Raw genomic sequence first — 72,089 nt, forward strand, 5'->3', positions numbered from 1 at the left:
GATCTTGTGTCAGTCTGATATACCAACAGTCTATCTGACTGTTGGTATATCATAAAAATGCCAAATGTTGATGATTCGGTTTCTAGATAATATATTTTTTTCCACATTTTTAATCAACTCTAAAGCAGCAGTTGCAATGTCAGACGAAGGTAGTATCAGTTCCACAATTGCCGCAGCCACAAAAATCCTTGCCATTTTAAGGTAATCAAGGCGAAGAACGTAACTAAAGAGTTTTACTCAGTTGTTTTTTTTTTAATTTTTTTGAAACCATCATCATCAACTTTGGTGTGCTTCTTTATTAAAAATAATGTGTTTGCTCACTTCTCATATTTCAATTTAAATTAATCCAAAGGTGACCAGATTCCAGAAAACGAAAGGCTCGGATACAAAAGAATTGCTTTAAAAAATTCCCTCACAGAGGAGTCTAGGAGGAGCATTTTAGAGGAGTCTAAAAGAAGTAATAGAATTGATGTTGGTTGGTGCTTATTAAGTGACCATATTTTGATCTATAATATTTTTATCTCTGCATACTTGGTAGATTTAGTCATTTTGCTAGACTAATGTTATTATTATTCATTATGCCACAAATCTTTATAAGGCGTATGTTCTTCTAGAAACCAAAATAAGTAATTATTTGACAGTGGAAACCCACACCTCTACTTCTCAGGTTATTTTTCACATTGTCCATTTATGTTATTACAACTAGCTCAAATTCTCTTTTAATCTTGTAGCTTCTCATAAATAATGCATACTTTCAACATAATTTTCTTGTTTTCCCGATTCGCATGCGGCATATATGACCTAATTACTTAGTTACGTATAAACCAGTGTATGTGCCATCACAAACTTAATATCATTTTCACATTCAATCAGGTTTTATTACTTACTTGGCCATTGTAGACGTGACTCGTTCGTGATCGTGTCCAGTAGCCTTCGCCAGTCACCCCGGTCAGCTGCTTGTTGTCGCCAGTTGGTAATACCGAGTAGCTGCATATCGTTTGTTACCTGATATTTCCAACGAAGATGCGAGCACCCTCTATCGTGTTTTCCAAAAGAGAACAGTGAGCCAAAAATCTTTCTAGTCGTAAAATTTTCATTCATTGGTTCCACATCATCAAATCAGCGAAGCTATAGAGTTTTTATGCGATTAACTATATAAAGACCACCTTATAGCTTGCACAGCTTTTTCTTTCATCTAATTTAATACTTGTTACTAACGCTTAACGAGCCCTAGATCTTTCGAAAAGTATTTATTTTGAATGCTCTTAACGCCTTCTCATCACTGTTGGTTATTGTCCAAACACCACACAGCACATGACATGTAAAGCGTGATTTATGTTTGTCGGTGAGGGCTTCATTTCTTAATTGTCTACTTAGCCCGAACAAATAGTTGTTGGAAAGAGGCAATTTTTGTTTTCTATTACCAAAATTTTTGATTTTTTTTTCTAAAAAAATTCTAAAGGCGTAGGTGTTCAGGCCAATACGATTCAAGTCGACTAGTTGGATTGTAATTTTCAACAACATATTTAAGAAATCACACCAAAAGGAGTCAACCTGTCTGAAACCTCTTTTGGTATCACCGACTCATAGATGTTACTCCCAATTTTAACTTAATTGCTTATGTTGCTCAGGGTTATCTTACATTGCTGTACAACTTTTGCTGGGATAGCAAATTTAGACACAGGTTTTCGAATTTGTTGTTATGTCGTATAAATATAAAATATATTATTATTATTCTGATGAGGCTAGTTGAAATAGTGCACTTGAGTACTTTTACTCTCTGTTAATTGCGAGGTTTCTTCTTAACCCCTCTCTTCGCCTTGACTGGATTATTGTTTATCACTTTATCAGACTAAGCAATAATTGACCTCAGATATACATATTTCTAATATTAGACTTAAAAATCTTTTCAGCATTCTTCTTACAAATATATTAAGTTGGCTAACTGTAAGAGTTCGAGATCGATTTTGAATGTGAGCTAATGTTTTCTGTATTTTTATAGAATATTTAATTTATATTGAAGTGAACAATGAGAATAAAGACATACTGTTATTTCTTATAATTTAAAAACCCTTGAACTCTCATAAGACTTTCTTCTGTCTCAAAACTCTACTAAGTGTTTTTCTATTCGGTTCTGTTCTGTAGATAGGGACTTCACATTTTCTCACTGTGGTCACCTTGGCATTAAAATAAAAAAATCGGTTTTATATTATTGCCAGCATTAACCGCAAGAACAACGTCAGCAACAGCAATCAACCTCATCATATGCAGTTTGTCCGTAAAGCCTATTTATGCTTGACGACCTCTTATCCTCCTTTTTACTTTGGTTTTTTATTTAGATTTTTTTGTTTTTTTCACTTCTCTGTTTAGTACATTATGTTGTCTTTGTTGTTGTTGTTGTTGTTCTTGCAGCTACTATATTACTACTCTTATTTGTTATTTGTTTTTGTCTTTGTTGTTTTTTTTGTTTTATTGTCTTTTGTCTTATTTTTTGACTACTGTGCACTGCCGCGTTCATGGCACTCTTTGCCAAGTTACGATGATAAGCCAAACGCGCGCTATTGCCACCATTTCGTATAGAAAGAAGATGCTGGTAGCGATGCGATGCGATGCGATGCAGCGTTGTTATGATAGAGTGATAGAGTGGTAGAGCGATGGTGCGGCGGTGCGACGGTGCGGTGTATTTGACTCAATTCACTACAATGATTGTGGTTATGTATGTGGTGCTACTGGTGTTACTTGGTTATTTACGCTGCTATTGAGCTGCTGTTGCAGCGCTAAAGCCATGCCTTGCCATGCCATGCCATGCGTCGTCTTCGTCTTCATCATCTTCAGCCCCATCGTCATCTCCACACGCTGCTATCGCGTAATAATTGTATCCATGCTTTTGTTGTTGTTGTTGTTGCTGTTGCTGCTGTTATTGTTGTTTAAGTCCAACGTGTTTTTAAGATCTTTTGGTGTTACTTTTTTTCGTATTGTTCTTATTGTGTTTATGGGGTATTATGGCCATCCATCCGTTGGCATTTACATACATACACTGCGATATTTGTTTGTGGATCTGTGTGCGAGGTGTTTATGCTCTGCATTCGACTGATGTGGATTGCAGTGCGAGCGCAGCCTATAACGACGGAAAACGGTAGCAAACAAGCAAATAAAAGAACAAAATAATCTCATGAACTTGTTCTTTACTTATCAGATTATTTGATCACCTGTGCTCCGTATTCCAATGTACGCGCAAACCTTTTCACAAATTATGAAGGAAAAAACGTAAAGAAAATTTTTTTTCTTTAATTTTTGTTATCGGCCGGAGAATGGGTGCTTTGTTTGTTTGTTTTCATTTTTGTACTGAAAAATTGGCATATAAATTGAAGAAGGATTTAGATAAAGTACACATAACATACTAACATATGACCAAAATTACAGATAGCTGCACTGTATGAAATCTATAACAATGTTTAGAGTCCATCAAATATATAGGGTCATACATTTTGTGGTTCCGAAAGTAAACGTAAATTAAATAAAATATTTAATACAGTATTTTAATATATTTTTTTAAAGCTTTTCTTTCATGAGCTTCTAAATATCTAAGGGGCATTTTTTATAGACAATCATATGTCTATATCACTATCACTATGTGTTACTTTTGGCTCAGAACACCTAAACAATTTGGGCACATCGTTGACATTATGCAAACTGGTACTGAGTTCTTTTTGTGATGAACTTTTTAATAAATGATGGGAAGACTCTACGATATGCAGGCATCTATGTCCAATTTGACCACACACCAATAGAAGAAAATCAAACTCTCTCATAGAGAGATATCAATCCTGCAGTATGTTTACTTACAAGTCATTGTATTTTAGGTAACCATAATAGGAGTATAAATCTTTCTTTCAACTATATCTGCCGCAGTTGTGGTGAGGACGATGATTTGCTCTGCTTCTGTCCGGTACATGCGCGGCACCGCCTTAACACTTTATGGGCTTTCTTTTTTGAGAAACTTGGCTAATTTCAGGATGTCCCTTTGCATACCATCATAAGCTTTGCCAAAGGTTCTAGATGATTTTAACACTTGGGTTTTTAATAATACGATAGCTAGTACAATGGGCCTATAGGCTTAAGTGGATTCTCTTGAGATCGTCGGTATAACCTAACCTAAGTTTATGCTCTATTTAGTTAAGATTACATGGCATGTTATGCGGAGAGTCATTTCACATTTGTTAATTACCTACGTTTAGTTCACTTTTTGTACATTTTTTGTGTGCCTAAGTTTAAAAGATATTTGTTTTTTGATCGAACACGAATCGATGATTGAAAATCTCTTCAAAAGGATCTAGTAATAAAAGGGTCATGTTATACAAACAGACGTGGTTACGTCTAATTTGAAATTGTTGTTTTGAATACAAATTAAATGATTAAGAATGTAGAGAAAGAGAGAAATTTTGATTTAAGTTTGGTCACGGTGATATAACTTTGTCCAGTTAGTCAAGACAGGCGCCGCGTGATTTAAGTTACGAACGTTTTTATTGCATTCTATTTAAAAGTACTTGAACATGTTTTATATGTAATGCTGCTAGGAGACGGTACTCTCCACTAGTAATTCTTGTTCGTCTTTAAAGTGGCTACAATGAAATATCATGTATTATACACTCTCAGTTATGTGTTGACAATTTGATAATAAGAACAATATGCTAGCTGGAATCGGTGACGATATTCTAAGATACACCTGTTCAATATCTTCAATATCTATATCAAATTAAAGTCCACTTTACTATGTTTTCTTTTCACTCATTCTATAAAGTTTGGGAAGAGTGCATAGATCCTGCGTCGCTTGCAAAGGTGGAGGACTGGTTTCACTTTTGTTGTCATTCACTAACCTAACCTAACCTAAGCTACTAATTACCGGCTATATAGAGAGGGCATAGAGATGGAGAGAATATGTTAGGGTTGGTTATAGTTAAGGACCTCAGTTATACTATTAAGCGGATTATGTTTGAGAGGTGTATGGTATATTTGATGGTAGTATGCATGAAAGTGACATTCTTAATGTTATTTATTTTAGTGATACCGCTGTACTCAAGTTAGGTGACACTGTGATATGAAGATCCAGCAAGAAAATCATAGCGGTTTCTTTTAACTATTGAAATTATAGTTTCTTCTTAAGTTTTGTAGATATTCTTTAGTTATCCAATGTATACACATGTTATATTAAGTTTCTGGGAGAACTTGCCGGTAATGGAACTGAACCAATTATAGCCATCCGTTTAAACACTGCTTAAAGGTTACCGCACTAGAAAAGTGAATGCAGTTCGTACACTCTTTCCAAAATGCTTTCACATCTATCATTGTAACATATCTTATGTATCCTTTACGAGTGATTGAGTGCTGAGTGCGTTCCTACCTTGGTGAATTACTGCACTGCACCCAGTATCGTCACGTGTACTGATTTGTATGTTTGCCTTTCTCATTTCAACATGTGCTTCTACTTTTGTTCAATTTGTAGGTATGTTTGCCTCTGGATATGAGTGGTGCTGCACTCGTACGCTCCTGTAAGCCGTGATAATAATCTGAACGCGTATTTCGGTAGCCGCGGCTACACGACGACGTTTCTTAATCTGTTTATGTCACGTCGTTTATTTTGGTTTTGGTTTTAGTTTCATTATTATTATTATTTTGTTGTTTTTGTTGTATTTTTTATTGTAATTTTTCAATATTTTGTTGTTCATATTTGAGTCGTTCTTTCTGGTGCTGTTTTGATTGTTTATCTGGTGTGGTTTTTGCTTCTTTTTGGATTTTTACTTCGGATTGCAATTTGGAACGTGGTTATATTTGGTTGCTTTGCCTGCTGTTCATTATCTGGCAACGAAAATATTTTTCATATTCAAAACGTGATTTTGTGGCAACAATAAACAAAATATAAGACCAAAGAACAAAAAAAAAATAAATAAATTAAAATATAAAAATTAGTGAAAAGGACTCTTTTAAATTGTTGTTGATGTTGTTGTTGTTGATTGCTATTGACGCTTCTGCGTTGTTCCTCAAAGGTGTAAAAGTGTACCACTTAGTTTCCTTGCCCAAAGTCGTAGCTCTTGTCTGAACCCTCTTATGCGCAGGTACGTTGGTTTGAATTTCTTCATTTTTTGGGGATTTTATTTTTTTTTTATTTTAATGAAAATCAGCTCTGTTTGCGCAGTTAATACCAAACTAAAGGGTTTCCATTTTGCTCATTTTATTTCATTTATTTTTTTTTTTGTACTTTTATTGCTTTTTAAGTTTTTTGTTATATTTGTTTTTTTTTTTGCTTAATTTATTGTTTTGGGTTTTTATGACACTGATTTTAGTTTTATGCGTTGCTAAACAAGTAACCAAAAAAACAAAAACAAAAAAAAAAACGAAAAGATAATGATCTTGCCGGCAGCTGGTCTGGTTGGTTGCTGGCTTGATGTGGCCTAACTCAGCCAAGCTAAGCCAAGCCAGACTTGGCCAGGCCAACTGTCGGCAATATCTCTCCATACATCCATGGGTTGCAGCAACTAGCAGCAAGCAACATTCGCAGAAATTGCGCAGCAGCTCAAATATTTCTTTCGAAATTTAAATGTGATGTTTTTTCTTCTCCACATTCGTGTGATTGTTGCCTTAATCAATCTACTTTTCATTCACGTGAAGTGACAAAGAATTTTTCCATTGAACACTTCATTTTGATATCCTGCTGCTTTCTGAAGAGGTCCTTAGAGCCTGCACAAAGAGCATGAGCATTTCGTTATGCTCACACAATGACAACAAAAACTTCAAACTTCATCAATCACAAATGTTTCACTCCGTTGAATTGTGCGTGAATCCTGGCATGTCTTATCACCAAATGAGTAGGCATACATTCACACTTAAAGGACTAACAGCCATTGCAAGTTCATTAAAAGTAGATTTTTGTTTGTCATGGTTGCTTTTTTGTTCATTGTTGCATTTTGCAAATTGACAACACCTTTTCGTTTACATCACCAACAATTTCAGTTTTCAACAATGAAGAAGTCCTTTCTAAAATTCCGCTGAAAACCCATAACGCCACTGCATGTGCAGTTAGTTACCAATTTTTACGTACATCATTGAAACGTACCCTTAGAATCATAAAAATCACGTAAATTCATTGAAAGGACACTTGAGTTTATTGTAGAAATCCTTTGTTCCGTGTTTTTTTTACTTTGCCATTGCGGTACTTAATACTATAAATCCTGTTCGTTTGTCTAGTTTTGCACGCAGAAGGTGCGATCAATGAATTTCGAATTTACAACGCCAAAAACAAATTTGAAAAGAAGGACCTAAGTGTTTCTCATTGTTAGGCACTCGACATATCCTTGAAAGGTTTATTGTCTTATGCTTTTGTGCCCTTTGTGTCTGTGCAGATCAACGTTCAAGTACTCAACCTGCCGTTCGGCGTGTTTATTGGATTTTTTAAATGATTTCCAGGAATGTCAATTATTTTTCACACTGCAATGTACCAGTACCAGTACCAGCACTAATATGCTTGGCACTTGCACTAATGTTAGTAGGTGTAACTTCTAACAATACATGATTAACAATATCTAAACATATATTTCATAATTATATATAAATATAGTTAATTTTATTTTCTTTTCTCCTCTATTAATTTTAGGTAATCGACATTGATCCATTTTGGGTACCCACCACAGAAGAGGAAATAACGCACTTTGGTGAAAAGGCGGATTCAGCGAATCGTGCTAAGGTTTATATGGACAGCGTTAGACATCGCAAAGGATTATACGTAGATGAAAAGGTTGTGGAACATGCCGAAAAACAACGCACTCTGTCAAAGAAAAAATAAAACAGTGTCCTATATAGTATTATACTATTATACTATATAAGTAGAGATATTACGAGTTTCAGAATATATATTTTTTTATAATATAGTAATTTTTAATAAAAAAAATGCTTCTAATATATTTTTTTGAGTTTGATTTGTGTTTAAACTGTTGTTGCGGGAAGAAAACGGAAATAAAAGTGAAATATTAAAGATTCTTTTTTAAATTTAATTAAAATAATTTATAATTAAATTAATTAATTAAAAAAATTATTATATATTATAATATAATAAGTTTATAGAAGAAGTGAATTACAACAAAAGAAATTATTTTTGTATTATTTTAATAAAATTGATAGCAATTTGGCAGGGCACGAATTCTACCCTTGGTAATTGCAGTCTAAAAAAATTAATCCCAATTAAGTAAGTGTAAGAAATAATCCAAAGCCAATTCCAAATAAGACTAATTCGAAACCGCTGTATGGTATGGTTAATTAAAAATTTGATTAATTATAAAATAATAAAACTTTGTTGTTGTAATTCACTATTGTTCAAAATAAGTCTCTTTTCAAACAATAGTTTCTATTAAGTAAAAAATAGTTGAAATCATTTTTTAAATATAGGTGTTTGTAATCACACAATCTATTTAGAATTATAATATCTGATTTGGTAAAGTAAATCCTTTGGTATATTTGCAGGATATTAGTGGAATAAAAGCACGTGCACTGGAACATCTGTATGCTGTCAACATGAACATTGAATTGGATTGTCTAAAGGAAACAATCGCCCAGAAATGGGTAGCTTTGTTCAATAAGAGAGGAATTGTGCTTCATCAGGACAACGTCAGGTCGCATACGTCGATATCGACTTTGATGACTCGCTAAAAGCTCCGGGAGCTTGGTTGGGAAGTTCTTCCTATAGTCGAGATCTGTCATCAAATGATTACCATCACGACAAACGATTTTTCTGGTTAAAAATTCGAATTCGAATGAACTGGCACTTCTGTATACTGTCAACATTAACATTGGATTGGATTGTCTAAAGGAAGCAATCGCCCAGAAATGGGCAGCTTTCTCCAATAAGAGAGGAATTGTGTTTCATCAGGACAACGTCAGGTCGCATACCTCGATATCGACTTCGATGACTCGCTAAAAGCTCCGGAAGCTTGGTTGGGAAGTTCTTCTTATAGTCAAGATCTGGCATCAAATGATTACCATCATGACAAACGATTTTCCTGGTTAAAAATTCGAATTCGAATGAACTGGCACTTCTGTATACTGTCAACATGAATATTGGATTGGATTGTCTAAAGGAAGCAATCGCCCAGAAATGGGTAGCTTTGTCCAATAAGAGAGGAATTGTGCTTCATCAAGACAACGTCAGGTCGCATACCTCGATATCGACTTCGATGACTCGCTAAAAGCTCCGGGAGCTTGGTTGGGAAGTTTTTATTATAGTCGAGATCTGGCATCAAAGGATCATCACCATGACGAACGATTTTTCTGGTTAAAAATTCGCTTCAAGCTTGTGAAAATTGACTGTCTCAATTTTTTGCTAATAGGGACAAGGACTTCTATGTAAAAGGAATAATGAAATTATCATCAGAATTACAACAAATTATTAAACAAAACGGCGCATATTTGACCTAAATTGGATCATTCTAATTATGGATTTACCATAGTAAATTGTTTTGGTGTTTGTTTCGATAAACACATATCTATAAGTACCAAACATTCAGACAGATCAGAGAAGTTTGAATATCTTGCATTGGGTTATGTTTTGATATTTTTGCAGTTTTTTAATGATGGATTTAACTGAATACTAGTAAAAATAAAACGGTCAAATATGATCCAAATTCATTCAGCACATTGTTCTCTAGGTGCTTCAGCTGCTCACCTGCCTTCACTAGTCTCTAACATACTATCGTATAGTGTTGTATATATCGTACATCAAGTATACTGTTCTCACTTCCTAAACTTGACCATTCTACTGGAAACGAAGTGTTCCACTACGTCTTCTTCCTTCACCTAGCTCTTTGAACCACTCTTTAGCCACAGTATCGTCTTTCGTCTTGAAAATATGATAACACTGCTGTTTTTTTTTTTGCAATCCGCAATTCGATCTGCTTGTATAATCCCTTTGAGGGGTGGTGAACGGCATTTGGTTGTCGTGGTTGACTTGGTCGTTCTTGGACAACGTCAGCAAAGCCGCTGAAATTTAATTCTTTAAAGGTTGTTATTGTTGTGAAAAAATTTGTACAACTCTTGGCTTAGAGGCCAATACTTAGTTCATATATTACAGTATAAATATAACAATATAGTATCAATACGAGATCTTTTAGAAAATTTGACGCAGTGATAGGTTTTTATTTCACTATTTCACTATATTCACTATATATTCTCTATATAAGTTTTTTATGTATTACTCATCTTTTTTGTCCCCTGAGTGGTAAGTACTAAAACCCCATGTGAGAACCCACCGCCGCATATGCTCTTTATTGCCTAGGCTGCTGAAATAAACGTTCAAATTTGAAGTAATTAAATTAAAAATATTCTTTTTTTAATAAAACACTTTATTTCGGTGGAGAACTACAAATAAACGTGGATCAAAAACGTTCTGATATGTCCAGTTTAATATAAACTTCTGACTTACATACGTAAAACTACTTAACAAATGTTTCTAATGGAATTGTACAAAATGATTGATATAAAATTCATAAAATGTCTTAACTTAAATCTATACAATGCTACAAGGATACTTTAAGATTTACGTAGAAAAGGAACTTAGTTGTAGAAAATCAAAAACGGATGTAATATTTTTAATTAATCGCTTCAATGGACTTTCGAGTACTAGTCTCCGTTTCTGGATTAGCATTAACCACTGTGCCGTTGTTTTCATTATCAGTAATAAGGCCACTTTCGTTTTCTGTAACTTCCGGCACAGCCAATTGTTGATCTCCCAGTACAATGTGTATACAACTGAAATGAGGAACACACGCATGTAATAAATAGGCTCTTATATTTTTCTTTGTTAATTAGTACTTACAGCACTAGAATAAAAACGGCCAATTGTGTAGCTATAGTCAATAGAAACACCCCGTCACCGTTTGTATTGAGTGTAGCTTGATAAACTTGCGAATAACAAATTCCACTTATAAAAGGCGCTGCATTATCACAAACTGAAAGCAAAGCAAAAATCTTGCCACGTTCCGATAGTGGCACAATCTTCGAAGTCATCGCGCGAATCATTGGACCCACAATTGGACCCAAGCTGCAAACCAATGCACCCGCATAAAACACTTCTCCTGTGCTAGCGAAGTAGTAAAATAAGCGTGCAAATATGTGCGCCCAGGCACCAATAAATATAATGCTCTAAAGCGTCAAAAATAAATAAAGGTAACTAGCTAGAAAGGTCAATGTTTATTAGTAATTGAATTTTTACCGTGTCCCTCCAGCTTAGACATTTGTTCATAATTGGCACTGCTACCAGCATTGCAACCACATACGCAGTTGACTTGACGGTTTTGAAGGTACTAAATACGTCAACTTCCCAATTGAACTTAAATGTCGTATAGAGGTATAGATAGCCGTTCTCATCGCGTTGGAAAGTATAAAAGAACATGGACAGTAATAGGAGAATAAGGAATACACGCCGATGTCCCAGACGTTTTTTGACTAAAACTGAAAGCGAGTCCTTAACATGCTGTCGATCAAAGTAGTCAGCAAAGAACCCACAGCAACCGAGTTCACTTAACGGCCGTTGCTTTGGCGTCGTTTGCCACTAAAAGAAAAATTTCAATATGAATTCAAAAATAAAATTATCCTTCAATTAACCTTCAAAGCAAACAACGTGTAAATAATAGACAACGCCAACAAGGAAGCATTAACAGCAAACATATTGGCATATGACTTTTTAAGTACATTATTGTAGAGATATGATCCTGAAAAAGTTAGAATTAAGCTTTGACTTAAACGCTTTAGTTAGAAAGTAACAAACCTAGAGCAACGCCAGTTGGCATTGCACTCAAGTAGCAAATATCCAATATGGTTACTCGTAAAGTGCGATTTTTTAGTGTTGACACATCGGAGATATAAGCAAAGCAAGATGCAAATATAGCAACATCCGCGCCCGTTATCGCCGATGGCAGAGTAGCCGTGTAGATAATATACTCCACTGGCCATGTCTTCATTTTGGCATTTACTATTATCATAACCGAATAAATAAACTTGCCGCATAAACCCATCAGCAAAGGAAATTTACGACCTCGACGATCAGAAAATGAACCCAGAAATAAAGCCAAAATTATAGGGAAGACATGTGCCGATATATTTTCCCATTGGTAAAATTTTGCTGTTGTGACCTAAACCATCTGTATATTTTTGCAAACCAATCAATCGAACCCATATACTCATTATACTCACTTGAACTTTTTCTTTGTACTCCTTGTACTCATCTGCCCGAATGTTGCTGCATATTTCATCGGAGAAATTGTTGTTCACCCGACAGGCTTTTTGGAGGAAAAAATCATGTTCGACAACTGAGGTTATCATAAAGGCAAACATGTATAGAAACATTGTTGGCTCGACACTGATTTTTTTGTACCATGGCGACATGCAAGTTCGTTTGAACTGTTGCCATTTACTCAACACTTCTACACTCGCTGCAGAACCATCCTAAAAGTATGTTAAATAATATTAAAATTAAAGTTCATAGATAAAGGAGATAAGACAAATATTTTTAAATACGGTCTACTATCTAAAATAAAAATGCTATACGTGATCGACATGAAAAGTTTCATAAACGAACATGAAGAAAGGATCTTTCATACTGGCAGTGCTCTTATAGTTTGTACTTCGAGAACTCTGATATTTCGTTTCACATGTGTTCATGAACTCCGATATATCGTAAATTTTTTTTTGTGGAAAATCTTTCTGAAAAGTGTGAAACTGTTCAACGTTTTATTAGGTATTTATAGGTTTCAATGCAATTATGACATGACTGTTGGAACAATAATTGACGTGACCGGTATTTACAAAGCCTGATGTAAAATAAATGATATGAAAGTCTTCTAATACGAGTTGAAGTCGAATACCAACTCTTCAGCTCTATTTGTGTGAGTTAGAGTTAGTTGCCAACAATGTTTTGTATCCCTCTTAGCAAGAAATTTGAATATAGAAGTTAGTTTTCGTCAAGTATTTCGAGTATTAAAGCAGACTTTAATTTTTGTTTCACATATGCAAATATAAAACTATGTTAAAAAGGGATGATTAAAATTAACATAACATATACCTATATTATATTCAATTTATGTGACACATACAACTCATAATTATTGTGCCAATGAAATAGCTAGGTTTTTCCTTATAATCCTAGTTGAGTTCAATTTAAATCTCCCCTATCCCAAATCCATTCTTCCTATTTAACAGTCATCTCACCGCTCAGTCAACCATTACATATCTACATCCTAACCCATATGTATACCTTATCACAATTCCTTTCCTTTTACTTGCTGTCTAGATTCCTGTAGACTACAATATGAACAATAACTCATAATTATTACTTATGTAAACTTTTTTTATATTTCTACTATTAAAGTTTATGCCAAATATCATCATTAAAATAAAATATTATCATTATTATTATAAAAATCTTGTATATTTATCTCATATAGTTCGTTATTTCTGTCATCTAATCCTGTGAGTTTTTACCCCACCTTTGGATATAAGGTAATTAGTTTGCTGTCAAGTTCTGTCTGGTAATGATATATAGACATCGCTTTTGTTCCATCTATTGTACTTCTATTACAAAACGTAATATCTGTGCTACTAATTCTTTCAGCTTAGGACAGACTTAAAACTGTCTCTTCTCATTTCTTATTTTATTAACATTGTCGAAAATGGTGCTGCCATAAAGTAATTTTCTGCTATATATAGCACTATTTTTTTAATCATTTCCATTGTATTATATGAATCATAAACAATATTCGGGAAGGTGAGCGTAACAGCATTTAATATAAAGACTGTTTTATCTGAATTTTTAAAAAATTATGATGATAATTAGTACGAAGTCGATTGCGACAATTTTATGTCAATCGGGAATTTTTATTGAGTATCAAGTTTTGTTAATGAAAAAAATGTTAACCAAAATATAAAGCTTTTCAAAAACTTTACACTAATTTAATATCTTTAATAAAGTATAAAAATTTACTCTGTATGAATTGTTAAAATAAATAAAAGGTTTTGAGTATGAAATACGAATACATAACAAAACGTTAAATTTTAATTTTGTTAATAATATTTGTTACTTATTTCGTTAGCAAAGGATTAATGATTGCTGTGGTTTAAACATTATTGGAAAAAGGCAGATCAATAATACTATCCAACAAATTTTGATTTTTTTGCTGAAAACTAAACGACTCACGTCTGTATCGGCCAAGTAAGTAAGCAAGTAAAGATCAAAATAAGTTATTTCTGAAGTACATTGGTGCGCTAGGCCTTAAAATTTGTTCAGCGGTTTTTAAGATATGGAGTTACTATGGATTCTATCCATATGTCAATATTTTGATACCAAAGACTTTTTTCACTAAGTCTATTGGAAAATTTCATACACCGAATGAAAGGTAATATTGTAGATAAAGTAATATTTATTCTATACGTATCACTAAACGGAAATTACAACTGCGGAAGAATATTTCAGTAAGCATATAGGGTTCTTTCAATTTTTAGCAAAATATACAAACACAATGATATATGCAAAAATATATGCAAAAATATCGTCAAAGTCAAGCTAGTGTAAACGCTGCATAATAACATGTTTAACTCCAAAAATCGAAAGTACGTAGATATATATACATTTTAAGTCGTATTTGAATCAGAAGCCGTATTTGTTTTGAAAGATCGAATGTATTTTCATGAAATTTAGAAACACTAAAGTGCAGTAATATGCGAAAATCATTTATCATTAAATGAGTTGACAAAATCTGCACCAAAATTGTAGTTCTATTTTATTGTAGTTTTATTTATTATTTTTAAAAGAGATTTCTTCGAACAGTAATGAACTACACCAACAGAAATTAGTTTTATATTATTTTAAATAATTGAATTTTTGGCTGACCATACAGCTGTTTCGAGTATTGCCAAATACTCAGCATCAGTGATCTTGAAAATAATTCTTGTATTATTTGAATTCGCAAGTAATTTTTTTGAGACTGCAAGTACCAGGTATCGAACTCGTGCCCTGCCAAATTTGAAGCTCAGAGCGCACCTTAACCAACTTTGGACTTGGAGGCACATTTGGAGTTTTGTTATTTTGCTATGAAAGTTTTATTAAAAAATTCACTTGCTGTGTTTATATTAGAACGAATTCATAAACCAACTGTAGAATAATTGAATTAATTTATTCTATATTTTTTTGTTGTTAAATTTCAATACTATTCTGTTTGTAGAGTCATTATTTGTTGTATGACTGGTTCTTTCTTATGTATATAACGTAATCTAGGTACGTAATACTGAGAAAGTCATGCTAATATTAGTCCACGAGTCGCACGGGCGAGACCAATATTTTGTGAATATAATCTGTAATTCAATTCATTATTTTATTTATATTATTTTTATATATTTCCACACTTTCCACATAAGTAGCTAACGTATATAGGTCACATTTTTACTTAATAGAATTTAGTTAAACTCGAAAAAAGTTGGTTTATTTTTCATCGTTTCAGATTCGCTGTAAACTTTACATAAAGCGACGTTTTTCTCATATTCGTAATGTTGGCAACTCTACTAATACGAACAGCAGAGAAAATATTTTACAGAGTCGTAAAGCTGCTGTAAATGCTTACGATTGCAGAATGTGACTCCGGTGTGGTGTCAAATGAATTTTTAAATAAACAAATGTTATTTTTTTTTAAATTATTTTTATCTTTTATGAAAAATTGCTGATTGAAGAGAATTTACACAATTTGTTTTTATGCGACACAAGCAATTATTTTTATTTCTCATATTTCTTTAATATTTATTTTAATGATGTATATAATACACTTTTATTAACATTAACTTAACAGAACTTAACAACAATTTTTTTAGTAATTTCAAGTACCTTACAAAATAGCTTAATTGATAAAAAAATTTATTCACTGATACGGAACAAATGTTTTTAAGATTTAAAAATATCAACAAGACAAGAAGACACGTGAATAATTTTTGCGCTTGTTTGTTTTGTTTATTTTCAATTGAGCGGAACACGTTTCTGGGTTGTTCTCTCTTTTCGTGACATAAACAATGCGCGGCAATTGGCAGCTGCCAATTATTTTAATATTTCAAAACCACATTTCACTTCTTTTCATTTAATTAACATGAATAATTTTTTATTATATTAGTTTCATTCAATTAAAATTTTATTTTAAATTCACCTTCAGTTTCAATATATTTAATAAATGAATAAATTTACTGGCTCACCTCACTAGCGTCCATTCTTGACGATTCTCGTATCAACTGCGGTAGCTCAGCTGCTTTCTGTAGAACGAACTGTGCTTACAGCACCAAATGTTATGAGTGGAAAGCTCGCCAAAAGCTTTTACGGCTGCAAATATAAGTCAAAAAGCTTTATTGCAATAAAACATTCGCTTAGGTAGTTTTTTAATAGAAAACAATATTAAAATTAATTTACTATATAATAATATGAGGATTTTTATTCTGTATGCTAAACATATGCTAATTAACGAAAATGTCATAGTGTCGAGTTAAATATTTTTAGCATGCTAAATAACAATCGTGCAAAGATGAGTCCTTTGTATTTAATATTATTTTTATAATTAGTATTAATATTTATATAATATAATAACATTATAATCTGTTAAATATTTATATTGAATAATATATATACATAATTAATAATATAATTAAAATAATAAAACATATTTAATATAATTTTTGTATATAGTACATATTATTATTTATATATCATAATAAAATAATCTGTTAAATATTTATGTTAAATAATATATGGATATAATTACAATATAATATATAACATAATATAAAATAATGTATTGTTATTATATAGTATATAATTATTAATAATAAATAAATAATTTAATGTGATATTGTAAATTTAATATAATAAAAATCACTTCAAATAAAATATCAACAGAATTCTGCAATTATTTTCTAAAAACATTAATATTACTGTTTTACCTATTTGTAAATGATAAATAAAAATTTTATTAATATTGTAATTTTTATTGTATTGTAATAATAGAAATCAATAACAAAAAAAATAAAGCATATAATAATATTGTTATATTTCTTTGTTCAGAAACTTTTATTTTATTTATTCAATTATACGTTCTTAATTACAATTACTTAAATCTCTATATTTTTTGTTAAAAAAGTGCACGCGTCTCCTTACTATCTTTTCCACATAAAAACAGCTGATCACCTTAGTGGTGCCATGGGGCTCATATTCAGTTTAAGTGGAATATGTGACAGATTTACGCTTGAACCAAACTTAAACAAACAATAAGAACAAATAACAATAAACAATAATGAACAATGTTTATTAAATATAAAACACTTATTTAATATTAACTTTTTAAATATAGCCGAAACTTAATATCAGTTTTTGTCAATAGAGAAAATTAATCATTGTGCACAGGGTAAATTCTTAATGAAGATCGGTTAATATGGATAATGTACTATGTTATATTGTGTGAGTTTGATCCATTATCGAATCCTTGCAAGAAGGATATTAAAATTACATATTCTATGGTAAGGTAGTGAAGATGCCTGAGAAATATTTCAAGTGAAGGTGTAAAAATAAAGTAAATACCGATTTTGTGAAAGATAAGCGATGTATCAGTTACGTCCTGTGACTACATAAAATCATACTTATACAAAAGCTTTTGTACAGCTGCTTGGTACCATGGAGGTTATCAACCTGCGTTGCCCTAATCCAGAGACATTCGTTCAATTACTTGCTCATATGACAACGACAAAGTCAATTCTTGTTTTAAACCACTAAATCTTCCTCATTATAAAGTCATTAACACGGATAGCAAGTTTATCACTATCTTGAGAAAAATAAATTAGGTCAAATTAAATTCAGCAAATGGTTTTGGAAGAATGTTGATGGACTAAAAGAATTTTGGTAGTTGATTATTTAATACATTGAGTTATATTTTATATGAGGTTTTACGTTTCAAAACGCTTTTTACAAATTGGGAGCCACATTCACTAACAATGTGGCAAAACTATCTTCGAATACCACTTAATAGTCTTAGCCTTTGTAGTATTTTAAAGTGACTGATAAGGATAAGACTAGGATCCAACAACATAGTTTTTAATAATAACAAAAGACTTAGAAGCTTTTTATCTCCTTGACTCAAACTCGAGTTTATCATTAGAAATAGCTAAAGAATACATTACCGTCAGAATATTTTTTCTAGGGATGAGAAAATAGTTTCGTCTGTAAGCCATCTCCAAACTATGTAGTAAATAACAAAATCTGATAAATATTGCGACATTTCGGACCAATAAGATGCAAGAAACTACGTGAAAAAAGACCTAGTAAAGAAAACAATAACAACACATCATATATAACAACACATCACAGACCTCAAAAAATCAAGTTAGGGATTAGGCTTATCCAAAGAACTCTCTTGCTTTCTATCAACATTTTGAAAAAAAAAACATTTTGTGGGTAAGAGACTCACAAATTAAAGGAACTTTGGAATAGATGTATTAGAGCTGAGGGACATTATCATAAATAATAGTCATTCTAATGATTATTAGAATGTTAGAATGTCATTAGAACTAACGTGTGTGACTTATGGAGACAATATTATCTTTATTAACTCCATTCAAATTTATTTTATTTGAACTAAATGTTATTTTCAAAGATCCTTTAATTATTGGAGTTATCAGCCCTATGACTTTTACATTTAAATGACTAAATCACACCTGTTCATTTCTAAAAGGGGGTTTTCGTGGGTTAAAGTTTCTTAAACTTGCTTATGATGGTATCAATCTTCAATGAACGATGGATAATAATGTTTTGTAAATAATATATTTACATCTCTTTAACATGAAAAGTCAAACATTGTGAGAAACATTCCGTAAGGCTTTTGTTATCTTTGGTTTTAGACCACCAATTTGGCTATATTTTTTCCAGGCGGTGGTATTGCCAATCATGTTGTAGGTTTATACTCCTACCCTCGAGATACACATAAGATACACAATACAAAAATATTATGGAACTCTAAAAACAATGCCAAAAAAAAATTTTTCCTTATATATACTCCCCCCATTAGCGCAATGTCTAGTCTATTAATCCTATTGTTAATTATTAGATTAACAGTCTGAGCATACTGTACAGCATCTATGGAAAACACTTTAACAGATAATATATGTACATATAATTATTGCTTTTATTACTGTCATTATTATGTGTTCAGATAATTTCCAACTATTAATTAGTGTTTCAATAAATTAAGAATTTTTAATTAAATTTTAAAAATTATTAAGTATCTGTGAGCTTTTTTTTAAATATTTGAGTTCCTGGTTTTATTGTCAAATAAACGAAATAAAAAATAATAGCTAGTTAAGTATAAAATTAACAAGCTCCATATTTCTAAACAAATAAAATCTCAGTTCTAATTAATTGAGTAAATAAAAATTATTTTTAAATTTTTAAATTATTTAAACGAATACGAGATTTTCTCAAAGAAACTTAATTAGCGTTTGGAATTGCGAATCAGCAGCGCGCATACTATGTTCAAAGATTTTCAAACGCTCAAACGCTCAAACGCTTAAACGCTGAACCGCAAACCGCGAATTCCCGGTTCATTTAATCGTATTTGTCAATAGAAATTATCATGAAAAAATACCAATTATAGTTTCGTATGAAAATCGTTTAGCGTTTGTTAGTGCAAATAAATTGCAAAGTAATTGGCTTAATGAAATCATAAAAAGCCGCTCAACGAGCGACGATTCGGGCACGTCACAGTGCCGCTCCACGCACAGATTGCTATCTGCCGCGATAATTTTTTCAATTTGTCACGGTTGGGGAGTGATAAGTGCGGATACTTCGTGAATGGACTTCACATGATTAAATATTATTAAATATTTATTTTCCCTTTCTTATTGAGCATTTATTGATTTATGGAAATACGAGCACGATTATTCTGTCTGACGGAAGCTTCGCAATCTCTGCGATTCTTGATTGCAATAAATTTTCGTACTCAAATCAATCTATTTTTAAAATATTTCCTTATCACTGCTTTAAAATGGTAATAATTTACGAGTTACTAATTGAGCGAACAGTAGCTAATTATCATAATTATGTCGTAATTACAATATCATAAATAGTTTCGTTTGATGTCAGATTGGCATGATAAGTGTTATTCCACGCCATTCACAAACCAATCGAAGATATTTGACAAATGTATTTTAGTAATAACTGATAAGATACAAGTAAGTACAACAACTTCACTTAAGTACTACTATGGGTAGAAAGTGATTCCAACAATGTTGATTGCGATATTAGATTAAAGTAAATGTAGTATTATTAAGTAGCTTAATACAAATATCTTAAGTAATTGATTGACTTGATGATTAAAATTATAATTATAATAGATAGTTCAGTAGCTAATAATTTAGGTTTCTATTATGAATCGTTCCTTTCGCTTTTTGTTCAGTAACTATCTTTTAAAATTTATTTTTCTAGCAAATCACACACTTTTTGCTTTAAGGCATTAATTATATAGTAATAATTTTATAATATATTCTTCTGATATATTCTATTTTAATTACACTTAATTATTTTTATTTATTTACATTCACTCAGTAATAATTGATATGAGGTTTCTTCACAAAATCACGTCTCAAATAGCAGAAAAACAACTTCTTGTCATAAAAATCTTAGCATAACAATTTTTTTAATATATGTTCTGTATATAAAAGCAATAAATTTACTTCACACAAAAAATAAAATAAATCACAAGAACATTTCAAAAAGAATAACAAAATTCATTAATAACAAAAAGTATCTCAAGTACCCGCGAAATTGTGAATGAGCGTGGAGCGTTCAACGAACCGATCGATCTGCCACACAAATTAAAACTAAACTCAAATCAACTCGCAGTTCCATGTTCTTACACTGCGATAAGCAATGGTTCTATCGAATTGGAAAAGTATCTGTTCGTGTTAGAGAACACACGTTCGGTTCTTATCAAAAGCTTCCAAAAATACTGAATGCGGTAATATGTGACCGAGCAACTTCTAAGTATTAGAATAGTTTAGACAGATTAGCAGTCTCGCTGTGACAAATATTGAATTTAAAAATAAATAATTAATTTATTAATGAACTTCATATTGAGTTATGTAAAGTTAAACTTAAAAAGATTGTGATTCATCATATTCCACAGGTCCACATATGGTTTTGAAAATAAGTACTTTATTATCTGAGATTGAATAATCTAGTAATCACTACAATTGTTTGGTTGAGATAAGTTATTTACAAATCTTTCACAATCGTAAATTCTTTCAATTTATTGACAGAAAGTGTCTTCATGTCACTATTTGTTTCGTTCATCGGAATAGAGGTTAAAGTACTTTCAAGGTAAGGCATGACTGTTCTGATAGGTGACTGAAATCTATAGGGTATCACCCTATACTGTTTTAGAGTACAACTAGTATCAAGTAACATTTCAACAGCGAAACCTCATCAGAGACGAAATCTGATAGCACATTATCCAGGCACTCGTAACTACGGTTGTACTGAAAATTAGGTTGACCATGTAAAGCAGTGTCGTGGTGGCTTTAGTATTTAACATCATAAATTCCACACAAAAAGTGAGGATATTTATACTTTTACTCAATGTAGACTACAATACTTGGTTAAAAAATGCAAGTCTATAATGAGTAATAGCATGAATACTTACACTTTTTGTGTGGAACTTTAGATGTTAACTACTAAAGTCATCACCACACTGCTTTACATGATCAACCTAATATCCAGTACAACTGAAGTGGCAAGTGTCTGGATAACGCGATATCAGAACAACAAAGTTCAAGGATCAACACAACTTTAGATGGGTCTTGCTTCTCAACAAGGAAGAAATTATAACCAAATATATAACTTTAACTAAAAGCATTTTTTCCAATGGATATTTTATCGGCTATAATATCACAGAACACCGTGTTTTTTTTTGTCCCGACGAACTCTAATAATTTTGAATCTTCTAAAACTTCCCTTCAACAAAGAGATTATATATTTCCAATAAAAAGAATAATTAAATATGTGTTTTTAAATTATTTATCGATTTCGAGAAAAAACTTAAAATAACCTCTAATACATTTGCGTTAATATGCAAATATTAATTGCAGATCAATAGTTGATCAAATATTTCACCACCACCACAGCCTGGAGATATTTTCACCACGATCGCCGCTAAGGCAAGTAGGCAATTGGTGTGTGTCTTTGATAAATTAAAAAAAATTTGTGCTTATATTTTAGCGAGATTTATTGTAGTCATAAATTATATAAATTAAATTATATATAAATATTAATTAATTATAAATTTTGTTTTGTGTATTGTGATAGCAGAAACGATCAGTCCAAACTCTTTTGACACTATTAGTCAATTCTGAATAAAGGGTATACTTGGTTCATAAAAATGTTTATAACAGAACTGGCAAGACAAATAAGATTAATAATGTCTGTCTATGTTTGTACTACGAGTATATAGTATATATAAAGAATGAAAAATTTAGAGAAATATTGTCTTAGGAGTATGTCAGCCTAATTGTCTGTAAAGACAAAAGGTTTCTTGAACTACATTAATTCAAAATAATGGTTTCAATTAATCTATATCGTTTTCTGTCAGCAACAAATAATGATTAATTTTTGGAAGCAAAAGGGTAAAGCTAATTATTCACTAAAACTAAACAACCAATCTCTGAGTTTTTGGGATGGCTCCATTAGTTAGAAACTTAATATAGACAGACTTATTGTGAAACCAGGCAAATTTGTTTGTTATTATCCATAGAACCCATATGAAATTGCCATGTAAATGAGTTTGAGTTAAAAGTTATTTATATATATGCATCAAATTCTGTGTTCCAAAGAAATTTTTTTCTGCAACTATGAATATATAGCTGAAATATAATTCTGCAAATGTAAAGAAAACAAAATTAATTTTGTTCACTGAGATACAAAACCACAGTCTTAACTATTTTTTTATTCTTAAAGTAGATTTTAATAAATTATATTTATGATTAAGGTTAAATACCACATCATGCGATGTCTTTCTGTAAAAATAATAGTTTTCTAACAGTTATTTTTGGATTTCTACTACTTTTTACAATTGTGGAACGTTCAACGGTTGCTAGACGATCAACATTAACAATCGATAAACCATAAATTAATCATGTAATGCCTTGAATGATACTTCTGTTTGACACAAGACACTGAAACGGTGCAATCAAATTAAGACTATGAAATAGATAGTGATAGTGAGTTTGGGTAAGTGCAATATCAGTAGGTTAGGTTAGGTAAATTTAATTGTGTTTGAGCCATGCACAAACCTTCTGGTTCCAAGCGATATCAGATGGAGTTGTCTTGTACAAGACATTTTTGCATGTCTAAAGAATGCATATACCTTTATTTATGGAACAGAACCGCCAAGCATATTTTTAAGATTATTTAAAATTTTAAACCAGATTTGATTAAAATTAAACAACGACACTGTGCGTAGTATTTAGTACATATGCATCTTGCCACCTTATCGGTCTATAAACCCAATAAGTCGTCGAATAATTTAAAATATCCTAAATTGCAGGAGCGTACTTATAACTAAAATAACTCAAAAGTGAGATAAGTTTTGCTATGATATGCTATTATCACAAATATGGTTCCTCTTTTATTTAACTACGGTCACATATATAATTATATTAATAATTAATTAATGGAAAGCATTTGAATAAATTGAATTTGTTTTAAAGTATAATAATAAAGTTTATAACATATTAATATATTAGTATATAATATATTCTTTTATATATAAGAAATAATTTAAAATAACCACTAATGGCGAGTATTTGGCAATACTCAAAAGAGCGGTATGGTCAGCAAAAAATTTAATTAATCAGAAAAATAAAAGTTTTGTTGCTGTAATTCACTATTGTACGAAACCTCTCTACTACAAATAGTAGTATATATTAAGTCAATAGTTTCTTCATAGCTAGACTTAATTATAAAAAATTCAATATTTAATATATTAAACTAATAATAAGAAAAATTTGATTGTTTTTATTTTAACACTAGTGGTCCCGACAGACTTCGTTCTGTCAAAAAGATTTGGAATGTGGCAGTTTATTGCTCCTACCTATTTTATAGTCGGTGCAAAAAAATTTCGTCAACAGAAAAGTCACTCCGGTGTGTGGGCTTCAGCTCGTTTGACCAAAGTATCTTCTCTTCCAAGAACTTTAACCACCCTTCTGGGATCTACTAAAAAACCCCGACTGGGATGTCTGCCAGAGGGTTTCAAACTAAGAGGCGAACATAGGGACAGTGGAAACCTAAAAGTGACAAATATATAAAACGTGGGTGGCTCGCTTGGATAGTGGAGATTATGATCTGGAAAGGAAGTCATGGGGAATTAATAAACATACTTACAATAATCAACAACTTATTACAACACACAAACTCATTTATTGTCGTTATGTTCTTGTCTTCTTACATTAAGACCGAAAAGTTTTCGGAAATTCTCATTTAAAATTCGCGCGCTGTATATTTTCCGATATTTTAAGTTTATGTAGTTTGGCAGCACTGTCCTTAATTACTATGCCAAAAATGAGCGCGATCTGTCAGACAGTTCGTTTACGGCAGCTGTTGAAACCAGTTCACCTCAGTAGGGCGTTGCGAAAAAAACAATGGAAAAAAATATTGAACAAAGAGTTTGCATCAAATTTTGTGTTTCGAACGAAATTTCGTGTGCAGAATCGTTGCGAATGCTACAAAAGGCTTATGGGGAATCAGTTTTATCGAAAACTCAAGTTTATGAGTGGTACAAAGCCTTCCAGGACGGTCGTACGACCGTCGAAGACATTTCGCAACGCACTACTGAGGTGAACTGGTTTCAACAGCTGCCGTAAACGAACTGTCTGACAGATCGAGCTCATTTTTGGCATAGTAATTAAGGACAGTGCTGCCAAACTACATAAACTTAAAATATCGAAAAATATACAGCGCGCGAATTTTAAATGAGAATTTCCGAAAACTTTTCAGTCTTAATGTATATGTAAAAATGAATCGAAAAGCGCATAACTCAACAACGCCTGGACCAATTTGTAATTAGCAATAATTCAATTTTTTTTTCGCCCTAAAAACCATCCTTGGACTTCAACGAACATATAAAAAAAAGAATTGACCAAATTGGTCCAGGCGTTGTTGAGTTATGTGCTTTCCAACTTATTTTGGGATTCATTTTTATATGTAAGATGAAACTGCTTTGACTTTTATTGCATCGTCATTCCATAGATAATATCGCTAGGGACTTATAAGAGATTGCAAAACGTTAGGAAACGCATTTAATAGTAGTTTTCTTTTAATTATAGAGATTTTTTCTCTCAGAAATCAAAGTAACGGTTTGAGATATGAGTAGTTCTTTTTGAGAAAAATGGTTAAAATTTACAATCCTACCTCTTATTATTTATTATGAACATGATTATGCGATCAATTATCTGTCAAATTGAAAATTATATGTATAATGGCATTTTCCGTTATCATAGTTTACTCAGCAGACAATGACCCAAACGGCTTGTCTATTTAATGATGAGGATGATTTTATTGTATACGTCACCAAAGCAATTAACGAATTTCAATTTTTGAAATTCAACTTGGAAACTCCGTTTAATTTTCAACACAAAACTGAAACTAAATTTAAGTAGAAGAAGTGATAAAATCCACTGCAATATTCACTGCAATTGTGCTGAAGTCATCACTGCATTCAGCTAACAAATTTCAATTTTCAATGGCGCGCAGAAGTGCACATGAGGAAATAAACTCCAGGACTGTGCAACTCCAAGAAGCAACTACCTTAGAGGGCTTCCCATACCAATACCGATGGCCTGAGCTGCAAATACAACAACAAAAATATAAAGTGAAAAAAAAATCGCAAAAAACTGTAATAAAAAGTGACGATAGCTACTCGTAAAGAGTAGCGGTAACGGCGGGCGGTATAACTGAAATCTGAGACATGCTGCGCTCTTTGTAGCGGCTTTTGGTTGCTAACGTTTTCATATCGAATACTGTGGAGCCTCCAAGAATGTTTTATGAGAACGGCGCGGTGTTGGTATTTTTCTATTGAATGAATGAAAATCCAGACCAGGTAAAACACAAAACTGCCGGTACATGCAACTCAGTTGGTTGCCAGTGCAGTTGGGGTGTTGGTGGAAAAACATTTCAGACTGAATGCAGCCGCAAGCAGAGCAATGCGTTGCATGTGTTGTGGTTGCAAGCGTCTGATGACATTCCGAGTTGCTGTTGCAGTTCATTTTGTAGTTTTTGTGTTGGTTTTTCAACAGATTTGCAATATTTCACGCTGAGCTCCGCAAATGGAGAGTCCAATAAAGATAGCATATCTCTTGTTAGTTGCAACAATGGAGTGCCTAAGGTTACCTGCATAATTAAATTGATGATAGATGATGATAGAGCTTACATGTGCAAGTTTCACTTGGATATAACCAACAAATGCCAAAGAAATATATTCAATCTATGTTAAAGTGAATTATCCTTGAAACACATTAAAATTAAATTAAAAATCGTTAGCTTAAAGACGAAATAATTTTTAGTTTGTTAACAAGTTGGGTTGCAATCTCTTTCAAATGGATTGGATGATATTGACAACAACTTAGCACTTTCTTTACAACGACAAATTGGAGACTTTAACCAACAATGTGAGACTTGAATTTACTTTAATTACCTCTTAGGATGGAGAAGATTTCTAAAACAATGTGATAACAGTAACAGAGTAATCGAGGGAGAGAGATGTGAGCTGGAGCCTTAGTACCTCAGAGGCAAGGTTTATTTAAACCAGAAAGTACAGGCATGACGTAATTGGCTACGAATTGGTTTAATGACAGTTAAAACAATAGAATCAAAATATGTTAGTTTTGTTGGCATTCAATGCTGTTATTTAGCCTTAATGCTGCAAGCATACTAAATTACGAGTAGAAGTAAAAATATTACAGAAGTCACTGTCTACTGCTTCAGCTGTTCTGGCCAATAGATGTTGGCCACTTAATGGGAATGTCGTAATGGCTGCTGTTAAAATCGAAATATGTGCGAGTAGAATAACTGTATTCATTTACTTTCATTCAAGCAGTGGTGTGGACCACAGAACAGCAGAAAGATTAGACAGCTCTCTCTCTCTCTCTAGCTCTTTATATCCAAATATATATTGTTACTGGCTGAGTTCCTTAAAATATATTATTAGAAGTTCACGGCATGTAACATAATCACGCTTATAATTTTGTGGTCTGTACCCCATTCCTAAAAAGCAATTTTAGTATCTAAAATATAGCAGATTACTATATTTCGTTAATTAATCTGACAAGACTAGGTAAATAGAGAGCGTGAGCATCATTCATGCTCAAAACTTCAAAACCTAACAGTCGTAATGCCATTCTTGTAAACACTGAACAATAACAGAAGAAGTGATATCTATTTTTTATAACTTCGAGACATAATTGATATGGACGTCGATGTGTGATGATTGTCATAGCGGCCATATGTTGCGCTGATTTAACTGAGATCAGTACTCTGGGGTCTCTTCTCTTTAATTGTATTAGAAATTTTACGAGGCCCCTGTCAAGTTACTTCGCAAAGTGTTTCGTTACTCATTTGAGCAGATGTAGAAGCCTGTTTGTTTATAGTGTGCAGAAAGTCATTGAGTCAATAAGAGAATTCTGTGAACCTGAAGTTGAAAATTGGTCCTGATCTCATAGGTTACTTAGCGCAGCCGTTGTTGGCTAAGTTATCAACTAACTCATTACCTACGACTCATTAATATATTTCACTCACAAAATGTAATTTGATCTAAATATTAAACTCCATAATTTTTTTTGAATCTGGTCACCTTAACGTTTTCTAAACACGTCATAAGTAAACTAATTATCGTTGATAAGGTGCAAAAACCGTTGTCGTTTTACCCTAAAGAGTATGTGAACCTATCTTTCTACTCGTAACTGTGCATTCAGAGGCTTTCACCTATTTGTGGTTTAGACGTTTGGTTCGTTGGTTTACTCATTTTTCTCTATGCATGTTTTCCCGCTGGTGTTAGGTACGAACTAGCAATGAGCAGTAGGTAAGCACTTCTAAGATAGTAACATCAACATGAACATCAACAGCGATAGCCGCAAATAGAGCTAAAGCTAATGCTAGAGTAGTTACCGCTCCGTCAGTTGCTTTTCAAACGTGGTACTAACAGCATTGCAATAACTTCAACGGTGTCTACACAAAACAAACGTACCCGAGTACGCACTTTTATTGCTTCCTAACATAGTAAATAACAGCAACAACACATAACAGTGAAAAGATAAAAAAAATTTAGATATTGAAGCAAAAATTTGTATAAAAGTTTCAAAAATGTCAAGTGATAATCTCATCTCAATGGAAGATCCACTTACGCCTGATGGGGGCGAAGGTGATCAATTCGAATTACGCGCGGTTGTGCATAACAGCGCCGATACTTCAATTAGTTCTGAAAATTTGGTAACCACAGCGCCATCAACGCGTAACAGCTCGGAACGCAGCTTACCGTTGCGTAGTTACAGCAAATGGTCACCACTGGAACAAGGCGCTACGCTGGTATGGCGTGACTTGTGTGTATACACCGCGGGACAGAATGGCTCCAGCCTGCATAACATGAAGCGACTTATTAATAATTCAACGGGTGCAGTGCAACCGGGAAACTTAATGGCTTTGATGGGTTCGAGGTAAGTGAGTGTAGGGAGTTGGGTATGGCGTGTGGGGTGCTTCCTAATGGACGTTTTGCTTTTTGCGGTATTTGCGGATACAATTTCCAATCCTTCGCTTTTATTGAACTGCAATAGTTTCTCTTTCAAGAGAGTTGTCTGATAGTATGTCATTTACTGATTTGCATAATTCCGCTTTGGTTGAGTGGAGAATATTTTTGCTTTGTTGTTTTTTTGTTGGAAAAAATGGTAGCAATTGTTGGTGTACGTTGTATGTTGCTGCTTCACTATGTTGTTGAGAAAAAATGTTGATAATAAAAAATTCAAAGCAGCTTAAAGTGTTAAGACAACGGTTTCATAAACTAGTTGCAAACCTTTTGTAATTGATACTTTTGGTGGATTTCCATGAAATTTGAGTTTGTTTTGAGTTTGAGTCAAAGATATCTTGAAGTCAAAATGAAATCAAGTAGAAAATTATATGTAAACAAAGTCATTTGCAAAAATATTGATGATTGAATGAATAAATGATGAATGATTGAAAATTCGTTCAATTGAAATAATAAAATTATTTTCTGTGTAAGTACAACATCTGAGAAGTGTTACTGATACCATATTCTGCACTAAAATGTTTGCGGTTTCCGTTTCTTTTTTTTGTTTTTATTTTGCTTCAACTCAATTAATTAAAGTGAAACTGCAGATTATTCATATACCTGTATCTGTACTATTACTATCATTCAAAACTCTTTATTCAGAAATGCTTTTTGAACGTCAACATTTTCTGTCAGATTCATAATTCAAGGACTGTTAGAATTCACGAAGTATATTAAAGTATATTCACAACGAAAGGCGGACAATCGTCATAATTCTATCGTTTCACATACTAAATATTTAATCTTAATACTTAAATCAAAGTTCATATTTATGGTAGCAGATGATTGCTATACATAGCAACTACAACAGTTTTCACATTATAAAACTGCGAAGCCAAACAGCTAATTTGATGATCCTTTCCCCATTAAGATCTCTATAAACTGTGGAGTTTGTCTGAAGTAATTGATTGATAAAGTGAGTGTGAGACTTTAATCCATTAATGTCTGACGGTTTGCTCTCTTGGGATCACCGATTTAACATTTCGTCAAGAGGATGTCCAGAGCACGAAGTTTAAACGTGAGGTTTTTGTCGTCATATCGTTTATTGACTATATTTTTCAGACTGTGAATTATCATTTGTCATCACTGCAATTATGTTACTGTAGTTGTGATTATTTGCACCTCTCTTCACAAAAACTCAGTCATATTACTAAGGATCTGTAGAACATTCAGATTTAGATTTAGAACTATTCAGAGTTTCAGAGACCAAATTAGTATCAAAACAGTGGATGAAAAAAAGGGAAAGTCTGGAAGAAGTGAATGGAAAAAGTCTCGAAGAAGGTGAAGATTATTCCATCAACCAAACAATAATACTCAAGACCTAATGAGTAGTTTTCTTTTTCTTGGAATAGCAAAAGAGTTTTGCAGACTGATAAGCTTGAAAACAGTTGAGATTACTTTTAATATACTTGTAGTTATATAAAGTTGAATTATTATAATGTATTAAATAATATTATACTAGTTAAATTAAACGATACAACCACAAAAAACATTCCCATTGATCAAGGAAATTAGGTTTATTTTACAAAGACAAGGCATTGACTTACATAGGTAAGTCGTTGTAAGCAAATTTCCAAACTGCATTTCAATACATCCTAACTTGAAGAGCATCTAGTGATTATTATTTGTTTTCAAAATTGAAAGTATGGTTTTAGGTAAATATTCCCTTAAAATGCAATATTTGTCGTAAATCAATGTATTCATTTATTTTTAAAACATTCGTATCTTTAAGATACACCTGAAGTCTTTGATGTTGGATCGACACTTTTCCAACTAGATCTTTTAGTTGCTTTCAAAAGGATTAACCTCTTCAATCCTAACAATGACTGATTTGACTGAATGACTGAGAAAATGTTACAAAAAATAATTTAAGTTAGGAAAATTAATCTTATAACCATAATCACAATTTAATTTGTTGCAACCACAAATGTAGACAACCTCTTGTGTTGAAAGTTTATTTAGTAAATTTCGCGGTTGAATATTATAACTGCAACCCATTTGTTGCGGTTGATATGAATATCATATTTAAATTTACTATCCATACATTTCTATATTTACAATAATATCACTAATTACTACAAACACAATTTTATTCGTAAAATTTTATAAGATTAACAGATTCAATGTGTATCGTTACTTATTCTCAAGAGTTCAGTACCAGCAAATTTCAATTTTCTAAGTTAATTAAAATTCATGAATCCGTAAATTATTTTAACACTTGTTTCAAAAATCAAAGTATCTTTATTTCTATTATATGTTAATGTACTATAATGTACTATATAAATATAATAAATGAAGTTCATAGCAAACGTATCAGAACAAAATCATTGCCAATGTTAACTGTAAGTTCCTCGTAGAATATGTTAGTAACATTAGGCCTTAATGTTATTAACATTTTTACTCTAATAACCAACAAAATAAAAATCATTTTGTGGTTCTTTTGTATATTAGTAATATTTACACTGTTATTTTATCTAAGAATTTTATAATGATCTTATTTACTTTCGTGTTAATTCACCTTCTAGAAAATTGAAGATTTTCCGGCTTTTTTTACTACTGTTACTACAGATAACTGCTTACATTTATATCAGATAAAGAGTAAGCTTAAAAGATGGTTATCTTCTTATCGCGTTTTGGGTACAAATGCAATTTATTAAATAAATAATATTTCTCATGTTTTACATTTGTCTTGACATTCATAGCAATTTCATTGCAATAAAATGAGATACATTCAAAAGATTTATGAATAATTTTGATATTTGAATTCCATGATATGACAATAACATAGATACTACGACTATTAGTATTTTGTATTCAAAATATTGGTGTTTGTGATTTATTTGATATCAGATCATTATTTAATTGTGGTATATATATATTGGATTTAATTTTAATGACTTGATAAAGGACTAATGATGCCTATCAGTCGTCTATCTGTAGTCTATAAGTAGTTTGTCAGTTGTCTATAAGTAGTCTACAAGTTTAGATCAGTAGTCTATCAGCTGTCTATCGTTAGACTTTAAGCAGTTAATCAGTAGCCCATTAGAAATCTATCAGTAGTCTATCAGTAGTTAATAAATAGTAGATCAATAATGGATCAGTAGTTTGTTAGTAGTCTATAAGTAGTAGATAAGTATTCCATCAGCTGAATATCATTAGTCTTTACGTAGTAGATAAGTAGTCTATCAGTAATCTATCAGTAGACTAATGATAAGTTATAAGTAGTAGAATAGTAGTTTATCAGTAGTGTATCAGTGATCACAAACAGAGACGGAATGTTTTCGAGATTTTTAGTCTAAAGAAGGCGGAATGTTAGTTAGTGCTTTTCTTTATATTTTTCTCTTTAACGCGCGATTAGAGAGCACTTTTAATAGGGTTCATCCATTTCACATTCTTTTAATTGACACTTCAGAATAACAAACACTTTTATGCTTGAACGAGTTGATATCTCTGCTTAAGAATTTTCTTTCTAGTTTGTTAAGACTATCGCAATATATTGGGTCTTGCACAAACATGTTATCTTCGTTACATTTTTCAGAGAAGAAAATTTTAGTGAACATACTATCACAGCATTTCAGTACTGTTTAGTGTTGGTAGAAAGATGATCTAAGTCGCACCTTGCAGGCGATTCGGTAGGAGAGTCTTGGTTTCTTCAGATAAAAAACCAGATCGACTATACTTCTGAGTATCATTCATTAAATGTGTGTCATGATGGATTAAAGAAATATATATATATGTATATGTATATAATCAAACGATTTATTACGAAGATTAGTTGCATGGCTGTATCCAGGAGGCAGGTGTAATAGTTAGGGTGCAGATCCTTCTACTGTTAAAACTGTGACCTACAAATAATACACTGTAAAAACAGTGCTATAAAATATTTTTAATATATGCTCCGTTGGCACAATCCTAACTACATCACTGATTAATTCTTTATCGATATTGGAAATAAACAACTGGGAGATATACTCTTATCGTATTTAGCCGGAACTTTTGGCTTATTAAAAACGGTGTATACGGTTTGTTACGTAAATTAACTGTAGACCAAAAACTATTTTGAGGAGTGATTAAGTTTTCGAATAAAAATCGCATTTAAACTGTGAAGCACTCTTGATATTGTCTTGATTTGGTAATGGTAATGGTATGTTACTGGTTTATGGGTTAGGCTAAAGTCTTTATGCACTGCGACTAGCTTTATCAATTGTGCATCCCTTTGCATTTAGAGCTTTAGCATCGAAACTAACTAACCAGCTCCTTAAGAGAGAGATCTTAAATGTCTTCATCCTCTAATTGGTAAACTCCTGAAATATTGTTTGTGTCTTTTGTGACCTAGAGTTGGCGTTCAGATGTTCCATCACAGCAGAATCTGCAAATATTTGTGTCGGATGTACCTATTTTGTGTAGGTGTTTATTGCAGGCGGCGTGGCCTGTTAGTGTACCGGAGAGTGACTTTGGACTATTTAAGTTTAGATTGAGAACGATATTTGCTCTTTTAGCACTAAAATTCAAGAATTTTTTGGAGTGATTTAGATCGTCTGTGCCATTCCAATAATGTTTCGTTGACTTGACTGTTTGTGTTCCTTTGTTTTCAATGATGAAATAATAATTCCAATGTATTGTTGAAAAGTTTAGTATATTTAAATAAATGATGAATATTCAAACACATGAATTTAATATAATTTTAAATTAAATGCGATGTTAATATTTCACTACGCATATTACTAAACATTTCACAGCATCCGTATTATTATTATTATTTTAATCTCTTTAAATTCGTTTTAAAACACGCGTGGTAGGAAAAAATAAAAAACATTTCAAAGATTTTTTAGTATTTATTATATACACATAAATTTTTTATATATGCAATCTTATTTCCAGTGGTTCTGGTAAGACAACCTTGATGTCAACACTTGCGTTTCGTCAACCGGGTACGTGTGAATTGCATTAAGTTTCGTAGATAAGATAACAATAGTTATAATCATTATTTTCCTTTTGATCTCGAACTTTATCTCAGTCATAAAAATTTTTTAAATTTTATGTATTTATGCTTTTAATATTCACTTTTAGCTGGCACTGTCGTGCAAGGCGATATTCTGATAAATGGTAGACGCATTGGTCCATTTATGCATCGCATCAGTGGTTATGTGTATCAAGACGATTTATTCATTGGGGCGTTAACTGTTTTGGAGCATTTAAATTTTATGGTGAGTAAAAGTTCGAATTTATCGTAAATAACAACCAATATATTAAAAATACGTAATAAAAAATTAAATAGTAAATAGTATATGAGTTACATATATTAGCATTTTTACTTTATGTGATTTATTCACATAATATTCGGAAAATATATATATTACTAAATAAAAAGGTCAGGTAATTTACATAAAAAAATTAGTAAAGAAGAATTTATATAATAAATCAATGAGTTATTTAAACTTATTTGAATTTTTTTTTATTTTTCCCGAATATTTTGACTAACCCTGAGAGTAGTTAGTTTACGATGAATTTATATAACTAAGGGTTTTTATTAATTAATATAAATTAACTTACTTGGGGCCATGGTTCCACCTACTGTCAAATAAATGCTAAATAATGTAATATTAAATAAATGTCAACAATTATTAATTGTGAAACATTTTTATTTTATTTTTAATTTTAGTTTATAGAGTACGGAAACATCTCTTTGAATATGTTAATTAATAATGAGGTTTCTAACAGTATTAAACTGCAACAACAAAAATTTTTATTTAGTTTTAATTCATTTAGAATTTTTCAAATGTCAAATTTAGGTATACAAGTCAAGCACGATTTTGGGTCAGTTAGGTAATGAATACTGACTCTGAGCTTCGAGTTTGGCAGGGTACGAGTTCAACGTTATACTTGTAGTCTCAAAGAATTATTTAGGAATAATTAAACATAAGAAAAAACTCAGTGAAAAATAGTGATGATGAGTATTAAACAATACTTGAAATAGCTGTATAGTTAGCACAAAAATACAATCAATTAAAAACAAAATTATTTGTTGTTGCAATTAAGTACTGTTTGAAACCTCTTCATACCATAGTTTCCATTAAGTAGAATAGAATTATAGAATTAATAGAATATTAAAATCAAATTTCATATGTCAATTAATTAAATATTAGTTAACTATTATTATGATTATTATTATGATTATTATATATATTATTATATATATGTCAGTTTATTTTTATTAAAAATAAATTATATTTAATAGCAGTCAAGACTACTCGTTTAAGTTCAGTTTCGTTATTTATTGAAAACAATTACTGCATATTTTTAGGAGTTCGAATTAAAAAATACAATAAAATAATTCTAACAAACGTTTTTGTTTTACCTTTAACAGGCACACCTTCGTCTGGATCGCCGTGTTAGTCGACGTGAACGACAAATGATTATAAGTGATCTGCTCGAAAGAACTGGTCTACTCTCAGTTGCACACACACGTATTGGTTCTGGTGATGATAAGAAGGTTCTCTCCGGTGGTGAACGCAAGCGACTTGCATTCGCTGTGGAACTGCTCAACAATCCAGTTATATTGTTTTGCGATGAACCAACCACCGGTTTGGATTCTTTCAGCGCGCAACAATTAGTCCAAACTCTATATGATTTAGCCAAAAAGGGTACAACTATACTCTGCACTATTCATCAACCGTCGAGTCAGCTGTTTGATATGTTTAACAATGTTCTACTACTGGCAGATGGACGTGTGGCCTTCACTGGCTCACCACAAAATGCACTCAATTTCTTTGCAGAGAATGGTTATCGCTGCCCAGAAGCTTACAATCCAGCTGATTTTCTTATTGGCGTGTTGGCAACAGATCCCGGCTATGAACAAGCATCACAGCGTTCGGCGCAATATCTTTGTGATCTTTTTGCTGTTAGCTCTGCTGCCAAGCAACGTGATATGCTAGTTAACTTGGAAATTCACATGGCACAAACTGGTGATTTTCCATACGACACAGAAATAGACACCTTCAAACCTGCTTATTGGTATAAGAAGTTTCACGTCATATGGTATAGAGCAACATTGACGGTTATGAGAGATCCCACTGTGCAATGGCTGCGTTTCCTACAGAAAATGGCTATGGCTATAATTATAGGTGCTTGTTTTGCGGGAACCACCGAATTGACACAGTTGGGTGTGCAAGCTGTGCAGGGTGCACTATTCGTCATGATATCCGAAAATACTTATCATCCCATGTACTCTGTGCTAAACGTTTTCCCGCAAAGTTTTCCACTGTTTATGCGTGAAACAAGAGCGGGCATGTACACGACGGCTCAGTATTATATCGCTTATGTGCTTTCCATGGTAAATTTCCATTTATAGTTTGCAGTAACTTTGTTTGTAAGCATATGATTTTTAATATCTTCCCAGCTGCCGGGTATGATAATCGAACCTCTGCTATTTGTGGTTATTTGCTACTGGATTACGGGCCTGCGTGCTACTTTTTTCGCCTTCGGTATAACCGCTGTGGCAGTCATATTGGTGATGAATGTTGCCACTGCGTGTGGGTGCTTCTTTTCCACTGCATTCAATTCAGTGCCGCTGGCTATGGCTTATTTGGTGCCAGTCGACTACATTTTCATGATAACTTCTGGTATCTTCATCAAAATCAGGTAGGTTGTTGGATGCGTTGGTGTTGTTGAATTTAAATGAATAATGCCCTTAAATATGGTGCAGCACATTGCCATTGGCATTCTACTGGACGCAATTTCTTTCGTGGATGCTGTATGCTAATGAAGCCATGACTATTGCGCAATGGTCCGGCGTGCAGAATATAAGTAAGTGAGCATATAATATCTTTTTACGCTTTGCTTAGTCAGGCGCTAAATTTCTCAAGAGATTTTCTTCTTCGGACGACCTTGATACTTCATTTGCTTTAGTTTTTTACACGTATTTTTGAGTTTTTTTTATTTAATTTTAAAATTTTATTTTTGGCTTCTTACTTATTCATTTTTATTTATGCATATTATTTTTAAAGTTTGTTTCCGTTTGCTATGTACTTTCAACTTTTTTCGCAATGGTTTCTTCTTATTTAATTTTTCCACTTTTCTTCGTTTCAGCTTGCTTTGAGGAGAGTGAGGACTTACCATGCTTTCACACAGGACAGGATGTGCTGGACAAATACAGTTTTAATGAGACAAATCTCTATAAAAATCTGTTCGCCATACTTGGAATCTATTTGGGATTTCACGTTTTGGGGTATTACTGTCTATGGCGTAGAGCAAGGAAAATTTAAAATTTCCCAAAGTGAAAAGTTGAACTTTTTTCTTTTTGTTGCTTGTGTACATAAGAAAACTGCCATTATTTTTAATGAAATTTATTGTACAACGTAATTTTAAATTATTTTTTATACTCTATGCTACTTTATTTTAATTTAGAGTAAAATTAAATAGCTTTCCTATGAGCTTAAGTAAAGCCACAAAAAAGAAAAAAAAATAAAAAAATAGAGTTATTATTTTTAACGAATATTCAGGATATGCAACCTTATAAAAATATTATTAAATAATTTTTAAAATATTATTTATTTCTACTGAATTTAATATTATTTAATATAAAATAATGTGTGTTGTTTAAATTTTTCTAAATGGTATTCCTATATTTATATACTTCATATATACATTTATAATAATTTGTGGATCTTTTTTTTTTCAGTGCAGCACAGATGCAAAGAACATTTCCTGTAAGAGTTATAGGAAATTTACATTTAGAACTTTTCTTCCTCAGTTTATCTTCCACAAATTGAAAAAACTTTATGGTGTTTCAACTCAAGACTTTATCTGCTAATTGGAGTGTTTTTGCAATTATACTTTTGAGTGTTCTGCAATGTTCAATTTGAAACGGTTTTTCAGGTCAAGTCTTATATTGTTATTTTAAAGATTGGTGAATCTTTTGCATGTCGCAATTAATAATCCTTGTCTCATGGCTAATTATGGTGAATAAATAAAGGTGAAGGTTCACGGAGTTTTATAAACAGTATTTTTATTACCTGAAAGACTTCCAGGCACATTCTTTATGGCTGCCCAGCCTTGATCTGGGCCAGAAGGAGGTCACTGGGAGAAGAGTTGCTCTCCCCTTCTACCCTTCTCCCTTTCAGTAGGAGGTCCTCAACGGACGACATTCAGGAAGGTGGAATATCTTCTGAGCTAGAACCCCGTTCATTCCTATTCCCTATGCCTGACAGAAATGGTAAAAAAAAGAATGACGCTTCAAAACAAAACTGGTATATATATACGAAAGAAATACCTAGGTGGCCATATCATCTTCTTCTTTTTTTTTACCTGTTGAAACACGCGTTATTATATAAAACACTTTTACTTAGTAAAAGTAGTGACCATTTGGATGATCCACAGTAATAAGAGCTCCGTTGAATTATGATAATAAGTTATTCAGTTGAATCTAGAAAAGTATAGTTTGAAGCATAGCATATCTTCTTGACAGAATTTATATTACATTACATTAATTTCAGACAGTGCAATGCTGAATTAGTGGGAGCAGCATCTCATTGGATAAAAAATTTATACTCACTTAAGTCAATACTACAATTAATCCACGAAGTCAGATTTAAAACAATACTCGGAATTCACGATGGGTGCATAATAGGTCTCTAGACTGTACGAATTTTCAACTCAAAAATTGAAAAATTTTACTCGCATTTTTTTTAATTTAGTATACTAAATGTATACTAAAGTGAAGCTGGTGCAATAGATGTAGGTGATAGCTTGCTTTTTGAATGACAAAAAACTCATATAGTACTTAGTAGCAGTCCCACTAAAATAGCTAATAAACGTTATAGCACGCTATCTGATTGGCATACACACCCATGTATTAGAAAAATTTGCATTTGTACTATTAAATGCTTTCAAAGTAAAATCTGCCGAAATGTAATAAATGATCCTCTTTTAAAATTACAAATATTCAGATAGTTTAAATCATTCACATATAGTCAATATTCAAACTATTTCATTTTATACTATGTTTAAAGTTTGAACCGCTTACTAGTCCAAGAACCTAACGAAATGCTTTAGTATTTAGTATATGTTTAGTATACATAAATATATAAATATATATTTACATAGATTTTGTTTTAAAAATGGCACATACTTCTGTATATTTGTCGATTCAATTTCAATCGTCTAAATATAGCAGAAAATGGATATTTTAAACTTATGGCTTTTATTTTAATATTCTGACTGAAAAGTCCCGTCTATAAACTACTATTATCTAGCACCATTTTTTTTTATATTATTTTTCTAGTTTTTATTTCTCATACTTACTGCATATATTGTATCACATTTAAATAATAGCTTTTTTTTGAAATTTATTTATTAAAACACATATATTAATTATACAATTATTTTACAATATTACTTAACGTTAATTATTAATTATTTTAATAGCTCTTAGAATCCATATTCCTTGTTTTAACATTGTTTTCATATTAAATACATTTAATTTATAACTACAATTTCTACTTAGATTTATTTATAATATATATATACTTAAATTTTTTTATAGTTATTATTATTTTTATTTTTCATTTTTAAAATTTTTAATTCAATTTTTACAAAAGCAGCGGATATTATTATTATATTTTCGAAATTAATTTTTTTGTTCAGTTGAAATTTAAATTAATAGAATATATTAAAAAACAGATGTTTAAATATCTCTCTTGAATTAACATATAAATAAATATTCTGTGTTAAAATTGTGTTTAAGTTTGTACAATCTTTTTTCAAGGTACTTAATTTCAATTAAAAAATATTAAAATAAAAAATAAAGAGATTTTTAATTGCTAATAGCACAAATATTTAGACAAAAAATAAATTGTTTAAAAAAATAAATTGTATAAAAAAATAATTATTTTTTCAAGAAATTTAAATTTTTTATATATATTTTTAACTGCATTTAACATTGACATCTGGTGTAGAGATTAATATATTCGGTTTAACCGAGAATACTTATTTTATTATTTTTAGTCGTATTAAATCTATTTAATGCATATTTGCTCTAAAGCCTTTGTTTAATTAAGTATGAAATATTAAAATTTATTTAATTAAATGTTATATTTAGTTAATAACATAATTTTACAAGAATCACAGCGTGAAGTTTGTTGTTGTTTCAAAGCAACATAGAAACATATTATATTCATTTTATTTATTTAATTTATTCAAATCTGTTTTTATTTCTACATCAACTGCATTAAAATTTAAATTTTTAATCATAAAATTTTTGTTTTATTTTTTTTTTAATATATTTATTTTTTTATTTTTGCATATTTAAACATTTAAAATATTTTTAGTAAAATTACTTATATACATTTATAATTACTTATATGCAAATGTGCTTGTATGTATATGTGTGTGTACGTGTTACTCAAAACAGCCTTGAATTGACAAAGTTGCACAAAATTAAATATTTTATACATAAATTAAATAAAGTTTTATTTTATTCAAAATATTTAAAATTTATATATACTGCACTTTCCTCAAGCAGTTTTGAAAGTCCTTCGGTATAGAAAATATGCAGAAAATTTGAAATTTAATCCTTTACCTTCAAAACTAACCATATTTGCCGTAAATTTCACACAATATTTATATTATTTGGTATTTAAAATATTTGGTACAAAAGTAGTGTAAGAAATAAATCGCTTCAATTATTAGAATTTCTATAAAATTCTAGTAAATTTATTTTATTTGCCTAATTAAGTTCTCGAAGGAGTAAAAAATAAATATATTTAATTTATTATTCATAATGATCTAAAGTTAGTTTGCAGAAATGTCTTCTACAAGCAATGATATTAAAATTCAAAAAAAATATAGCTGTTGTTTATGCCATGGTTCTAATCAGGTTCCTTGGTTCCTTGACACAGTAACTCAAAGTTTGTATATAAATTAAGCGTAAATTAAGCGTATTTTGGTTTTGTGTGTAAACATGCGGGTACATGGTTCAAATTGGGCAGAGTTCTATTCCTAACATTTGTAGGAGGCATTTGTGTCAACCAAACCAATAGATGTTTGCAAAGATCATTCATTATGTTTATTTGGCGGCGTCCGAAAGTGCTATATGTTCAGAATTTTTTATATCAAAGTTTAGTTTTTGGATTTGAAAACTTCCTAGTACCCTTTTTTCTATTTGGAAAGCATTTCCTCCCATAGAACGTATAATTTTTAATTATATATTATTTATTAAATAATTCTATAAATATTATAATATATTTACTTACATATATTAAATAAAATAAAATAAAATAAAATAAAATAAATTCTATATAATAGATACCCAAGGCAAGAGTTAAACTAAAATTAATTAAGTTGATTAGATAAATAATGATTAGATAGTTGTCTCCAAACTAACTCTAAAATTAATCTCATATATTCTCCCTATTTTTATACATATATACCTATGAGTAATGTGAAAATTTCATAGAAAGCTTTGGTAGCATAATATTTAATTGGTGTAAGAAATCAAGTGAAATTCAAGTTCTCCTAATGACTAACTGCTATATAAAGTAAACCATTGAAACATATTACCCACCACTGGTAACTTTTATATTAAAATGATCTCTAATTTCAAACAAAGGGAAATATTAGAGTCTTTTTGAGAACATGTATGTTCTAGTAGTCGCATGTATATCAAGTTATTATCTTTGTCTGTCTCTGTGGGTCACTAAATGTTTATTGTTCTTCCATCTCAGTAAACACCTCAGTAAACAACTTACTAAAAATATTTGACTATGTCAAACTCTATTAACTATTAACTCTATTAAACGAATTTGAAATTAAATGAATACTGAATGGTAATAATTAGAAAATAGTCTATGTATTAATCTTAAGTACGACGATTTATTCATTTATTCTGAAACTCAATATTCAATCAGTGATACTTCGGTTGTCTAATAGTATAAGGATAATGCTATTTACTTTATCTATCTATCTGAGATAACTATCTACACTATCTAAGATAAAGTAGCTACTTAATCACAGAGCATGCGAGAGGTGTTTGGTCATTACACCACAATACACCAATAACAGGAGTTTTTGGTCTGAATCTTTTTTTAGTCCAGAGCATAGTCTACTGTCAAAAAGAATGTGACTAGTAGATGCTAGCTTATCATAGAAAAGAAAAATCAAAATCCTTTTAGCTAAAGATCTTAAACACGTTTAGCCAAAAATAAGTAACCCACAACAGTTTTAGTTACATATGGGTATAGAAAATATATTCCTGTTAGAAGAGCCGTGTCATATATTTCTTATTAAATTGTAATCTGTAAGTCAATATAGTAAAATATATATGTTTAACCCATAACAATATTAAAGATATATGTTTAACCCATAACTGTTTTAAACATATATGTTGAACCCATAACTGTATTAAATATATATGGGTATAAAAATTATACTCATGTCAGAAGGCTTAAACCATTTTATATATATTTTATTTAATTGTTTTCTTTAACTTAATATAAATATAATATATATTTTAATTAGTAAAAAAAGAATTATCTAACTTTTTATAGTAAGTTACTTTATTTTTTAACTAAATACTTTTCTCGCCCATGATCCTTGCACTGCTAATTTACCACTGTGTGATTCTATATTCCTTCCTTATTTAAATATTTAACCAATCCTAGAACATAAATATAAAAATTGGCGGCTAAAGTGAAACTCTATATCTTTGCTTATGTTAAATATCTGAACACTTTCAAAAAAAATAATTCCTGAGAAATAATTTTAACATCCGGTGTCCGGATGTTATAACACATACATATCAAACCCATAGACGTATAATTTTTAATGTATTAGTACTAACGTTTTAGTACTAACGTAATTACTAATGAACCCAAAATTGGTATAGGTACAGCGAAAATGGACAATACATCAAATTGACAATAATTTAATCCTTGATGTAGAGTATAATTATAAAATAATTTAAGTTTTAAATTAAATTAATAAAAATAAAATTAGATTAAATTAATGAAATCGAGTGGACTAGTCGTTAAGTCATTAGGAACTAAATTGGAAACTAAATATTAAAATGAGTAAAAAATAAATAAATTAAATATCAAAAATAATTTTAAGACCCCTGATGATGGGTATTTGGCAATACTGTATGTTGGCTCTATGATCTGCCAAAAATGTAATTAATTCAAATAATAAAAGTTTTGTTGTTGTGATTCATTATTGTATGAAACCTTTCTACTAATTAAAATAGTTTGTATTAAGTAAAATAAAAATTATTCTCTCTAAAGAAAATACAATTATTTAAAATAAAAAAAAAGAAATGGGTTGTTGTAATTCACTACTGCTCAAAGCCTTTCTACTAAACACAATAGTTTGTATTAAGTTAAATAAAAATTATTTTCTATAAATGAAATTTAATTAATTAAAATAATAATAAAATTGTTGTTGTAATGCATTACTGTTCGAAGGTTCTGTAATAAATACAATAGTTTCTATTAAATTAAATAAAAATTTTTTTTTATAAAGGAAATTCAATTAATTAAAATAATAATAAAATTGTTGTTGTAATTCATTACTGTTCGAAGCTTCTCTACTAAATACTCACAATAGTCGCTATCGTCATAGCTGACGTTAAACTGAAGTAAATTTAATTTAATTTTTTAGTATTAATTGTGTATAAATTCTCTGTCCTTCAAATAAGTACACATTATTATATATATATATATATATATATATATATATTCTTTTTTAGCTTTAAAATTAATATTTTATAAAATATAAAAAAATTTTTTTTTAGTTTGTTTTACAAATACAACTAATTTCTGCATAGCACGTAGAGAAGAAAGCTTTAGAAGCCATAAAATCTTAAACATTTTTTCATTATATATTAATTACTTAATTATTTATTGATTTAATAAATAATACTTTTGCTCTCACTTAACACTTAACTGTCTTATGTTATATATCATTTCATCTACAGTTTTTTTTTTTGGTACATTATTTGATATGAAACATTTTGTTACCCTGTATTATTTACACTAAAACCGTTCGATTTACTTGCTCCTTTAAAATATAAGTTTATACTCTGTTAAAATTTTATATATAAACTCGTTATTCTCTTATCATTTAATTAAAAATTTTGCATTTCTAAATTTGTTCAGTTGCAAATTTATCTACATATATTCTATTTCAAGCAAATTTCTTTTCGTATCTATAAAGTTCTTTCGAATATTAAACTTAAAATCTATTTCAATTACATGTAACAATCTTTAGAAAACAGTGCTTATATATTTATTCGCAATTTAAATAAAATAAAATTTTAAAATTGTTGAATTTCTATTACTCATAATATTTTGCTTGGACATTTCTGACCCTTTTTTGATATTCATTTAATCACAATTTTAATTTAATAAACCCCTTGAAAGTTATAATTTCCTTTACATTATGAACTGCCACGTTTTGGTTTCAAACAAAAGGAAACTGTAAAGTTTGGAAAAATTAATTAAAATGTACTAATTGCCATAAATTTTCTTGACTCCGATTTTTTGGAATGGAAAGTGAAGACATTTTCTGTTTTTTTTTTTATTCCTATTTATTTTGTTTCTAACATCCTTTAGCATATTTTTTCAATTCTAAGTTCTTTATTTTTTTTCCAATCTTTTATCAAAGAAGAATTGTTGTCAGTCTTTGTAACAATGTATCTTCTCCTTTAATTGGAATTATTTTGCTCTGATAAACTCGCGTTTATATTTGTTGACAGCAGAATTAAAAATTCAATTTTTGGGTCTTCCATGTGACACCAAACGATACAGTTTAAGTACTTAAAGCTTAGAGACCACAAAGTTTTGAAGAATAATTTAAGCGAGTGCAAATGGAATAAAAAGGAAAAGAAGTGATACATAATACAAAATAACATAAGGGAATCCAAATCCATGCTATTAAATAAGTGAGTCGACTATTTTAGAAAAACATCTGGACTAATGGACCATAGACCAATGGGAAAGCAGCAGTGGTCAGAAATTCAAAAACAAAATCCATTCGGGAATATAAATTATACAGAATAGTGTTTGGTTCGGAATAGAAGAACTAGTGGTTTAGTGAAACTATAGATCATTGATCAGTAGACACCAATGCTAGTAAATTGAGTATCCTGTTCAACCAGAAAAGTGAAGAATACAAGACAGAATAGAAAACAGAAGCAACTGAAAATATTCCTTGCAAATATTCCCAATTATTGGTTGGGTTTAACAGCTATTGGACATTTCGCATGAATGCAGAAAAATTGCGTATTTCTTTGATACATAAACGCCAAAGCGTTTATGCTAGACATCTGCATTCAGATTTTCTTGATTTCAAGACCCTGAATTTTATATACGAGTGCACAGTAACAAACGGATTTTATGTTCCACTTGGACAGCAGAAAAAAGGTTGCTATTACTAGAGCCAGTTAAAACCACTAATGCATATCATGTTTTGCACAAGAGATAGAACTACTGAGGTGTCCATCTTATATTGCAATAAGTAAGATAATTTGGTAAAGTATAACACAGATTATAACCACATGAGTTTCATATCAGTTACAATACGTGAATCACGTCTTGATGATGTATACAACACATAGCATAGTTAATACTCAACCGTTGAAGAAAAAAGATTGTGATTATTGGGTTATCACACCTTCTGTATGAACGATGTGCATGCACTCTCTTTCTCTCTCTCTTTCTACCTTATCTTCTTAGATTCATTATGGAAACTAATAAATTGGATTTAGAATAGGTTATTTTGTTCTTAGGAATTGTTGAAGTTTCTTTTAATAATGATAAACTGACTGTGTTTGGGCTTTATCAATTTTATCCTACCTTAATAAAATGCACAGACTTCATCCATAAAGCGGATGCAAAAGATCTCTTAGGTTGTACTACAAGATTTTTTCAGTACAATAATAGTGCATGTCAGCGTGACCCAGAAGTTCATACAATCTTTATATAATTTGGTATCTGGGCCACTTCAATATCATAGAAAATTATGAAACAGATGAGTCGGCTCGACAATATACCATTTTTTTTGAATAAATGTATGTATATAGTACAGGCTTCTATAATAGCTGTCATAACCACTTCTTAATCACTTTCTCACTTACTGAATAGCTTCCTGAATTATTTTTCGTATGATTAATTTAAATTGTTGCAGTAGTATCAGATTGTAACAATACTTACATTTTTAGAGTAGAAGTTTAACAGTTCTAAAAAGTTAGGATCATTAATTTGTCCATATCATCATGTTATCATTTTGAGATAGCATGGCCAATCTATAATGACTTCAATAAAAATTAAATTTGCTGATTAATAAAATATATAAAATATAATAAAAAAAAAATAAAATCTGCTAACTTTTTTAAAAGATCGTTTTCATATGGCAATTCCTTTGCTTTAGATTTTTAATCCAGCCTTTTTATCCACTAATATTTTAGGCTCGATATACTCCAACTTTCTGAAACCCCATGACAATTTTTGTATTTAGTTTTTATTACAAAACTTCCCGTTATATATATTAAATTCGTTATAATTCCAAGCTAGATGCAAACTTTATCTTACAAACTAATTTACCTGCACTAATCCTTTTGTATTTATTTTTATACAAAAAAAAAAATCTTTTCCTTATATACAAACTCAGACTTACTGGAAAACTAAATTACAAATACTTACATTCAAATAGTTTTACTTGGCCAGTTTGGATGCTTAGGTGCTAACATCCTGCAGCAGGAATGCATTGGAACTCGCACTACCAATCACAATCATACTACGACTATTCGGCAATACAAACACCTCAGTAGAGAGACCAATCGGACTCATCGATTGTGAAGATTTAATAGGACTGCGTTGTGGCTCAAGTGAACTTTTTTGTTGCCATTCACTAGAGTTCTGACCGTCACAGCTTCTTTGTTTCACACTGTCCAGGACGTCAGGAATATTTGCAGTCTCAAATTTCGATTTCTGTGTTTTGCTGTCGCTGTGGCTTAGACGCGTCGTGGTCGTCGTTATTGTGGTGATGGACTTGCGTTTGCGACGCGATATTGTCTCTGTCTTGAAATTAACAATTGTGTCTTTTTTTATCAGATTTTTTGTGGTTTCGGTGGTGCGTAGATTCAATTGCTGTTTATTACTGAGATCCGATAAACTTATATTATTTTTCAGTAAAATTTCCAAATTTTCAATTGAGTCCTTGAGCGTTGGTTTCTCGGTTGTTAGTTCGTCCTTGAAATCGTCCACATAAGTGCGAGGAAGAAAATTTGTTTTGCTGCCTCCATCCGCTGAATTTTCAATGGAGGATGAGTTTTTGGTAATCGCTGGCACATTGCCAATGGTTACTACACTCGAACTATTCGACATGCTCGGCGTTATGCCAGTGGAACTTGCTGTGGTGCCAAAGGAAGAGGAAATATTATGCTGACGGCATAGCGATTTGCGCCTTTGTGCAGTCAGGCTGTGCATATTTGAGTTGAGGTCAATGTCAGGTGAAAGATCTTCTGAGCCAGCATTGCTGCTGGTTTGCTTTGAGAAGGGCGCTGTTGATTGTTTTATTGTTGCAACGTCACTGGCCGGATTTGTGGCATGCAATGGCAAACTGTTCGGTATGCTTTCGTTCACGTTACTTACTGTCGTTGCTGTTGTTGTTGTGGCTGCTATGCAACTTTGTGCGGCAGTTATTGGTATTGTTGTTGCATTTGCAACAACAACTGGTGTTGTTGCAATTGGTTCAGTTTGTGGTAATTTTGCTTTTAAGAAATACGTGATCATGGAACCTTTGCCTTTGACATTGACACTGCCGCGACAGGTGAGTTCATAACCACGAGTGTCAAGAATTTGATAAATCTCCTGTGTAACCTTTGGTTAAATAAAGTAAAGAAAAATATTTCATATCAAATTTATTTCTTAAAACGCAAGGCTATATACTATGTGTATGTGTGTGTAAGTAAACAAACAAATAAATTATTATTAATGGCAAAATGTAGCGCAATATAACACTTGCAGGCGATAAGAGTTTGAAATGTGGGTTTGTGTGCAGTCATGTACTGGTATGGAAAAATAATTTATCTTTTATCCATTTTTAGTTATATTTTCGATTTCATTTCATGTGCCAATGTTTGCCATGTGACTTTGCTAGAGGACACATAGAAGAAGCACTTCAGTGTTAAAGAGCAACGAACGATGATGAGTGTTTCTGATGAATTGACAATTCTGGATTACTGAACTGTGACTGAATCTACTCCGAATTGCTTTTTTTGAGTGTTTGGAACTCATATATTGCAACGATGTTATTTGAATATTTATCGTAGCTCAAGGATATAGAAGAGATATGTGGGATTGTGCTATAATTCATTTGTATTTATTTTGTAAGTTGTCATTTTTCTGTAATATTTTAATATTACTTATTTTTAATAACTTCCAAACTGTTAGTCGATTAAAGAAAACTAAATGTCATGTAATCAATTCAGATTTAATCATTTAATTTTCTTACACAATTTACTTAATTCGATTTATTTGGTATATATCTGACAAAAAATTTAGTTTATTTTCTTTACTGTATGTATTTAGGAGAAGAACTAATGCACTTGGACAAATGTGCTTTATTAATTTTTATTGCTAAGAAATATTGTAAACTTGATTGAACATATTTTAAATTTATTACAACAATAAGATAAAGGATATATCTAATATATATGTATTTTATAAATATACGATATATCTCAAATGTATTCAAATGTATTCAAAAAATATGCAAAGCTTTCCATATTTTTAATATGATTTTCATACATTCATTATTATTCAGTAATCTCATCATGGATTCATTAACGTCATACTGCGTCGTGTTCTACATCAAATCAATGCTTAGCATAATAAGCAGAAAGTTTTAACAAAATATTTGATCTTCTACACCATTTATATTAAATGCATCGTCTCAAAATATAACGATGTTAGATTTTTGTTATAGATCTTGATCCTATGCTCATCAACGAAAGGTAAAAATATTCAATACAAAGAATACATTAGCTAATCATATAAAGTAAATCGATGTTTGAAGGTAATAAAACTCCTTGTAACCCTGTCTGAAAACTGGATAGTCAGAGAGAAAAAAATTTCGTAGCTACAGATAATATCATGTTATCAAAGCAGATCCAGATTTTCCGGGCACCATAACTTGAGAATAAACTTTTCATTACACTCTATGCTGATATGGCTGCGTTCTTGAGGTGTCAGATTTCATATAAGATAATAACACTATATTAAGGAAGATCTTAATTTCCTGAACACTGCGAAATAGCAATGGGTTTTTAAAAATTTCAATAACCTTCATTATGTTCCTTACCAAACTGACTTATATTTTGCGATGTTGCACTTAAATAAGATAACTCCACCATATTCAATAAGATTCTGATATCTTGCAACCGGTGTCTGGATAAAGGATTTTGAAAAATGTTAATACTCTTGGCAATTTTTTTTCACTATGCTCCTTGTCAATATAAATTTGCTTTTAACGGATATCGCACTTTAAATCACTGTCTAAGAAAAAATACAGATTTCTAGGATACACCGATTTGAGAATAGATTTTGGTGAATTTTAGTACTTCTAACAACTTTCACGACTACATTCTCTGCTCATATAGTTTGATTATTGAGATGTTAGACTCTAAATAAGCTAACATGACTCTATCAAGAGAAAACCTAATAGTGCAATGTACCACTATGCTTCATGCCAATATAGCTGAGCACTTTAGATAAGATAATGCTGTTGTAATAAGGAAGATTCTAATTTTCCGGGCATACAAATATGATTTCAAATGCAGGGTAGCAACAGTCTGTTTATATATGTACTCTCGTAACTGACCGTGTGGGGTAAAATGTTATGACGTCATGGGTCCTTTTCTTATGATGAAAAATTTATCGTTTACAATATTAAAGAATACGAGAGGGTGGGGACGATTTATAACATACTAACGAATTAATAAAACGTCATTGCTGTTTATTGCATTTCTTTGATACCAAGTAATTTATTATTATCACAAATATAATGATTTTATTTTAATAATATTTTGAGCAGAATATTACTATTGAAATTAAATGAGTTTATAGATATTTTATTGTCATTATTTTTAATTAATTTTAATATGTTGCCATGTAATGGATAATGTTACGCTTTGTGACAAATTATTGTTTGTTATAAAGTATCTCATAAACATTTGAATTAAAACATGTGGGAAAAATGCAATAATTATTTACAAACTGATGATTACCTGTATATGATCCACTAGGCCAGTAGAATCCATACGAGATGCAACATTAACAGCATTGCCCCATATGTCATATTGTGGCTTACGTGCTCCGATAACACCGGCAACGACAGGTCCAATATTAATGCCTTAGTTTTAATACAAATAAATACATAAAATAATTAATTAAATTTCATTGTTTTAAATTATATGAAAAAAAAATAAATATTTGTAAATATTTTATGAAAATTTATAAGGACAAAAACATTGTATTAAACTTTAAAATAAGGTCAGTTCATATACATTTTTAGTTTCAAACCAAAATATCTTAAACCAAGACCATTTGAATAAGTCGTCAGTTAGTATGTTCTATAAAACTTCTTCATTGAAGATACTTCTCAAGCTCATAATACGAAAGGAGTGGATTAATTAAATGAAATGTTTTATTGGAAAATTATTCAGATAATGAAGAATGAGAATTGTATAGTGATCAAGAGTAAGAAGTAAGAGTAAGAGTAAGATTAAAAGTAAGAGTAGAGTAGGACTAAGAGTATGGTTAACAGTAAGAGTAACAACTTCGTTGTTCTTATTGTAGCCCGAGAAGATCTGGTGGTATATTCCCCTTTAAAAATGTGATTGACACTGGGCTGTCAGAATTTACTAGTGACTCCGGGACATAAGCCCGTCACTTTGGAAGAGTAAGAAGCAAGAAGAGGAGTAAGAGTAAAAGTAAAAGTGAAAGTAAAAGCAAAAGTAAAAGTAATAGTAAGAGTAAGAAGCAAGAATAAGATTAAGAGTAAGAGTAAAGCAGGACTAAGAGAATAGTTAAGAGTAAAAGTAACAACTTCGTCGTTCTTGTTGTAGCCCGAGAAGATCTGGTGGTATGTTCCCCTTAAGAATGTGATTGGCACTGGGCTGTTAGAATTTACTAGTGAATCCGGGACATAAGCCCGTCGCTCTGGAAGAATAAAAAGCACGAAGAGGAGTAAGAATAGGAGTAAGAAGCAAGAGTAAGAGTAAGATTAAGAGTAAGAGCAATAACTTCGTTGTTCTTGTTGTAGTCCCAGAAGATCTGGTGCTATATTCCCCTTTGAAAGTGTGATTGAAACTTGCCTGTCGCTCTGGATCAAATTTTCTAAATTTCTTTTATCAATAGCTACGGTTTTTTTTTTGGTTAATATTTCATAAATATCCAAGAGTAGATTTCGAAGAAATATGACTTTTGTCTCTCACTCACGATTATTTGGTTGGGTATTTTTCTGAAGCTTGTCTTTCTTGTTATATGGTTTCATTGCAGTTTACAGTATTATCGGTATCGGTGAAACTAAATATGTTACATACTTTTTGATTAATTTTAATAAGCATTTATTAAATCATTAAATCATTTAAATTAAATAAGCTTATATGGAAGTGTATATTATAAATTTTTTCTTTAAACTTTTTATACCTACATAAAAGTGTTAAAAGGGTAAACTAGCTTTGTGAAGATATTTGTAACTCGTCAAAGGAAACGTTCTAGATCTTATAAACTCTACATATTCTTGAACGGCACAATGAGTTGCGCTTACTTAGCTCTGTTCGTTTGCTCATCTGTTTGTTTCAGTTTAAACTAATCCATTAGTTTTTAAGTTATTCAAATGGGACTTTAAACACATTGTTTTCGGAATTGGACTCTGCTCATTTATTGAATTGATCAAAATAAAACCAATTTGTCGCTAATGGTTAGTAATTAAACAACTATAGAACCAAAGCCGCTAAAAATAACTTGGGAAAATTTTTCGCCAATGAACTACAAAAGTTCAACACCGATGGAATTATGAAACTGCCCGTTTAATGTCAAGCGGTCATAAGTAATGAAGGCCAATATATAATCGCATAAAATTGATTTCTCATGAAGACAATTTTTGTTTAAAAATTTTCCATAAAACTGCGAATATTCTTCATATCACACAATTTTCATATTTATATCCTTACATATATTTTATATATATCTCTTTTATTTTTTCTTCCAGTAATTACTTTGTGTAGGCATTTATCATAATTTTGGTTTCTGTACTTATTCTCGCATTATACATATCCCACGCTTAGTGTTTTATCTTGTAACTATTTGGTATCAATATTCATTTATCTTATAAATTATTCTTACCCACACGCATCCGAAAATTATTGAAGGAATGCATATTGACCTCCTCGATTTTTTCAAATAATTGCAGCGAATAGTCCGCCATTGCGGTGACATGGCGGAAATTAACTTTGTCACATGTGTTCGCTGTTAAACCGGATGCCGCCATGTAAGTGGCACCAGTGCTTTTAATTTTCTCAATATAACTAAAAATTCGTTTGAAATAAATAAAAATGAAACATTAGCTTTCAGTAGAAATCATATTTATATTGACTTTATTACAAAAACTAAAATAGAAATGCACAACTGCAACGACAAGTGCACTGCAATGCCAATTACTTGACTTACCGAAAGCGTTCCTCACTAAGTAATTCATCAAAATCCGCTATAATTTCATTTAACAAGCGCAGACACTCGACACCTTCATTATTCCCCTCCAGTTCCACGTAAAATTCTGAAAAATTCGGTATTGAAGCGAATAATATACAAACGCTGTCGCATTGCTCGTGATACAAATCCTGCATGAAAATTGATTGAGAATGAATATTTGTGCATCCAGAAGTGCGTCAGTCACATATGTTGAAGGCAGTCAGTGTGTATGCGGTTGTTGTGAATGAAAGTTGACGACAATATACAGAGCAACAGCGACATCAGCAACATAAGCAACATCAACAACATCAGCCAGCACCAATAAAGATACCAAAACGAAATAAAATATTTAATGGATTAGAATGGAAATTTCAATTTAACGCTCTTGAGCATGAGCATCGAGTGCATCCTGCAGCAGCATGCACATAATGCATTACTAATGACAAAGGACGTAGTTATTTAGAGAAGAAGGATGTAAATTTCTTAATGGTTGCGTTGTCAATATAGTAAGAGCTGCAAATTGTGCTCATTTAATGGTTTCTCGACATTAATATATTGCTTAGTGGTGTGCCTTTGCCGCTAACTTGAGCAAATTCAATAAACGTTAGAACTCTTTAAATAATTTAAATGCAGTGGCTTTACAAACGCCAATGCCATTGGAGTTGGAAATACTCGTATCCGTACTCGTACTTTCAACTTTTACTTTTGTAGATTAATATTAATTGAATTTGGTTTTAGACAAATTTGTTGAAATAAATTTGGTGTACGAAATATATTGAATTTATTTGACATTTTACAATATAAATTGTTTTGTATATATTATAAAACGTCTAGTGTATGTTTCAACCTCATCATTTTGAAAGTTGAATTCAATTAAATTTTCTAAAGAAATCTTCAAAGTAAATTATATATACGTCAAACAAATAAATTATAAATGTTTTACTCTTTACTAAAAATTTATCCAAGCTTTAAGTTTCGATAATTTCCTCTCATGTTGATCAAAAATATATTGTCTTCATATCTTTTCATTATTCTACAAAAAATTTGATTAAACACCTTGAGGCATTTCTTCAGTTGCTGATTTTTTGTGAGAAAAACATATCGAATTCACTGAATTTTATATTTTAATCTACTACAAATTTTTTAAAAATTTTGCATATATTTGATGAGCAAAGAAGTAAAGTTTTTAATTACATTTTCTTAATAACTATGAGAAAAGTATCAATGCTTATGTAAATTCTCTCATTTAATCTACTACAATTTTGTAAAAAGTTTTAGAAAGATATGAAGCGTTTCTTTACTTAATAACTAGTTGTGAGGCAAACATTCTTTAAATGCTCGAATCTAAATGTATAAGAATATCTATTTTTCTCTACTATCTGCTGAACACCTTTCTTTTATCACAGACTTTAGAAAAATTGAAAATTATTTCTTCTATTGATGACTTCTTTTGGGAAAAGTATGTAAATATAATCTCTAAGCTCTCTAATTTCATCTACCACAAATTTTATAAAAATTAATTGACAGTTGTTTCATTACAATTATTTCAGGATTGCACAAATAGTCCTCTTAGCACATCTTTTCAATAATTATGAAAAAAGCTTAAAATCTATTACAAATTTCATGCGTATTTATTTTACACAAAAATTATATATTATATTATATTAAAAACTTCTATTGAAGATTTCTTGTGAGAAAAGCATATAAGCATAATCTCCGAACTCTCTAATTTAATCTACTACAATTTTGTAAAAAAACTTTGGAAAGATAAAGTTTTTTTAAGTAATGACTACTTATGAGACCTGCATAATCTGCTAAACAATTTGTAAAAAATTGTAGAGATATTTGAATTTTCCACTTTAATCTACTACAAATTTCTTAAAAGAATATTAGTAAAAGGGAGAAAACAGATCAACATTTGTATTTATTAGAAATCTTATTGATTATCAAAAAATGAAGCGACAGGCACGAAGTATGTGACAAAAGAATTGACAATTTGTTCAGATAGATCAATTTTATAAAGCTGGTAATATAGGTTCTGGTGAAACATCTGATAATCTACCAGCTCTTGAAATTGAAAGTAAAATTTTGATTTTTTGAGACGTTCTCTGTTTCTTCATAATCTGATATGTGGAATTTGTAATTATTTATTTACTTCAGTTTTTTTGCAAATGATTATAAATTTATTAAATATTTTGTAAAAGAATGGATTATGTAGCTGACACTTATATTTTCTACTATGATCTCGTACCATATTATAAAGTACAGTCCGTAAAGTACCCCTGGCACTACTATCTTGTAATAAATTCACGTTGGAACACAAGGAAGAATCTCAATGATTGTGAGGTAGTAGAATAACTATTACTTTGCGTCATCAATTCTTCGTGAATTATAAGCAATCATTTTATATATTAATATAAAAGCCAATAAATAACGATACGTATTTTGGCAATTAAATATGAAAAAGGTGTTAATGTTATTTACAGCTTTTCATATTAGGAAATTTCTTGTAATTCTATTAACTACAAATATTAAATTTCGGCAATAATAAGCCAAAAAAAAGTAACCTGGTAAAGTTGTACCACAAAAATTTCCAATACTTCATTACTTCACAGCAGAAGTGTGTAGAAATGAGCACAAACAAGTATCTACTTAAATATTCTTCCACTTCATCAGTGCTCTTTTCACATTAACATGACAAACTACATTAGATATTTACTGCATCGACGCCCACATCGAAACCACCTCCTAGCAGCTTTGGCTGGCAAACCATGCAAGAAAAATGCTGAGCTACTGAAATACTGAACATCATTTTGAACTTATTTTCCGACACTTAGCAGATTCGGTACTGTGGTTTACATGATGCAGCATAACGAATGCAACCGTACGCGCTTCTCTAGCCAAACCATCAGACCACCAACTCGCTTAACTTCAACTCCAATTTTATTTTCTGCTTCAACAGTGCAAAAAAACAAAAATTATATTGCACGTTCCTTAAAATTCGAGTACATAGACAGGGGAAGAAGAAGTACTTAGCTGTGAAAATCTACTCAAATGCACTTACATCGATGTTTTTATCTCTGCTCAAGAAATGCTCCGCAACATGTACTGGCAAAATGTTTTCCAACAGTTTCCGGTTGTAAGCTTGCAGATGTTCCATATCCTCTTTTTCCTCTGTGGCGTGCAGTGGAAAGATGAAATTGAAAGAAAGGAAAAGAAATAAAAGATATTAAAATGAAATTAACACGAAATTGTATTATCTTGCAGTAAGTGAATTTATAAAAGTGCGTATCTTTGTAAGTAGTTTTGTTTGCTTTTGTATCTTAACAGTCTTAACAGTCTTACAGTGGATGCATACTCGTATCTATGCATTTTCAATTTGTCTAATGCAACTAAAGACTGTAAACGATACAAAACCACGTTTAATCACTTTTTTTTTAATATCCTTCAATTGTAACAAATTGAATGAATCGTTTGTTCGTTAAATCCAAATCACCACACGCTCTCATGAAACTGTGCAACTGGAAATTAAAATGTAAAAATGTATCTGCAAATGTATCTACACATTTGCACCACTGCAACGGCTTTGTAAATACAGAAAATAAATGCTGAAATCAATTTTTAAGCTGTTGTGAATTTAATCATATTTTATAGTTGAAATAAAAACACAACCGAGAAATTGTAATTTATCCGGGGTTTCAATGCCAGTTTAAAAATGAAATTGTGGAAAAATTCTATAAATATAATTTTTAAAAATTTTTATCTCTGACTAGACTTGTTGCTTCTCTAAGTCAAGTATTTAAATTAAATTGTTATGTGTCAGAGTTATTTCAAAAGTTTTATTTGTCCTTTGTTATAAATGTTTTGATGAGGGATTGCTTTTCATGATATCTAAAATGTTTCAGATTAAATGCAGTCATCCTCTTCACACAAACATAAATTATACAGGGTTATTCATTTTGTGATTCTAAAAGTCAACTTAAATTAAACTCACCAAGTATCATACTAATAATACAGGACATTCAATACAGGACATTCTGCAGTACCTGATCATTTTAAGCTATTTCCTCACAATTCGTCGTCACAAAGGTAGCATAATGTCGGACATAACTTAATGGATGTTAGTTATTTAAACATAAAGAGAGTGCCAATTATACGCAAAAACATGATTCATTAGGAAACCTAATAGAAACAGATCAATGGTGACAAATCGCATGATATTATTGGTCAATTCAAATTACCAAAACGGGATACTACGGTTCGGGAAAATTTGAAAATTTTTGACTCAAAAAAGTCAAAACAGGACGTGACGACTGACTTGTGGCCACAATTTTTCTTTTTAATCCTTTTAATTTTTACAAGTTTTTCCACATTAATTTATTGTGAAAGATATATTCGGGAGAAAAAAATTTAGTTGGACCAAATAAATGATTGCAGAAATAGATTTCTATCGCCAAATCATTTTTTCAGAAAGAAATGAAAACGTTCAAAAACAATTTAAAGGATTGTCACGCCATGATGACATGTCGAAAAATCTGACGGTAGCTTCAATTTTTTTCTATTGAAGGAGCATGCTTTACTGTAATTTACCGTAAATGACAAATATGATATACATTTAAGTCGGAGAGTGCATACTTTTTAAAGTGATAGCACAAGTAGTAATGACCTGCAAAGCGACTAGATAAATTCCAAGTCTGCTTAGCAAAAGTAATAAATTTAATATTCGCATCGCATTGTGGGCTTATATCAATTAGCTTATGGTCTTAAAACTTCTCCTTCTATTTTCTTATAACCTTTTTTTATGAATCTGTAGAAATTAATTCTCAGCACCTATTAAGGGAATATTAGTCCCTTTCTGGTCTAGGTTATTAACCATTTCATTGCCTTCATGTTCTTCATGGCCTGAAACCCATTTTAAAACAGGAGTTTTGAAATTCTTCAAAATAATGAGAAGACTACGGCAATCCTTTACCATTTTCGAGGTTATTATTATATCCAGAAACTTTAATGCTACCGAACTATCTGATAGCATATAAATGTGGGTTCCTTTTATCTTCCTACAGGAATATTTCCTAACGTGTATTTCAATGGCATGCATTTCTGTCTGAAAAATTGTTGGGTAGACAGCCATTTGTCTTGATTTTCTTGAACTAAAGGTCATTTATTTTTGTTCTGTGGTTGCTCTGAACCAACTTTTTTTTTGCTAAATAAAAGTTTCAACGTTAGGAGGCATTTTTTTGACTACATATACGATAAATTATAGAACAGATACACTAAATTGTGTAAACATTTATAAAAAGCTCAAATGTATTAAGATTGAGGACTAATCTATTCAGGTTGCATTGCTTTCTGACTTTTAATAATAATAATAATGCATATTAAAAAATATATGTTGAATACTGATGCCAAATTGAGGGTCTCCTTATCTTCACAATATATTAGGGGACACTGACCTGTAATTACTTACGTTACTTTAGTTTATTGTAAATTAGTTTTAAAACTCATTTCCAGTGCTGGCAATAGCGTTAACTTTTCTTATAGTTAATGATCCGTCGAATGCAATATAATTATTAGTTTAAAATGACTTGACTTTTCTCAGAGTTCATTGTCTTCTTTGACAAAATCCTACCTTTCTGAGAAATTGAAGTGTGTTTCATGCTAATTAGTTAGCAATCTTTAGGAAAATTGTCGTTCAATGCTTTAAGATGTTTTATTTAATTAATTTTAAACAAGTTAATTACTTATTTTAAGTTCAAGCATTGAAGCTCTTTATTGTGCGCACTTTATAGTTGTACGCATGCAACACTTCAGTAAGCACTGGAAGTGACTTTTGCTTCATCAGGCCCCGACGAGATGCCATTCGGAGAAACTCAATTAATTAATAAATAATTAGACTTACCAGTTGCTTGTAATTTCCAAATGAAATCCAAACGGTAGGTGGCTTCTGTTTGGTGACTGTGAAAAATCAAAGCCAGCATAAATGCAAAAAGGAAAATTGAATCAATTATGTAACGCAGCAGTGTTTCCTCATTACTGATGCAGAGCATTCCAGAGCAGTAATAGCAATTCCAGCAGTCCAAGTAGCAATGGCAGTAGTTGCATGTGCAGTGGCACACATTGGAGCAACGTGGCAACACAGTGATGCAATGACAGCAGTTACATGAGTACCAATTGCAACCGACAATGATGTTGTTCCAGTCCATTAAAAAGTAACACCAGTGCCAGGATGAACGTCATAGTAATGTTTCGCAATAGCAAACAGGAAATGAAGAGAAAAATTATAAAGTTCGCAGTGAATTAAATTGTATTGAATAAAATTGTTAAAGGCACAAAGGTGGATAAAATAACTGCTAAATAGAATCTTAATGCATTTTACGAAGAATGCATGAAACCTTTTATGGCAGTAGGAAGAAGCATAAAATAATTCAAGCTTTGCAAATAGCAAATTTTATTATTTATGAATTCTTCAGTGTAATTTTCATACCATGAATTCTTGAAAAGTTTTTCATTTATTTTATAAATCTTCTATTTAATTTCTGATTTTTATGCATTAAACTTTTAATATTTAACTTACTCCAGCGTTAATTTAATCTCCTTTCGCGCATACAAATAAACCGTCAAGCCAGAGTAGAAAGCAGAGGCGAAAAATAGTAAAATTAGCTTCAACATAATTCGCAGAACCTGGTACGTGGCGCAGGTCATCATGGAGAGCAGTGTCAACAGCAGGAAAGTCTGTGCAAAATAATAAAAATATATATTAGAAATTAAAAAAATATTCCAGAAGCTCAAAAAGCTTTGACTGGAGTTGCTTGACTGTATGTCTGTCTGTTTGTTCGGTTCAGTTCGGTTCGTGTTTTAGGTGTGTGTAAAGTTTGTTAGCCAAAGCGGAAATTGCATATTAACTACAGCCAAAAGCCAGTTCCGCTGCATTGCACTCACATTAATTGCTAGAAAGTAATCACAGTGAAAATGAGTTTCGGTGGGCTTTGCTGATACTACAGTATATACTCCGGTGATGTTGGCCAGCAGGTCTAAAGTGAAGTTGCTGTAGGTCTTCATATTGTTATAGAATAGCAGCTCATTATAAGCCACTTCCTGCAGCTGCAAAAAAGTAAAATTAAAATTAGTTGATAACGTTGAGTTAAGTTTTTGATAATTACATAAAATTATAATTTATGCAGTATTTTGTGAGTAATATGAAATATAGTTAATGACCTTAAAATCATTCATATATTACTTCATTATCAATTAATTTTATTGAGATATTTCGATTTTTCAAATAATATATATAAATATTATAATATAATAAATTTTTTATTTTTCAAATTTTTTATATTTACTTCTTTGATAATAAATAGTATTATATTATATTTAATTTACAATAAAAACATATATTATATATCGTCGGGAAAAAAGTATTCGGCGATTGCTTTAATGATGATTAGTTGATTTTTAGTATGTATATAAAATTTCACTTTTATTTATATAAATGGATTGTCATAGCTGTAAGCTTTACATATACAATATACTTGTTATAAATTTCTTTGTAATTTAATTTAAAATAAAATAAAATAAAACTAATAATTATACTACTTACTATACTAAAAGGAAGGATTTCAAAAAAATTATTACCAATACAAAAAAAAAAACTGAAGATTGCACTGGTGTCTTTGGGAAGATTTTGTGCAGAATATGAAAAACGATCTCTATCATAAAGACCTATAAAAAAGAACTTTGCCTAGACCAATTTGGAATATAGGTTTAGATATAATATCCATTCTATTGACGAGAGAGTTCTAACTAAATTTTTTGTTGTTTTTGAATCACATACCCGATATACAAATGCAGCTTCAGATTGAGAGAATGCATAAATGCAGACTTTCTTCCTGTATACCATTAGATGTTAATCACAGTCACTGCAGCATTCCCGAACTTAGGGTTGAGGACAACCAATTTTTAGAGTACCTGAATCTTCTGGCATCAGATTTTAAATTTGCTAGGGTGTTTATTGATTCAAAATTTTGTAGTATACTCCAAAGCAGTACAGGGTAATGTCTAATGCATTTAACTCACCTGATACGATAATCATGCCTTTACTTGGGAATACCCAATCCCCTACCTGGAAGTGGGAAAGGGTGGGTATGTTCGAATTTGAGTAAAACATATTTAATGGTCTGAATTTCCAACAAGTCATTTAAAGCGCACTATAAATGGTGATGAAAAATGAATTGATTGTCAGCCGAAAAATCTGAAGTAATATATACGATCATAAACCCGAAATTGCTAATAAGGACGCTAGTGCAATGTATTTGGTTAAACTTTAAATGTATGATTGTGAATGTTATTGTTGGCTAATGTCTCGTGGCGTTATGATTTAATACAGTTACATTAGTTACCATGAATAACTAATGGGGTGCAAGCAAAAAACTGAGGAAGAATAAAATAATATTAATCAAGAGCATAAAAATGTCTTATTATATCAACATTAGACGTCGTTGTTTATTGTTTTACATAACCCAGCGAACCATCTAAAATAATTTATTCATTTAAGGTCTTATCTAGTAAGATTAAAGTCTTAGTTAGTTAGTTGAGGTGGAGGAAGGACGAGTCCTGCTCAAATAGCTAAAAAGCCGTTGAATCCACAAAAATCTCGTAATAGTGGAAGGTCAAATTAGAACCAGCCAGAGGCATTAACAAAGGCAAGAATCTGGCTAATGCTAATGCTGGAGATATCGTCAAGTGAATTGAAGAAGTGGGCCCCTAGAAACTTAAACCTGGCCAGACCTGGACAAAAACATCAGGTGTTCTGGTATCATTTCCTCAAGAACTGGTAGACACGCACTACAAAAAGTACCACAGGTTAGGCCGAGTCTAGCTTCATGCCGTCCTATGGACCAGTGTCCCGTAAAGACAAATATTAGCCTAGATACTATAGATTTGTTTCTACAGTTTAAGTTAGAGGTGCTTTATTTGGAATAAATTGGCCACGTACCCCTTGACCTGAGGCAGTAAGGGCCCACTCACTATTTGCCTGTCCCAAGGTCTTATCAGTAAAGAATATTTTTATTGTCATTAAATAATAAATTTGTTTTTTTTTTTGTTTGCTCTGTGAGAACTGAGAACTTTTTGTTGAAATCAGAACCATTAACAGTTATTTAGTATTAAATAGTTAAAAAAGACCCTGAGTGATGATTTTAGCCAAATCCAATCATGATTATAAACAAAAACTATTTATGAGCTACTCACCGAATATGTAAGTTAAATAGACTAAAGTTAGCAGTTTTAAAAAAATACCTAATTACTAATCTAGTCGTTATTTTCAAAATGTTTAAAAATCTTAAGTGCTTTTAAGTGCCTATAAACAGTTTGTTCCTAAATATTTACTTATTACTCAAAAGGAGTGTGCTAAGACTAATAATTTATGTAGAGTATTAATAACATAAAATATTGATCTTTTTTAAACTTTTTCAAGGAGTATGCTCCGAATAGACTAAAGACTACTTGACAAATTTCATTTTGGCACTTGAATGTCTGTCAAAAAGTGATTGAATAAAGTTCTTTAACAAGAACTTATGTCATTGAGGACTTTTCGGCATGGCTTCTGGCATAAATAAACATATTAAATTGCTGCAGCGGGAAAAAATTGTTGATTATGTCAACAGCAGCAACAATGTTTGCAGTTAACAACATAAATATTTGCGAACCAAGAAGAAGCAATCAATGTCACACTAAATAGTCGCCTATTTCTGGGATTAAAAGTGTATCGCAGTGATTTGAAAGTGGGAAATACAGGAGAAATGTCCTTTCCAGAAACAAGTTGATTATCCTTCAACTCAATTTCGATTTATGTCCTTTGATTGTGTCACGTATATATTTTAAAAACTTTTTATAAAAAAAAGTATATTTAAACAAAATTATGTTGCAAATTTAATGGCAGAATTCTAATAAAATTTGAAAGAGAATAAACTAGTGAGGATAAATCAGGTCGCTATGAAATGTGAAAACTTAAATATATAACAAATTTTTTTAATTAAAAATATTTTTTTTTTAAATAATATTTTGCTATTTAACTTTTATTATAAAAAGTAGCTGTTAAATAATATAAATATTTTATTTAAAGTAAGTAAAAAGTTTTCAACTTCAAAAAGGTTGAGAAACTTTTGCTTTAATCATTACTTGTGTCAAATGTCAAAATAATACTTCAGTCATATTTATATTATATAGTATATACCATATGTACAAATAAAACACATATATTACGAAAAACTTAGCTGAACTTTTATGCCATAAAATCATACTTTTGCTCTGCTAATGTTTACAAATGAGAATCTGATGACATAAATAAATACGAACTTTAGTACGAACGTTAAAGGGGAGATTTTACTTTAAGTGGATACTGAATTGTCAACTAATGACAGTTAAAAGGATTTCAAAGGACAAAATTTGCACCATAAATATTTGCATATCCAGAGCAACAATCTGACAAAAAAGAACTAGATGTCTAAAAATGACAAGGAGCCACAAATGCTTGAAAGGACGAAGTGTGCAATTGCTGTAGTGGCGTATTGGCGTAGTGGCATTCCCTCACACATCCATATGTGCACTTCAGCCAGCATTTCGCTTTCATTCAATTTTTTCAAGAGGAAAAATCAAGTTAAGAAATTTCTGAATTGCAGGCTTTTCAATTCAGTGGGCGAAAAATTTGGTGAAAAGGTTTTTTCAGATATATTTCTAAAGAACTTGTCTTTTGAGTAAACTTGGAACTTCAACTTAAATGATTGTCTTTTGATGAAATATAAAGCATTTCTTTCGATTTTTTTTTATTAAAGTAAAATTCGTTTTTTTATATATATCGATATATAATATCATTTTATTCAGAGTCTACCACTTTTCCACGGAAATTCGTTGGATTGAAAGTTTAAAGCTATTACTAACACTTTTTTTATAGTTTGAAACTTGAAACTAACAGTTTGATTTTTTTTCCTGTGGGTTCAAGTATTTCAATCCCCAAAAAGCGTAAGCCATCCATAATTCTTTCAATCGGTAGGTATGCTAAAAAACAGCAAAATTAAAGGAAACTGGAAAAAGACAGTTTATCCAAAGGAGGGTAGTTGGAAGTACTTCCATCTTTTGAAGTGCTTATAGGAAGTATTGACTTGAGAAAATATCGATATATTGGTCTATCGTATTTGTATATTTTAGGAAACGTAACGTACTGAATTTTGAGAATACAGTCAAACTTTCACAATTCGAAGTACTATTTTGTAAAGAAAAGGTTCGACTTATGGAGATTTCAGGTTAAGAAATTTTTTATTTCTTTTTATTTTTGAATGAAACTAGAATCACATTTTAAGATATTTATTTATTGAAATCAAATACAGCACGGAAGTTATAGTGAAGTGAAACATTTATAAATTATTGTTTGGGATTTTAATTTTTTTTTTTAGTAAAAAAAGATTCCAGTTTATTCCAAGTTATTTCGTTTGTAAATATATTATAAAAAATTTTGAATGTGTCTTCTACTTCATTCTTGGAAGGCTAATGTACAATTTCATTTACCAAACCCTCATCATTATTTTGTGCTTCACTTAGAACCGAATCAACTAATTCAGAGCTATATTGTTCAATAATATCGTCATCTGTAAAGAAGCTTGATGTACAAATTTCATAGTTAAGTTCAATAAATCGGAAGCATTGAAAGTTATTTTATTTACTTTAATCCACGCTACCAGCAAACAACTTAAAAAAAAAGTTAAACAATTGATTTGAACAAAGGGGCCTACCCTAACACCAAAATGGATTCATACTAAAAATAAAAATTCGACTTATAGAATGCACTTTCCACATTTCTATAAGCGCGTGGCAATATTCATTATCAAGTTAAAGGGAAATTCGAGTTATAGAAGTTCGAGTTATGGAAGCAGAATTGTATGTAATTTGCTCTCTAAAATTTTGTAAAAAATTCGAGTTATAGAAGTTCGAGTTATAGAAGTATGTTGAAAATATGAAAAAAATATTTCTAAAGCAACTATCTACAGATGATAACATCAATTCTATCTCTGGGGAAATATAATTTTATTCTCCAGAGTAAAATATTGGATTTGATTCTGCCGTCAAGCCATAACAAAGTGCGTATTCAATATTTTTCAGGACCAGTGCCGATGTGCTAATGCATCAGCTAACCTGCAAAATGGTTAGACACAACCATATCTATCGATTAGGGTTTCACTTCTGTGTGTTCTGTTCTGAAAAAAGGCGAAATTTGAATAACAGCGTTGCATGGTCAGCCAAATTTCAATAAATTAACTTAAATTTTTGTTGCTGTCTTTTCGTCTCTATTCAAACCCTTCTAATTTATAAATCTTTTTCTGATTTGTTTATTTATTGTAAATATATATTATTTTGTTAAATGAGAGAAATGAATATTTCAAATTAATGGCAATTATTTTTTTCTGCGAACGAAGATACTCAGTTGTTTGGAATATTGTGGTACAACTTTAATAAGAGCAAGTTATACATAAATTGACAATGACAATGAAATTGCATTAAATATAAAATGCTTATATATTTCTTTACAAAAAAATTTGTTCTGCAGTAAAACTAATTTTCAGAGAAAGGTATTGTATTTCATATTCCAAAATAAATGCACTTACCATGGACAGGACATTTGTCAGTGCTATCAGTGAAACTGTGCAAAATGCAAAACATTGTGATAGCAAACGATTCCGATGAATTCGTAATGAAAACCTTTTGATGCCAATTGGAAACTGTGGCCATGTAAAAAAATTGCATAAAAAGAGCAAAGAAAAAAAGCATTTTTTTTTAAATTATTTAAAATAGTCACTTAAAAATTAAATGCTTCACTTGCGTTGTGTGCCTATATGTGACATATAGTCGCTGTGCATCGCAACGTATCTCATAATGTACTTAGTACATAGTTACTTACATTCAAATTGAGTTCATGACAGGCAACCAACAGAGCTATGAGCATCATGATACCCAGAGCCAGACTGGATATAGCCATATTCAGCAAATTTCTGTAAAAAACAAAAAAAAATCAAGGAAAAAATTTGTGTGAATACAAAGGAAAAATGTCGAAATATTCAAGTGTAAATACAAAAAGAACTCAAGCAGAAATGTCGGAAATCATTTTTTTCCTCTTAGCGTATCTTTACAACAAACAGTGAGCATGCATTCGACTGTATGTTAAAACGTTTCACTTACGGTTGAAATACAATTAAACGCATTGCCGTGGTACCCAGCATCACGACGAAGCTGCAGTAGAAGTAAACACTCAGCATGCGATCAGGTTCGGAGGCGTACTTTTTAATTAAATCGCATAACATTTTTAATTTTTTTCAATTTTTTTCAATTTTTTTCAATTTTTTTCCATAAGCGCACATGTAAATATGAAGATAGCAATTAGTGTCAATATTCACAAAGTAAATACGGTACATTATGACATACTTTCTTCTCCAAGGAGTGGTCCTTGAATGACAGCAACACCGACTGACAGTGCTCGGCGCGCAAATGATCAATGCTGCGTGCATCGATGGCTCGCATTAAATACTCATTGACTTCATCTTCGGGATCCTTATTGCATTCCGCGCTGTCACCAAAACCGAATCTGTGGGAATTCAAAAAATTATTCATTAGCTCAACAGCCGAAGGGTTGATATTCCCGCCCACACAAACTTACTTTGAAGTATTCTTCTGCACGCTGCCGTGGCCCATCATGCGTAATTCCTTGGAAATATTACCATTCACTTGCAGGCGATTCCGCGATTTTTTGTGCTGTGCGTAATTAATTTTAAATATAATCATGAAAATGACAATTATAGAAATAATGAAGGAACAGAATATTTTAAATGTAATTTCTGTAATTTTCCGCAATTTCGTATAATTTATCGGAATATTGAGTTTACTTAGCTTAAGTGCTTTCACGTTTGCGGCAACACGTTACAACCGATTGTCATGTTGTCAACCGATTGGTGTGACGTAAATGCCCAATAAAAATTGCAATTTTTTTTTTATTTACGAGTATGAACATTAATTTTCACTTCCCCACAACGTATGCACGTGCACGTACGTGAGTGTATTTACAATTGCAACTTACCGGTCTGTAAGTATCGCCGGGCACTATTAAATAGGTTTCAATTTGATGGTCTTTTAGGTACGAATTCCTATCAGCACCTTTGCCCTCTTCCACTTCGTAGTCGCCGTCCAAGCACTTGAGTGTTTCCTTGGTTATGTGCACTCGACTGGCAAGGCAGATAAAAGCAGAAAAACATGGAAAACATGAAAATTGCAATGGAAAATAAAAAAACTACATGAAAAATCAGCAAAGAAAAAATATATTGCATTGAAAAATTAAAAAAATTCCTTGAAAAAACAGAAAAATTCAACTAAGGATCATTTAAAAAAAACAAGTAGAAATTTAAAAAATATTATGAGGATATATCTAACCAGTGAAAGACTTAAGTAACACATACAATGTAGTATAAAAATGTATTTTTAATTTCTTCCGTGTAAAAGAATTTCATTTTACACGGAAACCTCTTTTCAATTTTTATATCCTTTAATGCTTCGTTGCGTTTTTCATGAAACATAACTAAAAATAGCTTACGAATTGCATTCTTCTGTACTTACAAGACTTAACATCTCATGATAGTCTCACCGGATTGCAGTGGAAAATCTTGTGTTGAGTGTTCATTTGAGCAGAACTGCAGCAGCCTTCCTCTATAATTAGCTTGAAATGCGTAAATGCACTTCCGCTTAAGTCGATAACTTTCGTTTATTGAATGCACTATGAAGTGCAATTCAATACTGAGCAATTGCAAATGCATTAGGAATGCAATAATTGTAAGTAAATGTAGTGAAATAACTCAATTACTGCTTGAAAATATGATATATTATTATTCTTGTAGTAATAAAGTAATGACATTTTAATGAAACACAGGAGGAGACTTTTAACACAGCTACTATAAGCCTTAATAATAACAAAAAAAATCAAAAAAAGAAAATTCTGAGTACGTAATGTCCTTAGGTTATGCCATTGCTTTAAAAAAATTGGAATAATTTTATATATGTAATATGATCACCTTAATCTATAAATAAGTGATAAGGTAACCTTATTATTGATAACGCTCATCCCTCTTAGTACTACGTTAATACATGTAAATCATTGAATCATTGAATAAAGAACATTATAATACTCAAAATTTATTTTGCGATTGTAAAGATAAAAACTCGGGTGTCTCTTGGATGAATATATCTAAACTATACAGTAACGTGCGTATTTAATATTTAGTTGGTGGTTTGTATATCGTAGAAGACCACTAAACTGTACATATTTATGGATCATTGATAATAAGTACTTAAACCACTGTATGGTCAGTCCAATAATCTTTCTGTTATAAAAAAAAAAATTGTATTCATCATTATCATGTGTTGATGTCATGTTATATCTATTTTACTATGATTTCTAACAAAAAAATAAAATGCTTATGTTTAATGTAGAGACTACATGAAGGAGAACAAACTATATATTTATACGTACTTTTTCAAGCTCAAAAATATTTATGAGCTGTTAACATTCTCTAGAGGATATATACAATTTTTTTAAGAACTTCAAAACTAGAACAATTTTTAATGTCTCTACTAGAAAAAATTAAAAACACTTACATACTGTTGAATATAAAAGAGTAGGTATGAATATAACGTGGGTGGGTGTGCGAAGTTCGCAGAGGGCGCAGCCCCCTAGTTTAACTAAAAGTAAATATTTGTATATATAAATAATTTTTTTCGTTGTGAAATTGTCCATACAAAAATATATAGCTTTGTCATTATAATATGAAATTAATTGAATAATTTTGGTCAATATAACTTGACGAAACCATTCAAAAAAAAAATGAATATAGTTATACTTGAACAAAATATCGAAATAGCTTAGAGCAGCTGTCAACCTAAAACGATGTAAGGCTTTTATGTCACTAAGTAAAAGTAATTTAATAATCACTACAAGAATTTTGATAGGGCATTGTATGTTAAATTATCATCTTACTTATAGGTTTACTACGGAAGGGAATAAGACCTCTAAAACTTGCTGGGAGTTTCCTTCGCACTGACACAGTTTATGAAATAAAGCACTTTATTGTAGGTTTAATAATGAATATTTCATAAATATTGGATTGGAAGAAATACTCTGAATCCATAGACAGTGCACAATTATTCTCTAGATCCTTTGTAAAATTCCACAAGAAAATAATATTAGCTTAATGAATACATTTAGTCGATTTGTATATCAATTTTTTGAAACATTTCTAATTCTTATATTCATAAGCATCAGGAGGAGAATACTAGGTTGGAATTTGTTATATCGCATAATAACCAAAAACTCTTAACCGATGATATTTTTGAATCTATACAAAAAGCTGAATATCTTTTATTCAATTAAAGTTGACGTGTAGAGCAAAAGATCTGCTATAGTCACATTACTCTGTCAGTACGGAGTCAGTTTTACTTAAAGCGCCTTTTTATTTGGCTGTGTATGTATATGATTTTGTCCTTTCAGTTGGAGCTAAAGCCTCTATTTGCAGTAACAATATGATACTATTAGAGACAATTTCTGTCTTGTGTGAATTCATGAAATGTGTAAGCTAATTTGTAGACATTGCCTTAAAAAGTCTGAATATTACTGGAATGCTGAATATTTTTTAATGTTTCATTTCGTCAAAATATAACTGCTTTTATATTGTTATTATATACGGTATTTATGGGGATCTACATATTTTTAATTGAATGAAGGCATGTTAGCCTTAATATAACATCTTTATCTACTATTAACAGAGGAAAAGCCTGGATTGAACAAAGTGGTGGATATACTGGAAAAAGTTTTATTTGTGGCGTGTTATTGTAGTTCAGTAATTTTTTTCGAAGAGGAGGGAGGAGAGGGGGAATCTATCACTGATTATTAATAACACTCATTCTAGATTCTTAGTTTCTAATAGAGTGACAGGAGAAGATTCAACTCCATATGCTCTAAATCTACAATGCAACTAAATTTGTTAGTGTGTTTATGTACGAAATCGTCTATTAAGGTAATCGAATGCAGCTTTGTACATCTTCCCATCACATCTAACAGTAAAAGGCAGATTGTAGAGTTTTATCAAACAATGCATTTGTTATTTATCCATCAAAACTCATTGTAACTAAAAGTCATGAATTGCAAGTAGCACTGATTGAACAGAACTGGCCCCCAGTGACTCTTTTCTATTTTGAAAGTTGAAAGATTGACTATGAAAGCAACAATGTTTTTGCAAAGAAAAAGCAAATTTCGCCGTTCATAAATATTTTGAACACCTTAACGCAATGCACAATTTACTCGTATAGATACCAATTGGAGTATCGTTGGGAAATGTTTATCAAGGAGATAGATTTAGAAGAAAAATGAATAGTAAAATATTCAGAATAATTCTTTCTCTTTTTATACTAAAAAATTATTTAAAAATTTCCTTATAAACATGCTTACAATTTGAATATAATCTTAAACATATGTAAAACAAATCCAATAGAATAAAATATTATCAATTAGTCTAAGTGTTTCTGTGACTTCGAATTCTCATTGGGTTCCAATGTCTGTAGCAGTCTATACGTCCAGTCTTTTCCATTTATTTATAACTTACAGAGCTAAGCATATCGTGATGTGACTGTGAATACATTTTTGATTGGGCTTTTTCAAAATAATAAATCAAACTATCTTGTGCTTGTTTTTTATATAAAGAATGTCAGTTAGGGATCCTAACAATCAGTCAAGTTATGTTATATAACATAACTTGGTCACAATTCTAAAAGAGAATCACAATTATTGTGATTCGACTCCATTTTAAGACGATGAAAATCTTCTTTCAGCAATTCAATGCATTGTGTAGCAAGTCCTTAGCAACTCGGCCAAATTGCATAAATCACACTACGAATTGTTTCCTCACTTACCGTATTGATTACTACCTATTCTCAAACCTCAACAAAATAAAAAATACTTCACGGAAAGAGATTTGATTCCAAAGAAAAAGCGATTGCCGAAACTGGGACATATTTTAAGGTCAAAATTAATTTCTCTACAAGAGAGGTACTTAAGGTTTCGGAGAAGCGCTGAAATGTTGGTGTTTCTATGTTGATGGATAAAACTGAATGTTTCCAAAAAGCCAAAGCTAAATCATGCTATAAAAAACGTAACGTAATGTTAGAGATGCGCTGGAATAATCGTTTTAATATTAAACGAGACTACATTGATCTATAAAGTAGTATTGTAGAAATATTGTTTTATAGGTAGCCCTACGGATTTACCAAGCGATGTGTTATATATATTATATTTTTATTAACGTAATTTCATTATTATTATTATAGTTCTTATTTAGTAGTTAAATAAGAATTTTTGAATATTTCATTTCGTTCTTGGTTTTTATTTCGCTATTCGATAATTGTGTCGCTATAGTGTAAACACTTGTGCTATTCTCACTAAATATGCTGCATTAGTTGTGAAGTATACTATATACATAGTACTATACGTATTCCAAAAATGCCAATAAATTGCTTTTACCTACTATAATTTATGCCGGTAATTCTTAAGTTCTTCTATGATTAAGATTATCGGTCTTCAGTTAAATAATTATTTACGTTGTTTATTTCTTTAAGTAATAAATTATAGTAATAAATTCTGTTTTAAAATTTCCACATAATTTTAATATCTTGTTTGTAGTCTGTTTTCTTTACGCTGTCTTTATATACACTTTCTTATTTTACACAAACCTAATAAGCTCATCTAAACGAACCTAAATAAACTTTACTCGTATTTAATGTATGAAGAACAACAGAATTAAATAATGAACAGTGCAACAAACAAATAAACAGAAAAATCCTTCCCCCTCTGTGAGTACGAGGACCCAAATTGACTACAGACACATTAAATACAAAGCAAATCAACTAGAAGAATGGTGCCGTCTACAACTACACAACAACAAAGTCTACAACAAAATCTACAACAATGCAAAAACACAATAGTAAATTTAGTACGGATGTGTTGTCTTTGCCGGGCTGTGTTGCCATATCTACAGAGTTGACTGCGGTCGTTGCCGCCTAAGCTATAGCATTAATCGCTTCCACCTACGCTTGACTGTATTTGTGCACAAGTGCCGTAGTGCTTTAGTGCTGTAGCAATATGGCAACCCTGACAGGCTAATAAGACAAAGCCGACACAAATACTGTGCCGACATTGCTTACTTGAAAGGAAGGAAACAAGTTGATGCCTAATCGATTTAAAAATGAAATGTCCTTAAAGTTGGAAACGACTTTGCATGCACGTTAAGAAATGCTTAGACGCTAAGACAGATTAAGGCAAAGTGGAAAA

At 31.0% G+C, this 72,089-nt stretch overlaps 4 protein-coding genes across 5 annotated transcripts in view; 2 read left to right on the top strand and 2 right to left on the bottom strand.

Moving 5' to 3' along the window:
• LOC119673038 (elongation factor-like GTPase 1) overlaps nucleotides 1-7,887 on the top strand; it is a 13,173-nt gene extending 5,286 nt beyond the window's left edge. Inside the window, exon 2 of the mRNA XM_038084251.1 lies at nucleotides 7,649-7,887. Coding sequence (XP_037940179.1) covers nucleotides 7,649-7,837 — 189 coding nt within the window. The 3' untranslated portion in view covers nucleotides 7,838-7,887. The remainder of the gene's footprint in view (nucleotides 1-7,648) is intronic.
• Nucleotides 7,888-10,396: 2,509 nt separating this feature from the next.
• On the bottom strand, nucleotides 10,397-20,910 carry LOC119666017 (proton-coupled folate transporter-like). Of its 2 annotated transcripts, none has more exons than XM_038075286.1 (8): nucleotides 20,868-20,910; nucleotides 16,270-16,393; nucleotides 12,235-12,486; nucleotides 11,810-12,173; nucleotides 11,647-11,753; nucleotides 11,255-11,593; nucleotides 10,859-11,184; nucleotides 10,397-10,791 (listed from the first exon to the last, which is right to left on the bottom strand). In XM_038075286.1, exons 2-8 carry the CDS (start codon nucleotides 16,282-16,284, stop codon nucleotides 10,632-10,634), a joined length of 1,563 nt encoding a protein of 520 aa, XP_037931214.1. In that variant the 5' UTR covers nucleotides 16,285-16,393; nucleotides 20,868-20,910; the 3' UTR covers nucleotides 10,397-10,631. The 2 variants fall into 2 exon arrangements, with proteins under 2 accessions (XP_037931214.1, XP_037931208.1); XM_038075280.1 differs by lacking the exon at nucleotides 20,868-20,910 and adding an exon at nucleotides 20,647-20,742.
• Nucleotides 20,911-28,277: 7,367 nt separating this feature from the next.
• Nucleotides 28,278-37,382, top strand: LOC119666007 (protein scarlet). Its single transcript, XM_038075271.1, has 7 exons — nucleotides 28,278-28,809; nucleotides 33,819-33,868; nucleotides 34,008-34,144; nucleotides 35,305-36,270; nucleotides 36,337-36,578; nucleotides 36,643-36,743; nucleotides 37,026-37,382. The coding sequence occupies exons 1-7, from the start codon at nucleotides 28,460-28,462 to the stop codon at nucleotides 37,199-37,201; spliced, it is 2,022 nt and encodes a 673-aa protein (XP_037931199.1). The 5' UTR covers nucleotides 28,278-28,459; the 3' UTR covers nucleotides 37,202-37,382.
• Nucleotides 37,383-46,314: 8,932 nt separating this feature from the next.
• On the bottom strand, nucleotides 46,315-67,345 carry LOC119674112 (adenylate cyclase type 5-like). The gene is made up of 15 exons (XM_038085271.1): nucleotides 67,311-67,345; nucleotides 66,801-66,945; nucleotides 66,384-66,478; nucleotides 66,152-66,311; nucleotides 65,909-66,006; nucleotides 65,631-65,721; nucleotides 65,338-65,451; nucleotides 59,624-59,785; nucleotides 59,259-59,416; nucleotides 58,584-58,717; nucleotides 55,749-55,858; nucleotides 52,664-52,833; nucleotides 52,340-52,521; nucleotides 50,218-50,342; nucleotides 46,315-47,809 (listed from the first exon to the last, which is right to left on the bottom strand). Exons 1-15 carry the CDS (start codon nucleotides 67,343-67,345, stop codon nucleotides 46,664-46,666), a joined length of 2,925 nt encoding a protein of 974 aa, XP_037941199.1. The 3' UTR covers nucleotides 46,315-46,663.
• Between the last annotated feature and the right edge of the window lie 4,744 nt (nucleotides 67,346-72,089).

This window comes from Teleopsis dalmanni, chromosome 1 (assembly GCF_002237135.1).
Source record: "Teleopsis dalmanni isolate 2A chromosome 1, ASM223713v2, whole genome shotgun sequence".
Lineage (NCBI taxonomy): Eukaryota > Metazoa > Arthropoda > Insecta > Diptera > Diopsidae > Teleopsis > Teleopsis dalmanni.

Bases quoted from the DNA above. Each gene is read 5' to 3' on its own strand.
- LOC119666007 (XM_038075271.1), top strand. From the start codon at position 28,460: ATGTCAAGTGATAATCTCATCTCAATGGAAGATCCACTTACGCCTGAT. The intron at 36,271-36,336 runs GTAAATTTCCAT...ATATCTTCCCAG, and splicing joins TCGCTTATGTGCTTTCCATG to CTGCCGGGTATGATAATCGA. The intron at 36,579-36,642 runs GTAGGTTGTTGG...AATATGGTGCAG, and splicing joins GGTATCTTCATCAAAATCAG to CACATTGCCATTGGCATTCT.
- LOC119666017 (XM_038075286.1), bottom strand. The intron at 12,174-12,234 runs GTGAGTATAATG...CAGATGGTTTAG, and splicing joins AGTACAAAGAAAAAGTTCAA to GTCACAACAGCAAAATTTTA. The intron at 11,185-11,254 runs GTAAAAATTCAA...TTGACGCTTTAG, and splicing joins GTCTAAGCTGGAGGGACACG to AGCATTATATTTATTGGTGC.
- LOC119674112 (XM_038085271.1), bottom strand. From the start codon at position 67,345: ATGTTAAGTCTTGTAAGTACAGAAGAATGCAATTC. The intron at 52,522-52,663 runs GTAAGTCAAGTA...ACGAATTTTTAG, and splicing joins CTTAGTGAGGAACGCTTTCG to TTATATTGAGAAAATTAAAA. The intron at 47,810-50,217 runs GTAATCATCAGT...ATTTAACCAAAG, and splicing joins GCCTAGTGGATCATATACAG to GTTACACAGGAGATTTATCA.